Here is a 72,089-nt window from a genome sequence, read left to right as displayed (position 1 = left end):
AAGGATTTATAACAGAGTAGCAATCACACACTTATTACATTGAGTGTCTCAAAAGAGAACTTATTACAATAAATATGGCTTAAGGCCATCTAATAACGATAATAGTGGAAGGCTTCGAAGATAAGTGAGTCCATCAACTCCAACGGCATCACTGAGTATAGAACCACGACCTAAAAGGCTCCTTACTCATCGTCTGAAAAGTCTGCAACATGAACGTTGCAGCCCAAAACGGGTCAGCACATGGAATATGCTGGCAAAATAACACATAGAGAGCAATGAAAGAATAAATCTATACTACATGCATATTTGGCTGGTGGAAAACTCTATGGTTACAGTTTTGCGTAAAGCCAATTTTTCCCTACTACAAAGGAATAAATTTTATTTAACTATCATGGTAGTTGCTAAACATTGAGAGTGTAGACACCCTCTTAATCCCAATTAAGCATCATCATTAAACCCAACAAAATTAATTAGAGTAACATGATGAGATTCACATAATAATCCAAATACTAGATACTCAAGATGTCCATAATCAGGGACACGGCTAACCATGATTAGTTTATACACTCTACAGAGGTTTGCGCACTTTTTCCCACAAGACTCGATCTCCTCCGTTGGGATTCTCGTACTACATGATGTTTGAGAAACGGATGACCGAGACATAGTCTTTCAGAAGCGCTTGCACCTTACGAACGGGTAGACCGTACCAACCTACATCCCCTACATCTGCTAGTCTACCACTGTAAGAGTTCGCACGACTTAGTCAACTATGCTAGAGCCCATAGTAGCTTGTGGATGCACACGGAAGTTTCTACTATGAATAATCTCATGATCCTTTTGAGCCTGGGTGGCGGTCCAAAAGAAAAATAGGCAATTGCTGGAATACCCAGGTGCCTCAATCCACCGAGATGTGTGTTTAAATTGCCACCTTAGATAAACCATTAATTTAACAACCTCACATCTGTCATGGATACACTCACCCAATCCACGTCTACTAGCATAGCATGACATAATAAGCAAACGTAGACGTAACTCCCAAAGTTTTGATAATAAAACAGGTAATAGGTACTACCTCATCTACTTCCCAAACCCACAATTTAATTAGATCCTAATCATGCAATGGTGTGAGGTTTGATCTAATGCATTAAAAACTGGGTAGTAGGAGGTATGATCAAAGTGTTACTTGCCTTGCTGATGATCCGCAAAACCTAGCGATTCGAAGTAGCAAGCGGCGCACTCCGGGTACTCTATCGCAAACAAACAAGCATACAATAAGTAATCAACCAATGCACAGATAAACTCAACTAAGAGATCTAACCAGATAGTTCAACTTAAGAACTCCAGTTGGCAAAAAGAATCAAATCGAACGAAGCAACGAAAGACAAACGGCAAAAGAAACAAGCTTCGATTTACTATTCTGGATCTAGGTCAAATTTTTAAAGTGGCAAAAACTTGTTTGAGTTGGTTAAACGGAAAGAGGGTTTCGAGACGAAACTCCAGGCGCTTGAATCGCCCGATTCTGATAAACGAGCGAAAAGTTAAACTAAAACGAAAATCGGATCAGAAATCACGATTAGAAATAATCGCGGAATAATCCGAGAAAAAGAAAAACGAGGAACAGAATAACGAACAAACGTTCGTTTTCTGGAACTAAATGATGAACGCGTTCATTAAAACGAACGGACGACCGAACATTCGCTAAATAAATAAACCGGAAAAAACCGATCTATTTAAAAAAACAAAACTAGGGTTTTAAAAAAACCGAATCAGTTTTTCTCAGAAAACCGGGCGGCGGGGCGGCTACCTCGGCTCGGTCCGGCGGGGTTCCGGGCGGCGGCGCTGGGCAGCGGCGGCGGCACGCGGCGTGCGGCGCGGCGGCGGCGGCAGCGGCAGCGGCACACGGCATGCGGCGCGGCGCGGGGTTGCGTGGGCGGGGCGGCGCGGCGACTCGGGGCTCCAGGGGGGCCCCGTGTGGCTATTTAAGGAGGGAGGGGGCGGCGGCCTTGCTTGGGGAGGGGGTCGGCGGCGCGTGCCCGACTCGGACTTCGAGTCCGGCGACAGCTCGACGAGGGAGGCGGTGGCCTGGCGGGCCGGCCTGGCTCGGCTGGACCTTTGGCCCAATCGGGCGCGGGTTTAAAAAAAATCGCCGAAACTAAGAAAAATTCTTGAAAAATAAATAGAAATCTAAAGTTGCCAAAACAAATTTTCACCATCTAAATAAAATATTTAGAACAGGATGAACATTTTCTTGGCCCTAAATGCAATTTTTGAAAACGTGCAATTTTTCCTAAATTCAAATAAAACCACGAAAAACTCCAGAATAAAACCTTATTTGATTTTTATTAAATCCTCAATATTTCTTTATTTTGGGAAAGTCATTTTATTCCCTCTCTCATATTTTGATAATAGAAATAATTGAAGATAAAATAAATAAAATCAAACGATCCTATTTTCAAAATTTGAGAAAAACTCAAATATGAAAATAATGAAATCCCCAACTCTCTCCGAGGGTCCTTGAGTTGCGTGAAATTTCTAGGATCAACCAAAATGCAGTAAAATATGATGTGCAGTGATGATCTAATATATAACATTCCAAATTGAAAATTTGGGATGTCACAAACCTACCCCCTTAAGATGAATCTCGCCCTCGAGATTCGGGTTGGCTAGAAAATAGGTGAGGGTGGTCCTTCAGCAAATCTTCCTCTCGTTCCCAGCTGGCTTCATCCTTCGTGTGGTGGCTCCACTGAACTTTGCAAAACTTGACAGCCTTGCTGCGGATGACTCGGCTGGCATACTCAAGAATCTTGACTGGTTTCTCCTTATAGGTCAAATCACTGTCCATCTGAATCACTTCCAGCGGCACTGTATCTCTCAGCAGTATATCAGCCATCTCTGCGTGGCACTTCTTTAACTAGGAAACGTGGAACACGTCGTGAACTCCTGACAATCCTTCAGGTAATTCCAACTTATAAGCTACTTCTCCCATACGCTCCAAAGCCTTGTATGGTCCTACAAATCGTGGCGCTAATTTTCCCTTAACTCCAAAGCGCTTAACTCCCCGAAGTGGAGATACTCGAAGATAAATTCGGTCTCCGACTTCATAAACTGTCTCCTTGCGTGTAGAATCTCTGTAGCTCTTCTGCCTGGACTAGGCTACCTTGAGCCTATCGCGAATCAGTTTCACCTTCTGTTCAGACTCCTTAATCAGATCCGGTCCAAACAACTGTCGGTCTCCAACTTCATCCCACGACAACGGGGTTCTACACGTCCTTGCGTACAAGGCTTCGAAAGGGGCCATCTTCAAACTGGATTGATAACTGTTGTTGTAAGAGAACTCTACATACGGCAAATTATCGTCCCAACTAGATCCGTAATCTAGCGCACAAGCTCTCAGCATATCTTCCAAAATCGGATTGACTCTCTCGGTCTGTCCATCTGTCTGCGGATGGAAAGCTGTACTGAACTCTAGCCTGGTACCCAAAGTTTCATGCAACTGATTCCAGAGCTTTGAGGTAAACTGGGATCCTCTGTCTGATACAATGCTCCTTGTAACTCCATGCAGACATACCATCCTGGTCATGTATATCTTTGCCAACTTGGCACTGGTGTAGGTAGTCTTCACTGGGATGAAATGAGCTATGTTTGTCAAACGATCGACTACAACCCAAATCGAGTCATAGCCTGAATGAGTTCTGGGCAATCCCGTAATAAAATCCATGCCTAGCTTATCCCACTTCCATTCGGGTATTGGCAATGCCTGTGGCAATCCGACTGGCTTCTGATGCTCTGCCTTTACTTTCTGACATACATCACAAACTTCTACATACTCCGCAATATCCTTCTTCATTCCGGTTGTAGGATCTAGAAGTAGATGTGTCTAGAAGGGGGGGGGGTTAGACACTTGGTGCTAAAGTTGCAATTTTTTAAGCTTTTTCGGTTTAAGTGGAGTTTAGGCACAATTTCAACACACATAATACATATCAAGCACAATTCAAGCAAGCATGCAAAGAGTATATTGGCAGCGGAATGTAAAGCATGCAACTTGCAAGAATGTAAAGGGAAGGGTTTGGAGATTTTAAACGCAATTGGAGACACGGATGTTTTTCCCGTGGTTCGGATAGGTGGTGCTATCCTACATCCACGTTGATGGAGACTTCAACCCACGAAGGGTAACGGTTGCGCGAGTCCACACAGGGCTCCACCCAAGGGTAACGGTTGCGCGAGTCCACACAGGGCTCCACCCACGAAGGGTCCATGAAGAAGCAACCACCCACAAAGGGTCCACGAAGAAGCAACCTTGTCTATCCCACCATGGCCATCGCCCACGAAGGACTTGCCTCACTAGCGGTAGATCTTCACGAAGTAGGCGATCTCCTTGCCCTTACATACTCCTTGGTTCAACTCCACAATCTTGTCGGAGGCTCCCAAGTGACACCTAGCCAATCTAGGAGACACCACTCTCCAAGAAGTAACAAATGGTGTGTAGGTAATGAACTCCTTGCTCTTGTGCTTCAAATGATAGTCTCCCCAACACTCAACTCTCTCTCATAGGATTTGGATTTGGTGGAAAAGAAGATTTGAGTGGAAAGCAACTTGGGAAGGCTAGAGATCAAGATTCATATGGTAGGAATGGAATGTCTTGATCTCAACACATGAGTAGGTGGTTTTCTCTCAGAACATATGAGTAGGAATGGTGTGTGTGTTCTAATGGCTCTCTCATCGAATGAGAAGGAGGTGGAGGGGTATATATAGCCTCCACATAAAATCCAACCGTTACACACAATTTACCAATCTCGGTGGGGCCGAATCAGAAAACTCGGTCTGACCTAAGTAGTAAACCTAGTGACCGTTAGGAATTTCGGTGGGACTGACATGCAACTCGGTAGGACCGATTTGTTTAGGGTTTGGGCATAACGTAATCTCGGTGAGACCGATTACACAAACTCGGTGAGACCGAATTTGGTAATTAGCTAACCAGAGAGTTGGTCAGGCAAACTCGGTGGGACCGATTTGCTCTTTCGGTGAGACCGAGTGGAACTCGGTGAGACCGAAAAGTTACAAAGGGGAAACACTGAGTTTACATTGCAATCTCGGTGGGACCGATTCGCTCTTTCGGTGGGACTGAAAAGTTACGAAAGGGAAACAGAGAGTTTGCAACCCCATCTTGGTGGGACCGAGATCCTTATCGGTAGAACCGAATTGCTAGGGTTTGGCAGTGGCTAATGACAAGTGAAACTCGGTGGCGCCGGATAGGAAGAATTGGTAGGACTGAGTTTGGCTTAGAGTTTAGGTCATATGTGGATATGGGAAAGTAGTTGAGGGTTTTGGAGCATATCATTAAGCACATAAAGCAAGAGGTTCATTAAGCAACACCTCATCCCTCCTTAATAGTATTGGCTTTTCCTATGGACTCAATGTGATCTTGGATCACTAAAATATAAAATGAAGAGTCTTGAGCTTTTGAGCTTGAGCCAATCCTTTGTCCTTAGCAGTTTGAGGGTTCCACTTTCACATCCATGCCATGCCAATTATTGAGCTTTCCTGGAATAATCACCTTGGAATAGCATTAGCTCAATGAGCTATATGTTGTTATGAATTACCAAAACCACCTAGGGATAGTTGCACTTTCACCGGTCCACCAGAAAGTATCCTTCAAATCGAAATACATCTTGGTATTTCCTAGGTGAATCGAATATGGTGAATCATGGGCCTCTTGCAGAATTAACTTCCTGATCTCGGGGTCATTGGGCACATAAACACGATCTTCAAACCATAAGGTATCATGCTCATCCTCACGAAATCCTTTTGCTTTTCCTTTGTTCACTTTCTCTTTAATAGAAGCAATCTCCTTGTCAGTGTTCTGAGCTTCTCTAATCTTATCCATCAAAGTAGACTGAATCTCCAATGCTGCTACACAGCCTCTCGGAACTATCTCCAAACATAGCTCACGAAGATTTTCGGCTAACTCCCTTGGTAAATCTCCCGTCATTAGGGTGTTGACATGGCTTTTACGGCTCAACACATCGGCTACTACGTTAGCCTTTCCGGGATGATAATGCAATCTCATATCATAGTCCTTGATGAGCTCCAACCATCTCCTCTGCCTGAGATTTAACTCCTTCTGCGTGAAGATATACTTCAAACTCTTGTGATCCGTGTACACCTCACAATGGTTTTCAATGAGAAAATGTCTCCAAGTCTTCAACGCATGCACTATGATTGCAAACTCCAAATAATGCGTGGCATAGTTCAACTCATGAGGCTTAAGCTGTCGTGAGGCATAGGAAACAACTCTTCCCTCCTGCATAAGCACTGCTCCAAGTCCTCGACATGAAGCGTCACAATACACCTCATAATCCTTGGTCTGATCTGGCAAAATCAACACTGGTGATGTAACCAAATGTTCTTTCAACTCCTGGAAACTGGCCTCACATTCCTCAGTCCATTTGAACTTGATATCCTTCTTCAACGACTCCGTCATAGGTTTTGCAATCTTCGAGAAATTTTCAATGAATCTCCGGTAGTATCCTGTGAGTCCAAGAAAACTCCGGATCTCTCAAACTGTTGTTGGCGCTTCCCAATTTTTCAGTGTTAACCTTGATGGGATCTACTGCTATACCTTCTCCGGATATAACGTGTCCGAGAAATCCAACTTCCTTCAACCAAAATTCACATTTTCTAAACTTGGCATATAACCGATGTTCTCTGAGCTTACCAAGTACCAAACGCAAATGCTCCTTATGCTCCTCTTCATTTTTCGAGTAAACCAGAATATCATCGATGAACACTACGACGAACTTATCCAAAAACTCCATAAATACTTTGTTCATCATGTTCATAAAATATGCATGTGCGTTAGTCAGACCAAATGGCATAACGGTATACTCGTAGAGCCCATACCTGGTGGTAAAATCCGTCTTAGGTATATCCTGTTCTCAAATCTTCAACTGATGGTATCCTGATCGCAGATCGATCTTGGAAAATACCTTAGCTCCTTGCAATCGATCAAACAGATCATTGATCATCGGGAGTGGGTACTTGTTCTTAATTGTTACTTCATTCAATCTTCGATAATCAACAACCATCCTTAGTGATCCATCCTTATTCTCCACTAGAAGTACTGGCGATCCCCAAGGTGAAGAACTTGGGCGAATATAACCTTTATCCAATAACTCTTTAATCTGTTTCTTAATCTCCTCCAAATCCTTTGCGGGCATCCTGTATGGTCTCTTAGATATTGGCCCTGTGCCTGGCAAAAGCTCAATCAAAAACTCAATATCTCTATCCGGTGGCATGCCTGGCAACTCCTCTGGAAATACATCAGGGAAATCCTTTACCACTGGTACCTCCTCCTACACAACTCCTGTTAGGGAATTTACTTGGGTCCTCTTCGGCGCATGCCGGGATACATACTTGATCCTTCTTCCTTCTGGCGTTGTAAGCAAAATTGACTTACTGGCGCATTCAATATTCCCTTCATACTTCGTTAACCAATCCATGCCTAATATCACATCCAATCCTTGAGATTCCAATACTATTAGGTCCTAAGGGAACACATAGTTACCAATCCTTAATGGTAACCGATCACACCATAGACTAGCCATATACTCTGCTCCAGGTGAGGTCACTACCATGGGTGACCTAAGGGCTTGGGTTGGCAGTTTATACTTATCCACAAATCCCCTTGATATGTATGAATGCGATGCACTAGTATAAAAAAGAACGAGAGCAGTAAAAGACTTAACCAAAAACTTACCGATTACTGCATCAGGCTGCTCTTCAACCTCCTCCACGTTTACGTGGTTCACTTGTCCCCTATTGAAAGGGTTTGGCTTCTTCCCAGAGCTTCCATTGCCATTTCCATTCTAGGATTCGGGACATTCATTGGCGTAATGTCCGGTCTTCTGGCACTTAAAGCAAGTGACTTGGCTCGGGTCTCTCTTGGCTGGGGTTGATGGGCTGGTACGGTTCTGGCCATTGCTTCCTCCATTCCCATTACCATTCTTGGGGCCATTATGGTTATGCGAGCTACCTCCTCCATGGGTATGCTGAAAGTGTCCTCCCGGTCTAGGGGTAAAACGTGGCTTCTGCTGAGCTCCAGAATTGTACTTCCCTTGTCCATACTTCCTTTTGCAGTTCTCAATCTGCTGCTGCTTCCCTTCAATCATGAGAGCATGATCTACCAACTCCTGGTAGTTGTTGAAGGTTGCTACCATCAACTGCATGCTCAACTTATCATTCAGTCCTTCCAGAAACTTCTCCTGTTTAGCGGCATCCGTAGCAACGTCATCTGGGGCATAACATGCTAGGTTACTAAAGTCCTCCACATACTGACCAACTTTCCGTCCTCCTTGGCGCAAGTTGTGAAACTCACGCTTCTTCATGGCCATAGCTCCTGCTGAAACTTGGGCAGTACGGAAAGCCTGCTGAAACTGGTCCCATGTGATAGTGTCGATAGGGAAAGTAGCTGTGAAATTCTCCCACCATGATGCTGCGGGTCCTTCAAGCTGATGTGCGGCAAACTTCACCTTTTCCGCATATGTGCATCCTGCCGTGGTCAACTCCCTAGCTATCTTGTAGAGCCAATCATCTGCTACTATCGGTTCGGTGCTACTAGAGAACACTGGCGGATTCAACCTAAGAAAACGGGCTAAGTGATCAACTGGTGGTGGTGGTGGGTTGTTGTTGTTGTTCCCCTGATTCTGATTCTGGACTAGCAACTGCGTCAATGTGTTCTGCTGCTGGATCAACTGAGTGAGCTCCGGTGGGAAGGTAAATCCGGGGTCACGTCTCGGAGGCATCTGAGGGGTTTAGAAAAGATGAGATTTAAGAATAGATAGGGGTCTAAAGAGAAAACACTACCCATATGCACATGAGGAAAAACAAACAATTCACTTCATTCAATCAAACAAGGGCATACAATTGGTCTAACTATCACAAAAGTGCTCGGACTACTATATTTACATGGTGGACTACTACTACTGATGAGGTGGTCTACTAGAAATATTCTTCGGTTGCAGTCTCCATGATATCTGCTCCAGCTTCATCAACATAGTCATCATTGCTATCGTCTGGGTCCGAGTCAGTGTCGTCGATGATGATGTAGTCTTTCGGGCAAATCTCCTTGGGTTCTTCGTCTTCTTCTATTGGTGTAGGTTCTCCCATAAATATTCCGATCTTCTTGATCACGTCGTCCTTCTTCTCCACTAGTACTTTGATTTCCTCTTCATAATCTTCACGTGTAGCCTTGAGTTCTTACTCCAGTTCCTTGATTCTTGTCCTTGCATTCTTCAGATCTATCATGTCTGCGCACATCTGGTTCTCCTGACGTCGAATGTGCTGGTTTAACTCCTGGATAAAAGCTGCGATTGATCTATCCTTCTTGGTGCTGATCATCTCCCGGTGCTCATCTCGGCACCCACAAATTGGGTAGATAGTATCCTTGAGATCCTTGTGGTAAACTTCTCCAATACGTCCCATGGCGATGTGAGCTGCCATACTCTTTCCTAGACTCCATGTTGGTGCATCAAAGGAAAACTATATGGGCTCAGTGACTGGCATGAAAGTTCTTCCTGGAACTTGAACTTGAATCATCCAGCGCTCCTCTTCAGGTAAAGTGGCGTTGTAGGTTCCGGTGAAGCTTGGTACTCCGATGTTCAGGTACTTAGTGACTTCCTTCAGGTGACGTCCAAAGGGTGTATCTTCATCCGGCTGTGTAAACTTGTTCCTTGCATACGCCATCCTAAAAGAGTAGAAAATATGAGGAGTCAGAATGAGAAGAGTGAGTAGTGAACTAGGGCTTTAGCTTACTGGTCGTGTCCTACAGTTAGCGTGTGCTCTGATACCATCTTGTAGCGACCAGACCTCAAATGATCCAATCTCTGTGCTCCGGTGTCATCCCTGGATCAGTAATGCTGACACCACACAGTACTTGAAGGATTTATAACAGAGTAGTAATCACACACTTATTACATCGAGTGTCTCAAAAGAGAACTTATTACAATAAATATGGCTTAAGGCCATCTAATAACGATAACAGCGGAAGGCTTGGAAGATAAGCGAGTCCATCAACTCCAACGGCATCACTGAGTATAGAACCACGAACTAAAAGGCTCCTTACTCGTCGTCTGAAAAGTCTGCAACATGAACGTTGCAGCCCGAAATGGGTCAGCGCATGGAATATGCTGGCAAAGTAACACATAGAGAGCAATGCAAGAATAAAGCTATACTACATGCATATTTGGCTGGTGAAAAGCTCTATGGTTACAGTTTTGCGTAAAGCCAATTTTTCCCTACTGCAAAGGAAAATTTTTATTTAACTATCATGGTAGTTGTTAAACATTGAGAGTGTAGACACCCTCTCAATCCCAATTAAGCATCATCATTAAACCCAACAAAATTAATTAGAGTAACATGATGAGATTCACATAATAATCCAAGTACTAGATACTCAAGATGTCCATAACCGGGGACACGACTAACCATGATTAGTTTATACACTCTGCAGAGGTTTGCGCACTTTTCCCCACAAGACTCGATCTCCTCCGTTGGGATTCTCGCACTACATGATGTTTGAGAAATGGATGACCGAGACATAGTATTTCAGAAGCGCTTGCACCTTACGAACGGGTAGACCGTACCAACCTACATCCCCTGCATCTGCTAGTCTACCACTGTAAGAGTTCGCACGACTTAGTCAACTATGCTAGAGCCCATAGTAGCTTGTGGCTGCACACGGAAGTTTCTAGTATGAATAATCTCATGATCCCTTTGAGCCTGGGTGGCGGTCCAAAACAAAAACAGGCAATCACTGGAATACCCAGGTGCCTCAATCCACCCAGATGTGTGTTTAAGTTGCCACCTTAGATAAACCATTAATTTAACAACCTCACATCTGTCATGGATACACTCACCCAATCCACGTCTACTAGCATAGCATGGCATAATAAGCAAACATAGAAGTAACTCCCAAAGGTTTGATAATAAAATAGGTAATAGGTACTACCTCATCTTCTTCCCAAACCCACAATTTAATTAGATCCTAATCATGCAATGATGTGAGGTTTGATATAATGCATTAAAATCTGGTAGTAGGAGGTATGATCAAAGTGTTACTTGCCTTGCTGATGATCCGCAAAACCTAGCAATTCGAAGTAGCAAGCGGCGCACTCCCGGTACTCTATCGCAAACAAACAAGCATACAATAAGTACTCAACTAATGCACAGGTAAAACTCAACTAAGAGATCTAACCAGATAGTTCAACTTAAGAACTCCGGTTGGCAAAAAGAATCAAATCGAACGAAGCAACGAAAGACAAACGGCAAAAGAAACAAGCTTCGATTTACTATTCTGGATCTAGGTTAAATTTTTACACTGGCAAAAACTTGTTTGAATTGGTTAAACGGAAAGAGGGTTTCGGGACGAAACTCCAGGCGCTTGAATCGCCTGATTCCGATAAATGAGCGAAAAGTGAAACTAAAATGAAAATCGAATCAGAAATCACGATTAGAAATAATCGCGGAATAATCCGAGAAAAAGAAAAACGACAAACAGAATAATGAACGAACGTTTGTTTTTTGGAACTAAAGGAGGAACGCATTCGTTAAAACGAACGGACGAGCGAACGCTCGCTAAATAAATAAAACGAAAAAAACCTGATCTATTTAAAAAAACAAAACTAGGGTTTTAAAAAAAACCAAATTGGTTTTTCTCAGAAAACCGGGCGGTGGGGCGGCTACCTCGGCTCGGTCCGGTGGGGCTCCGGCGGGGTTCCAGGCGGCGGCAGCAGGCGGTGTGCGGCATGGCGCGGGGCTGCGTGGGCGGGGCGGCGTGGCGACTCGGGGCTCCACGGGGGGCCCCGGGTGGCTATTTAAGGAGGGAGGGGGCGACGGCCTTGCTTGGGGAGGGGGTCGGCGGCGCGTGCCTGGCTCGGACTCTGAGTCCGGCGGCAGGGCGAGGGAGGCGGTGGCCTGGCGGGCCGGCCTGGCTCGGCTGGGCTTTTGGCCCAGTCGGGCGCGGGTTTTTTTAACAATTTCACCGAAACTAAGAAAATTCTAGAAAAATAAATAAAAATCTAAAATTTCCAAAACAAATTTTCACCGTCTAAATAAAATATTTAGAACATGATGAAAATTTTCTTGGCCCTAAATGAAATTTTTGAAAACATGCAATTTTTCCTAAATTCAAATAAAACCACGAAAAACTACAGAATAACACCTTATTTGATTTTTTATTAAATCCTCAATATTTCTTTATTTTGGGAAAGTCATTTTATTCCCTCTCTCATATTTTGATTATAGAAATAATTGAAGATAAAATAAACAAAATCAAACAATCCTATTTTCAAAATTTGAGAAAAACTCAAATATGAAAATAACGAAATCCCCAACTCTCTCCGAGGGTCCTTGAGTTGCGTGAAATTTCTAGGATCAACCAAAATGCAGTAAAATATGATATGCAGTGATGATCTAATATATAACATTCCAAACTGAAAATTTGAGATGTTACAAAGATCTCCTGGTTCTCACGGATGAACTCGATGAGCGCGCTTTCCTATTTTGGATCCAAGTTAGCACCGATAATGAATTGTTTGGATGAGTCGCCAGGCACAAAATCAACCATCTTGGTGTCATCAGCTGATTTGAATTTCAACATCGGTTCATGCTCCGTAGTTGGCTTCTTCAAAGACGTCATGTCTGCTGGGTCAACATTATCTTTATAAAACTTTAATTCCTGTGTTGCACAAACAGACTCAGCATAGGCAGCATCACCTTCTTCACATTCCAGGGCTATTTTCCGGCTTCCATGTACTTTGATGGTGCCTTTATAACCTGGCATCTTGAGCTGCAGATATACATAACACGGCCAGGCCATGAACTTGGCATAAGCCGGTCGTCCAAACAGGGCATGATATGGGCTTTTGATCTTAACCACTTCAAAATTTAACTTCTCAGCCCTATAATCGAATTCATCCCCAAAGGCTACTTCTAGCTCAATCTTACCAACTAGGTATGCCGACATACCAGGTACAACACCATGAAAAACAGTGTTGGATTGTTTAAGACTCTTATCAGTCAACCCCATGCGACGAAATGTCTCATAATAGAGGATGTTGATGCTACTGCCTCCGTCCATGAGCACCTTAGTAAACTTATATCCACCAACCTGAGGCGCCACCACCAAAGCCAAGTGACCTGGATTATCAACCCGGGGAGGGAGATCCTCCCTACTCTACACAATAGGTTGTTCTGACCATCTCAAATAACATGGAACCGCCGGCTCAACAGCGTTTACAACCCTCTTATGAAGTTTCTGATCCCTCTTGCACAAACTAGTGGTAAATACGTGGTACTGCCCACTGTTCAGCTGTTTTGGGTTGCTCTAATACCCGGATTGCTGCTGCTGTTGCTGCTGATTAATTTGGCCGGATTGTTGATTATAACCACCTTGGTTACCCGGATGGCCCTGGCCGTGAAAACCGCCTCCGCCTAAACCGGCGCCCGGGCCATGAAAGCCGCCACCGCCTGAACCGTCGCCAGCTCCGTGGTTACCATCGAACATGTTGGAATTTTTAAATGCCTTCATGATCGTACAATCCTTCCACAGATGGGTAGCTGGCTTCTCCCGGGTGTCGTGTCTCGGACAGGGTTCAATCAGTAGTTTCTCAAGGGTGGGACATGACCCGCCTGACCGAGGAGGTGGCCCCCCCTTGCGCCGTTGGTTGTTGCCCTGTGTACTAGCGTCAGCCACAAACTCGTCAGCCTTACGTTTATTACCTCCTTGATTCGCCGGGTTATGCTGGTGACCCTTGCCATTACCGTTCTGTTTTCCCTTCCCTACCTTCTCTTCATCAGATGCGGGATCCTTGGTACTATCTGAATCAGCATATTTGACCAGAGCCGCCATCAACTGGCCCATGTCATGACAATCACGCTTGAGCCGCCCAGCTTCTGCTTCAGAGGTTCAAAACAGCAATTTTTCTCCAACATTAAGACCGCAGAGACGGCATCCATCTTATCAGATGAATGTATTATCTCGTTGACCCAGCGCACCCAATGGGTCATGGACTCACCTTCCTCTTGCTTACAGTTAGTCAAGTCCACGATTGACATAGGTTGCTTACACGTGTCCTTGAAGTTCTGAATGAACCGGGCTTTTAACTCCGCCCATGAGCTGATGGAGTTGGGTGGCAACCCTTTCAACCAAGTGCGAGCTGTTCCATCCAACATCATAGTGAAATATTTAACCATTGCTGCATCGCTGACCTCCAATAGCTCCATCGCCATCTCATAACTTTTAATCCATGCCCCAGGCTGCAAGTCGGCCGTGTAATTAGGCACTTTACGAGGCCCCTTAAAATCTTTTGGCAAGCACTCATTACGTAGAGCCGACACCAGGCATGGGACACCTCCTGTCCTTGTGGCCACTCCTACCTCAACAGAGGTTGCTGGATAAACCGGAAAAGCCTGATGAGCCACCTGCTCAGCTGCCACTTGAACTGCCCGCTTAGCCTCCTGACGGATCCTCTCCTGATCCACCAAGTTAAAGGCTCCATCCTGCGCCGGGTCATGCCTGCGCGGTTGGTTACGGCGTTGGGCATTGGTTGACATAGCCGCTGAGTCCATATGCCTGCTATAGCTCGGGCTCCGGCTTGGGCGAGGGGTTGAATGGATTCTGTCTCGACTATAAGAGTACGCATCCTGCTGTGCCAGGGCTGTTTGAAGAAGTTCTCTGACCCTTCGTGTTTCGATCGCCGTTGGAGAGTCGCCTTCCATTGGGAGAGCCGCCAGACGAGCCGACACCGCAATTAAATTCTCCAAAGGGTTAGAGAAGTGACCCGGTGGTACTGGCGTGTAATGAGGCGGAGCAGTATTCACGCGGGGTGGTTCCATGGCCCTCGGTGAACCGGCGCCCCCGTCCCGGGTGTTGTGATCCGGTTTGCCTCCGGCGGGTTGCTGGGACTGGCCCCGGGTGTGTGGAAAAGGTTCCTAGGATCGTAAGTCAGAGGCAGACATGACTGATTTTTGTGGTGTCTTCTCCTCATGACCTCGTTTGACGCGTTCAAATCCACCGAGAGCCGGAAAGTCTCCGCTTAAAGCTGTCGAGCACGAGCATCCAAAACCGCCCACTCCGCAGCCATCCTGACATCTTCTGCTGCTAAATTTTCCTTGGCTTGTGCCACCTCTTCACGTAGTCGTTCCACCTCCGCGTCATGCTGAGCCTTATCCGCCGGCTCAACCACAGAAGTCAACAGAGCCGTCATCCTATCCATGAGGTCCATTAGCACCTGAGCCGGGTGGCGCGCGGGGTCTCCTGACCCGGCTGCTGCCGACCCGGTGGTTATTGCTGCCGCAGCCGTAGAATTTTGTCTGGGTTGAGTGCCAGCCATGAAGACTCCGGCTCGATTCGGAGGCTCAGAGGGGTCTGGAATACTGCTGCCATCGAAACAGCCCCCAAGCACGCCATCTTGTAGCTGATACAAAGAATCCGTCTCGCCTGTGGACGATGCACCGTCAGAGCAGACGGCCGTCCCACCACCGTCTATCGATCCTTCAGAAAATTCCCCTCCATGGATGCAACCCACGAAGGCTCGCCACACGGCGGGTTAAGCCCGGGCGGGTCTCGCACACTGAGCCGTCTTGATGACGTTGGTGCAGACATCCGGCTCAAGGCCTGACTCGCGATCCGGCCGATGAAGACATGGATTCCGCCGAAGGGGACCCTGTACCCGTACTCAATCGACCCGGCGTCGGGGCCCCAGCCTCCGTCGTCGATGTAGAGCTTGCCGCGATGACTCTTGGTCATCCGACCCACAACGTATCCCTTGATCCCTTCGAAGTTGCCCTTCAAGAACTCAAATCCACCGTGCGCTGGCCCCACGGTGGGCGCCAACTGTCGTGGAATTGTCACGGCAGATGTCCTAGCGAAAGGACTTAGTCGTAGGGCCATCGCAACTAGGAAGCTTAAAGGGGCCGAACCAGTATAAACCTCTCATGTCCTTTGTCCCGACTAACTCCTTTAAGCTTCCTAGTTGCGATGGCCCTACGACTAAGTCCTTTCGCTAGGACATCTGTCGTGACAATTCCACGACACCTTCTTTGACTATTCCATTTTGAACTACTTCAAAAACTTGTCAAGGCATGTACTCATTGAAAACATATCAAGCGTCTTGATCTATCTCTATAGATCTTGATGTTCAATATGTAAGTAGCTTCACCGAGGTATTTCTTTGAAAAACTCCTTTCAAACACTCCTTTTATGGTTTCATAGAAAATTCTACATTATTTCATATCAACAATATGTCATTCACATATACTTATAAGAAATGTTGTAGTGCTCCCACTCACTTTCTTGTAAATGTAGGCTTCACCGCAAGTCTGTATAAAACCATATGCTTCGATCACTTTATCAAAGCATATATTCCAACTCCGAGATGCTTGCACCAATCCATAGATGGATCGCTCGAGCTTGCTCACTTTGTTAGCACCTTTAGGATCGACAAAACCTTTTGGTTGCATCATATACAACTCTTCTTTGAGAAATCCATTAAGGAATGTAGTTTTGACATCCATTTGCCAGATTTCATAAAATGCGGCAACTGGTAACATGATTCAGACAAACTTTTAAGCATCTATACGAGTGAGAAAATCTCATCGTAGTCAACACCTTAAACTTGTCGAAAACATTTTGCAATAATTCGAGCTTTGTAGATAGTAACACTACTATCAGCATCCGTCTTCCTCTTGAAGATCCATTTATTCTCAATCACTCACCGATCAATGGGCAAGTCAATCAAAGTCCATACTTTGTCCTCATACATGGATCGCATCTCAGATTTTACGGCCTCAAGGCATTTTGCGGAATCTGGGCTCATCATCGCTTCCTCATAGTTTGTAGGTTCGTCATGGTCTAGTAACATGACTTCCGGAACAGGATTACTGTACCACTCTGGTGTGGACCGTACTCTGGTTGACCTACGAGGTTTGGTAGTAACTTGATATGAAGTTCCATGATCATCATCATTAGCTTCCTCACTAATTGGTGTAGGAATCACTGGAACTGATTTCTGTGATGAACTGATGACCCACAAGTATAGGGGATCTATCGTAGTCCTTTAATAAGTAAGAGTGTCGAACCCAACGAGGAGCAGAAGGAAATGATAAACGGTTTTCAGCAATGTATTCTCTGCAAGTACTGAAATAAGTGGTGACAGATAGATTTGTAATGAGATAATTTGTAACGAGCAACAAGTAACAAAAGTAAATAAAGTGCAGCAAGGTGGCCCAATCCTTTTTGTAGCAAAGGAGAATCCTGAACAAACTCTTATATAAGGAAAAGCGCTCCCGAGGACACATGGGAATATCGTCAAGCTAGTTTTCATCACGCTCATATGATTCGCGTTCGGTACTTTGATAATTTGATATGTGGGTGGACCGGTGCTTGGGTGCTGTTCTTAATTGAACAAGCATCCCACTTATGATTAACCTCTATTGCAAGCATCCACAACTACAACAAAAGTATTAAGGTAAACCTAACCATAGCATGAAACATATGGATCCAAATCAGCCCCTTATGTAGCAACGCATAAACTAGGGTTTAAGCTTCTGTCACTCTAGCAACCCATCATCTACTTATTACTTCCCAATGCCTTCCTCTAGGCCCAAATAATGGTGAAGTGTTATGTAGTCGACGTTCACATAACACCACTAGAGGCTAGACAACATACATCTCATCAAAATATCGAACGAATACCAAATTCACATGACTACTAATAGCAAGACTTCTCCCTTGTCCTCAGGAACAAACGTAAATACTCACAAAGCATAAACATGTTCATAATCAGAGGGGTATTAATATGCATAAAGGATCTGAACATATGATCTTCCACCAATTAAACCAACTAGCATCAACTACAAGGAGTAATTAACACTACTAGCAACCTACTAGCACCAATCCCGGACTTGAAGACAAGAATCAGATACAAGAGATGAAATAGGGTTTTGAGATGAGATGGTGCTGATGAAGATGTTGATGGAGACTGCCCTCTCCCGATGAGAGGAGCGTTGGTGATGATGATGGCGATGATTTCCCCCTCCGGGAGGGAAGTTTCCCCAGCAGAACAGCTCTGCCGGAGCTCTAGATTGGATCCGCCAAGGTTCCGCCTCGTGGCGGCAGAGTTTCATCCCGAAAAGTTGATTTTTTATTTTTTCTCGACGAAAGACTTCATATAGGAGAAGATGGTCATCGGAGGGCCACCAAGGGGCCCACGAGGTAGGGGGTGCGCCCTAGGGGGGGCGCCCCCCACCCTCGTGAGAAGGGTGTGGGCCCCCTGGTCTTCATCTTTGGCAAGGATTTTTCATTATTTTATTATAAGGTGTTCCGTGCAGTTTAAGGACTTTTGGAGTTGTGCAGAATAGGTCTCTAATATTTGCTCCTTTTCCAGCCCAGAATTCCAGCTGCCGGCATTGTCCCTCCTTATGTAAACCTTGTAAAATAAGAGAGAATAGCCATAAGTATTGTGACATAATATGAAATAACATCCCATAATGCAATAAATATCGATATAAAAGCATGATGCAAAATGGACGTATCAACTCCCCCAAGCTTAGACCTCGCTTGTCCTCAAGCGAAAAGCCGAAATCGAAAAATATGTCCACATGTTTAGAGATGAAGGTGTCGATAAAAATAAAATACGGACATAAGGGCATCATGATCATTCTTATAACAACAACTTATATAATTCTTGTCATATGATCTCTAATGCTAGAGTAATAATTCAATCACAATATCAAGTATGAATCGTAAACTTCATTGAAAACTAACAAACTACAATCTCGGTCATTGAAGCAATTGCAATTTATCATAACATAAGCAAGAGTCAATGTATAAGAGCTTTTCAGCAAGTCCACATACTCAACTATCATATAATCTTTCACAATTGCTGACACTCACACAATACTTATGGGTATGGGGTTTTAATCGGACACAGAGAAAGATAGGGGCTTATAGTTTTGCCTCCCAACATTTTACCTCAAGGGTAATGTCAACAGTAATAGTTCATGAAAACTCACATCCAATTAGCCATATATACCAGGATCTTTCCAACATACTGTGCTTGCCAAAGGATAAAATGAAAAAGGGAGAGGTGAAGATCACCATGACACATGCATAAGGTAGAAGATAATAATAAAAGATAGGTCCTTCGCAGAGGGAAGCAGAGGTTGGCATGCGCTTTTATGGTTGGATGCACAAAATCTTAATGCGAAAGAACGTCACTTTATATTGCCCCTTGTGATATGAACCTTTATTATGCAGTCTGTTGCTTTTATTACTTCCACATCACAAGATCGTATAAAGATTATTTCCCCCACACCAATCAATCATACATATTTAGAGAGCAATTTTTGTTGCTTTGCACCGATGACAACTTACTTGAAGGATCTTATTCAATCCATACGTAGATATGGTGGACTCGCATGGCAAAACTGGTTTAAGGGTATTTGGGAGCACAAGTAGTATCTCTACTTGGTGCAATGAATTTGGCTAGCATGTGGGGGAAAGGCAAGCTCAACATGTTGGAAGATCCAAGACAATATAATTTATCTCAGATGTAAGAAAACATAACCCATTACGTTGTCTTCCTTGTCCAATGTCAACTCTTTAGCATGTCATATTTTAATGAGTGCTCATAATCAAAAAAGATGTCCAAGATAGTATATCTATATGTGAAGACCTCTCTTTCTTTATTACTTCCTATTAATTGCAACGATGACCAAAACTATGCTTGTCAACCCTCAACAACTTTTATTCATCATACTTTTTCTATGTGAGCTCATTACTCTCCATAAGACTCACATGATCTCTTTGTTTCTTTTTATTTGTTTCTCTTTTCTTTTACTCACTTAGGATCATGGCAAAAAAATCAAGCCCTTGACTCAACACTAATCTTTATTATATAGCTCACGGACTCGATTACATAGAAGGATAATAAAGCAAAACTCATAACTAGATCATGCCTTAAACTTTATTCTACTAGATCAAAATACTACTAATAAGATGGAACTAAGAAAAATGGTAAAGACAAAAGTGATGGTGATACGATACCGGGGCACCTCCCCCAAGCTTGGCAGTTGCCAAGGGGAGTGCCCATACCCGGATACTCAATTCTTCTTTGTTGGAGGAGACGGTGGTGATTTTGTTGATGGTGTAAGCTTCTTCCTTAATTTGCGTTTTAGGACAGAATTTTGGTCCCTTAGGTCCTCGATCTCCTGCTCCAAGCTCAGTATTTTTTGCATAGTTCCTGCTTGTTCTCCTGCAAGAGGCGAAAAGGGATAAACTCGTTCTTAGGTTTCTTTACCCTATCCGGGAGGCTTGACTTTTTGAACTCCACATGCATATCCCCAGGTTGAGGTAGTGGGACTTCATCTTCATCTGAGCTCGTCTCCTCCTTTCTCTTGAGTTCATAGTCTTTTTATTCTTCCGTAGTCCAACCACAATGCTCCACATCCCCATAAACCTTAGGATCTGCAAGGTAGTCAGCCACATAGCTTTTTCCTTCCGAATCCTGGGATGACATGTTGCTCTGTCTGCAGCTGGACAGCTCAAAACAAAGACAAGGGATTTTTGCGTGATACGGGAGTCAAAACCTTTGGGAGGATATATAATGATTTTTTACCGACCATAATAGGTATCGTGCAAGAAAACGGAGTCCAGACGGCACATGAGGAGCTCACGAGGTAGGGGGTGCGCCCAGGGGGTAGGGCGCGCCCTCCACCCTCGTGGGGCCCACGTGTCCTTCCAGGACTGCTACTTAATTTTCTATTTTTCTAAATATTCTAAAACGGAGAAATGTTGCCTTAAAAATTGTTTTGGAGTCGGTTTACTTACCGTACCACATACCTATTCCTTTTCGGAGTCTGAAACATTCTGGAAAGTGTCCCTTATGTATTCCTCCGGGGTTACGGTTTCAATAACATTGGTTTCAACATTTATGGGATTACCTGAGATATAATGTTTGATTCTTTGACCGTTCACCACCTTCGGATTTTTTCCTTCGAAGTTGTTGATTTTTATGGCACTGGAACGATAGACCTCCTCGATAACATAGGGGCCTTCCCATTTAGAGAGAAGTTTCCCTGCAAAAAATCTTAAATGAGAGTTGTATAGCAATACGTAATCACCTACATTAAACTCACACTTTTGTATCCTTTTGTCATGCCATCTTTTAACCTTTTCTTTAAATAACTTGGCATTTTCATAAGCTTGGGTTCTCCATTCATCAAGTGAGCTAATATCAAATAACCTCTTTTCACCAGCAAGTTTGAAATCATAGTTGAGCTCTTTAATGGCCCAATATGCCTTATGTTCTAGTTTGAGAGGTAAGTGACATGCTTTTCCATATACCATTTTATACGGAGACATACCCATAGGATTTTTATATGCAGTTCTATAGGCCCATAATGCATCATCAAGTTTCTTGGACCAATTCTTTCTAGACCTATTGACAGTCTTTTGCAAAATTAATTTGAGTTCTCTATTACTCAATTCTACTTGACCACTAGACTGTGGGTGATACGGAGATGCAATTCTATGATGGACGTCATATTTAGCAAGCATTTTACGGAAAGCACCAAGAATAAAATGTGAACCACCATCAGTCATTAAATATCTAGGGACTCCAAACCTCGGAAAAATAACTTCTTTAAGCATTTTAATAGAAGTGTTATGATCAGCACTACTAGTTGGAATAGCTTCTACCCACTTATTAACGTAATCAACATCAACTAAAATATGTGTATATCCATTAGAGGCAGGAAAAGGTCCCATATAATCAAATCCCCAAACATCAAATGGTTCAATAACAAGTGAATAATTCATAGGCATTTATTGACGTCTACTAATATTACCAATTCTTTGACATTCATCACAAGACAGGACAAACTTACGAGCATCCTTGAAGAGAGTAGGCCAATAAAAACCGGATTGCAATACCTTACGTGCAGTTCTATCTCCCGCGTGGTGTCCTCCATAAGATTCAGAGTGGCACTTGCGTAGGATCCATTCCTGTTCATGCTCAGGTACACAACATCTAATAACACCATCTACTCCTTCTTTATAAAGATGTGGGTCATCCCAAAAGTAATGTCTCAAATCATAGAAGAACTTTTTCTTTTGTTGGTATGTGAAGCTAGGTGGTATAAATTTAGCAACTATGTAATTAGCATAATCAGCATACCAAGGGGTACTACGAGAAGTACTTATGACATTTAATTGTTCATCAGGAAAACTATCATCAATAGGTAGTGGGTCATCAAGAACATTCTCTAACCTAGATAAGTTGTCTGCAACGGGGTTCTCAGCTTCTTTTCTATCAACATTATGCAAATCAAATTCTTGTAGCAAGATAACCCATCTAATAAGTCTAGGTTTAGCATCTTTCTTCTCCATAAGATATTTAAGAGCGGCATGATCAGTGTGAATAGTTACTTTAGAATCAACAATATAAGGTCTGAACTTATCACAAGCAAATACAACTGCTAAAAGTTCTTTTTCAGTAGTAGCATAATTTATTTGAGCATTGTCTAGAGTCTTACTAGCATAATGGATAACATATAATTTCTTATCAACTCTTTGCCCTAGAACAGCACCTACAGCATAATCGCTAGCATCACACATAATTTCAAAGGGTAAATTCCAATCAGGTGGCTGAACAATAGGTGCAGAGACTAATGCTTTCTTAAGTATTTCAAATGCTTCTACACAATCATCATTGAGGGAGTCCTGGATTAGGGGGTGTCAGGATAGCCGGACTATACCTTCGGCCGGACTCCTGGACTATGAAGATACAAGATTGAAGACTTCGTCCTGTGTCCGGAAGGGACTTTCCTTGGCGTGGAAGGCAAGCTTGGCGATACGGATATGTAGATCTCCTACCATTGTAACCGACTCTGTGTAACCCTAGCCCTCTCCGGTGTCTATATAAACCGGAGGGTTTTAGTCCGTAGGACGAACAACAATCATACCATAGGCTAGCTTCTAGGGTTTAGCCTCCTTGATCTCGTGGTAGATCTACTCTTGTACTACCCATATGATCAATATTAATCAAGCAGGACGTAGGGTTTTACCTCCATCAAGAGGGCCCGAACCAGGGTAAAACATTGTGTCCCCTGCCTCTTGTTACCATCCGCCTAGACGCATAGTTCGGGACCCCCTACCCGAGATGCGCCGGTTTTTACACTGACATTGGTGCTTTCATTGAGAGTTCCTCTGTGCCGTCGCCATCAGGAAGGATGCCTCATCCCGTCTTTAAAGACGGCACCGTTGCTAAGGGAGCTTTGGCTGTCGGCCAGACTCTCAGGCTAGGTGGTTTCCTTATGACCGCCCGTTCGGCTGCTGCGCCGACGATGACCTCTCGGGTCATAGAAAGCAATCTTCACGTCAGCTCAGAATTCGCCGAGCAACTAGATCTAATGGAGATTTCTTCCCTAAACGAGCTCTTGGATCGCTTCGCCGCCCTGGGAGTCGCTACGGATTACGACCAGATTGGGCCTAAACCCGATCTGAGGGAGATTAACACTCCCCAGGTCACCCATCACGTTGTTGTGGTAGAGGGACAATGCGGCGACCCTTCATCTATCTTAAGGACTAGCTATGTCCGGATTCCCGATCCCTCCAAGCCGGATACCCGCGGAGACATCACTCAAGACCTGAACTTAAAGTCAGGCGACGGGCTAGATTCATTGGACAGGATCCAAGAATCCAAACGTCCGAGTTCGGAAACTCCTTGGCCCCTGGGTCTCAGATTGGGTGAGGTTTCGAATTTGATTCCACCCACACACCCGTACATAAGCGATCTATCCCAAATTAGGCAAGAGCCCGAAGAAACAGTACATCATTACTGGGCCAGATTCCTCCTGGTTATGAACAGGATAAAGGACTGCCGCGAGGAAGACGCAATTTCATTCTTCTGCAATAATTGCACAGACAAGGGAATCCTCAACGCCGTAATTCGCCGTGATATTACACGCTTCGCTGACTTGGCGTCCATAGTACGAAAGTACTGTGCGATGGAAAGCGCTTGGAAAACCGAAATAAAATTTTGGGACAATCCGGCCTTGAATACAAACCCAGTCCGAAATAAAAGTGTGCATCATCGCCCGACACCCGGGTTCAATACCAAAAAGCAAAAGCCCTCTACAGGGCACGGAACCGTGCTGGAAGGACGGCTTAATGGACCCTGTAAAATTCACACTGCAGAGGGCGCCACACCAACTCACAGCCTTAGAGCATGTTGGATACTCCGGCAGGTGGCAAAAATTGGCGAAGATCTTCTAATTCCAGAAGCCACAGAAAGCCACCCCAGAGACACTAGTACGGTATTAACAGTCTTCGAGACTTTCGCATCAAATAATATGCGAAAAAGAACACTCCGCAGCCTTGCCGAAGTCTACCAAGTAGCAACAATAAACCCATGGGGCGACACGGCTATTACTTTTAACGCCAGTGATGAACCTAAATTCCGAACAGCCCGAGCACCAGCCGCATTGGTCCTCAGTCCAATAGTGGATGGCTTTCGTCTTACCAAGGTACTCATGGATGGCGGCAGCGGATTGAACCTCATTTATGAGGAAACCCTTCAAAAATGGAAATAGACCGGAACCGCATTGAGCGAAGCAGCATAACCTTTAGAGGAATAATCCCCAGTCGGGAAGCGTGCTGTACAGGAAAAATCACACTAGATGTGGTGTTCGGCACGCCGGATAATTACAGGTCTAAAGAGGTCACGTTCCAGGTGGCCCCGTTCAGTAGCAGATATCACACTCTGCTAGGGCGGGAAGCGTTTACAGTCTTCCAAGCAATACCCCATTACGGGTACATGAAGCTCAAGATGCCCGGGCCTAACGGAATCATCACTCTCACTAGTGATCCGGACATAGCACTCCGCGCCGAAAACAAGATAGCCGCACTGACCCTCGAGGCGCTATCCGAAGCCCTAGCGGCTGAGGAACTGACTGCGCTGCCCTCCACGGTGAATAGAGACGATGTGATACTCGATAAAATATCCAAGTCCACCTCCTTTAAACCGACGGATGAAATAGTCAAATTCCAGGTCCATCCAACGGACCCCAATAAAACAGCTTCCATCGGGGCATAGTTAAACCCTGATGTATACGCCGCACTGCGAGAGTTCCTACGAGAGATCTGGGACATTTTTGCCTGGCACCCTTCAGACATGCCAGGAATCCCACGCAGGCTGGCCGAACACAGCTTAAATATCCTAAAAGGATTCAAGCCAGTCAAATAGGCTCTTCGGCGTTTTTCCGAACCTAAGAGACAGGCCATGGGAGAGGAACTAGCCAAGCTATTGGAGGCCGGATTCATCAAAGATATAAAACACCCGGACTAGCTATCAAACCTGGTGATGGTACCAAAGAAGGACAAATCCTGGCACCTGTGCATTGATTTTAAAGACCTTAACAAGGCTTGCCCAAAGGATCCCTTCCCTCTCCCCCGCATCGATCAAATTATCGACGCTACCGCAGGACACGATTCATTGTGTTTCCTCGACGCATACTCCGGCTACCATCAAATAAAGATGGCAGAGTCAGACCAAGCCGCAACGGCATTCATCACACCATACGGCCCATTCTGCTTCAACACAATGCCCTTCGGGCTCAAAAATGCCGGCGCAACATATCAGCGCATGATTCAGACATGTCTGGCAAACCAGATCGGCAAAACAGTGGAGGCATACGTAGATGATGTGGTCGTTAAAACAATACATGTGGAAACTCTAGTAGACGACTTGAGGCTAACATTCGATAACCTCCGAACATACGACATCAACCTCAACCCGAAAAAATGTGTTTTCAGCGTTCCAGCTGGAAAGCTCTTGGGCTTCATTGTATCCGGTAGAGGAATTGAAGCAAATCCAGCCAAGATCCGAGCTCTGTCACAATTGGATATCCCGAAGGACCTCAAACAAATACACAAATTAACCGGATGTGTGGCGGCTCTGAGCCGCTTTATCTCCCGGTTAGGAGAAAAGGCCCTACCCCTTTACCGCCTCCTTCGGCGCACCAAACACTTTTGAGTGGACGGACGCAACCACGGCCGGACTCGACGAAATAAAAGCCATCTTGGCAACAAGCCCAGTCCTGGCCGCGCCAAACATTGGCGAACCAATGCTATTATACATTGCAGCAACCCATCAGGTCGTAAGCGCAGTGCTCGTTGTCGAACGAGAAACGGACGGACACAAATCCCTCCTTCAAAAGCCGGTCTACTATGTGTCCACTGTCCTTACTCCGTGCAAGTCACGGTACCCGCATTATCAAAAGATTGCGGACGCGGTATTTATGGCATCCCGGAAGCTGCGACACTACTTTCAAGAGTGTTCAATAACAGTAGCCTCGGAAGTGCCACTTAACGATATTATAAACAACCGCGACGCGACGGGCCGGATTGCAAAATGGGCCATTGAGCTCCTCCCGTTCGACATAACTTACAAGCCACGACGAGCTATCAAGTCGCAAGTTTTGGCTGACTTCGTCGCAGAATGGACGGAGGCCGAACTCCCTAAAGAGTACAACACATATTCAAATTGGGTCATGCACTTCGACGGCTCCAAAATGTTGGCCGGTCTAGGGGCTGGCGTCGTCTTGACGTCCCCCACAGGAGACACAGTTCAATACGTACTCCAGATAATGTACACAGACTCCAACAACGCAGCCGAATATGAGGCCCTTTTACATGGTCTCCGGATGGCATTATCCATGGGCATTCAACGCCTAGAGGTGCGCGGGGACTCAAACCTCGCAATATCCCAAATAAATGGAGACTTTGATGCCAAGGATCCAAAAATGGCAGCTTATCGCAACGCCGTCCTAAAAATGTCAGCTCGGTTCGAAGGGCTCGAATTTCACCATATAGCCCGGGAAAATAATCAGGCGGCAGATGTCCTGGCACGCATCGGCGCAAAACGCGATGTAGTCCCTCCCAATATCTTATTGGAAAGGCTGTTCAAGCCATTCGTAGTATGGGAAGGGGAACCCGGCAATAACAGCCCGGACCCAACCGCACTGCCCGATACCGAACACTCTGACATAATTGGAGGCTCTGCCAATGACATAACACCTTCAGCCCACGTAATAATGGCCGTCATCGCCCCGTGGACAGAACCATTCCTCGCCTACCTTACTAGGTAGGAACTCCCCGAGGACCAAAATGAGACACGCTGCATAGTGCGGCGATCTAAAGCCTATAAAGTCCATGAGAGAGAGTTTTATAAGAAAAGCACTACCGGAGTCCTTCAAAGGTGCATCTCCGAAGAGGAAGGGCGGAACCTCCTGGCTAAAATTCATGCCAGACTCGGCGGTCATCACGCTGCAGCTCGGTCCCTTGTAAGCAAGGCCTTCCGTACAGGCTTTTATTGGCCAACGGCCCGAGCACACGCCCAGGACTTAGTCCAACGATGCGTCGGTTGCTAGCTTTTTGCAAACCAAAGCCATATGCCACCCACCGCCCTCCAAACTATCACCATCACTTGGCCCTTCGTGGTCTGGGGGCTTGACATGGTTGGACCCCTTAAAGGCGGAACCCACAAGAAAAAATACTTACTGGTCATGGTGGATAAGTTCACCAAATGGATAGAAGCCAAGCCTGTTAAGACGGCCGAATCCGGACCGGTGATAGACTTTATATCCAGGGTTGTACACCGTTACGGCGTCCCCCACAGCATCATCACTGATAACGGCACGAACTTTATGGCCGACGAGGTAAAACTCTGGTGCAAAAACATGGGCATCAAGCTCGATTATGCTTCCGTCTATCACCCACAAACTAACGGCCAGGTCGAACGTGCAAATGGTCTTATCATGAGCGGCATCAAACCCAGATTAGTGCGGTCCCTTAAGGAATCTAATACGCATTGGGTAGAGGAGCTCGACTCCGTACTCTGGGGGCTGCGAACCACGCCAAATCGCACCACCGGATACACACCATTCTTCATGGTGTACAGCGCAGAGGCAGTTTTGCCCTGCGACATAATTCATGACTCACCTCGAGTGCGCATGTACGAAGAAAGAGAAGCCGAGCTCGATCGGCAGGACAGTTTGGACGCCTTGGAGGAAGAGCGTGACGTGGCAAAAGCCCGTTCCACATTCTATCAACAGCAGGCTCGAAGATACCAAAGCAGAGAAGTACGGGCCAAAAATTACAATGTTGGCGAACTAGTTCTATGTCTGCCGGACAAGAAAAAGGACAAACTCAAGCCCAAGTGGGAAGGTCCCTTCATAATTGACCAAGTCCTGACTGGTGGAGCGTACCGCCGGCGAGATGCATCGGATAACCGACTCGAGCCGAACCCATGGAACGCAGCCCGTCTCCGAAGATTCTATGCCTAGCGCTGGACTCTGTGTTCGTTTCCTTACTCTGTCCATTTTTTATATACTTTCTGTCTTACATTTCTCTCCTTCTCCTCTCTCTCTCTCTCTCTCTCTCCTATAGCCTTTAAAGGCTCATAAAGTGATGCGCTATCCGCGCTCATTAAACCTGGGGGCTTCTTTAAACAGAAGCTTATTTGTACGGGCTTTCATGCCCAACACATGCGTCACACTTTCGCATGTACCTTTTATTCGCCAGTATATGCATCGATATGACTTAAGTTTTGGCCAAGCTGGGTTGCCTGGCTCCTGTGCTTACCCCTATGTTCCCGATTGTTCAGCTAGGTGGTAAAGGGAGCACCTCTGCGATTGTTACTTGTGACGTCCGGATAATTAAGCTACAGTAAACCCTTTCTAATGATGCCACGTCATCATATTACTGTTGCTAATCCTCACTTGATCCAAATCACTGTTCATATTCTAACTCAAATTTAAAGTAAAAAATTCAAATTTGTCAAACATGAAAACTAAAATGTTCAAAGTGTGGCAGATAATCCCTAGATATTTGTCATGTTGAAACTCATATTTTAAAAGGTTATTAAATGCCCTCAAAGATTTAAAACTGTGCCAAAACATCATTTTTGAATGCTTCTCCTTTTATGAAAAGTTCAAGCTAAGTCAAACTTCCTCCTAAGTTTTTGGTGGTAGCACCTAACTTTGCAATTCTAAATATGTGTCCATCTCCACATTTTACAAACCTCATTTTCTAAATGAATTAAGTACAAAACAGAGGTTAGAGAATTAAAACATATGATAATAAAAGAAAAGAACTACACCTATTGTACAGATGGGCTCTAAGCCAAGTGCAGCCCAGCCCGACCTGGGTCCCCTCCCACCTCGCTACAGGAGGCAAAGTGGTGCGTGGAGCACATCAGGGCGCCATGGCCGTGGATGCCCTCCACGTCGCCCCCTGGACCTATATATTTGTTCACCGAAAACCCTAGCCTGCTCTCGATCGATCCCCTCTGTTTTCCCCATCGTGCGCCCCCTCATCTGCTAAAATACGAGCTGCTAAACTCATGCGGTGACCGCGAACGCCACCACCATTACCGCGACCATCATCGTCCCGGCGCCTTGCAGTCGTGTCCAGAAAATCCGCCGTCGTTCGCTTCTTCACCTTCATCCATTGGATCCAGCCGGACTCGACCGTACCGTCGGGATCGAGCTTCTTCTTCAACTTCGGCCGCCGTCATCCACCGCGTCGATCCGCTTGTCACCGACTGTCCCTGGCCTCGTCGAGCCCTCCTCGAGCTGCGCTGTGAGCCTCAGATCCTCCTTGACCTCCCCTTGTTTCTTCTCGTGCCCCGTAGGTTAGCTCCTGTAGTAGCCTCGTCATCCCGCGCCGCTCGAGCTCTCGGTCACCCAGGTCACCTGCGCCGTCTGCGCCCTCCTACTGCCGTTTCGCTCGTCGCTCGTGTTCCGCGCGTGCCCTTGTGCCGCGCGCGCCGCGAGCTGCTTGCCTACAGCCGCGGTCCTTGTCCGTTTCTTGGCCGCGCGTCCCCGGTCGCCCCGCTCGCGCCTGCGGCTGTTGGGGCCCCGACTGTGCCGGTCGCGTCCTCCAGCGTGCCCCGCCCTTGCGAGCCCACTCCTGGCCGCTTCCTCGCCGCGCGCCCGTGACTGCCGCTGCTGTTGTTGCGTTCTGCTACTGCCGCGCCTGCTGTTGTGTGCCGCTGGAGCTGATCGGCTTGCTATTGCGGTTGCTACGATGCATTGCCGTTGCTCTCTGCTCTCGTGTATCTTGCCACTGCGTTGCTGCTTGTAGTTGGCCGTGGCCTTGGCCAAGGCCATGGCCGAGTGGCGTGGGTGCTATGTGTGTGTGTATGTGCAGGGCCTCACGGCTAGCCGAAAATCAATTAGGGGCTAATCCCTCTTTAGTACTAGCCAGCCCCACTTTGAGTCTAGTACATGTGGCCTTCAAGTGCTAAATTAATCCTCTAAATAAAATGCCAGTCTATTACATGTGGGACCCAACGTTAGATTAAACCAGGAAGTTAAAATAAATAATATGCTAATTTAAAGTGTGTGCCAATGACACCTGGGCCCCAACTATAGTTTGACAAGTCAACAGTCAAATAGTTGACTGTTGACTGGACTGTTGACTGGGTCAACTGGGACCCCCTGGACCCACTGTCAGCCTTTGTGTACAATCTGTGTACACAGGGTGGGGTACCCATAGCGTTTTAATCATTATTTTCGAATTAATAATATTCTCAAAATATTGCTAAAACCTTAATAATTCTTAGAAAAATAACTGTACCTCAGATGGAAAAACTTTGTACATGAAAGTTGCTCAGAACGACGAGATGAATCCGGATACACAACCCGTTCGTCCATCACACGCCCCTAGCATAGCGAACATGCAACTTTCCCCCTTTGATTCATCTGTCCGAAAACACGAAACACCGGGGATATTTTCCCGGATGTTTCCCCCCTTCACCGGTATCCCCTCATACGGTGTTAGGTCACCCCTAGCACCGCGCATTGCCATGTTATGCTTTGTGTTGCTTTGTTTGCTCTGTTATTTATTGTGTTCCCCCTCCATTACTTTTTTCCGGTAGACCCCGAGACCGCTGCCGGCACCCCCGATCGACTACGGTGTTGACGACCCCTACTTGCCAGAGCAACCAGGCAAGCCCCCCCCCTTTGATCACCAGATATCTCCTATTCTTCTCTCTACTGCTTGCATTAGAGTAGTGTAGCATGTTACTGCTTTCCGTTAATCTTATTCTGATGCATAGCCTGTCCTTGCTACTACTGTTGTTACCTTTACCTGCAATCCTAATGCTTAGTATAGGATGCTAGTGTTCCATCAGTGGCCCTACACTCTTGTCTGTCTGCCTTGCTATACAACTGGGCCGTGATCACTTCGAGGGGTGATCACGGGCATATTCTATATACTTTACACTGTTAGATTACCTGTGGTACTGTTCGGAGTTGGGGGCTGAAGGGGCAGGTGGCTCCATCCCGGTAGAGGTGGGCCTGGGTCCCCGATGGCCCTCGACTGTTACTTTGTGGTGGAGCGATAGGGCAGGTTGAGACCACCTAGGAGAGAGGTGGGCCTGGCCTTGGTCGGCGTTCGCGGATACTTAACACGTTTAACGAGATCTTGGTATTTGATCTGAGTCTGGCTACTGGCCTATATGCACTAACCATCTACGCGGGGACAGTTATGGGCACTCAACGTCGTGGTATCAGCCGAAGCCTTCGTGACGTTAGCGACTGAGTGGCGCGTGCTGGGTTGGACCGCGTAACGCAACTTCCTTTGTAATGGAGGTTGCTAGGTCTGCTCACCGGCCGCGTACGCAACGTGCAGGTGTGCAATGGGCGATGGGCCCAGACCCCTGCGCCATAGGATTTAGACCGGCGTGCTGACCTCTCTGTTGTGCCTAGGTAGGGCTGCAATGTGTTGATCTTTCGAGGCCGGGCATGACCCAGGAAAGTGTGTCCGGCCAAATGGGATCGAGCGTGTTGGGTTATGTGGTGCACCCCTGCAGGGAAGTTGATCTATTCGAATAGCCGTGTCCCTTGGTAAAAGGACGACCCGGAGTTGTACCTTGACCTTATGACAACTAGAACCGGATACTTAATAAAACACACCCTTCCAAGTGCCAGATACAACCAGTGATCGCTCTCTCACAGGGAGACGAGGGGAGGATCATCGGTTAGGATTATGCTATACGATGCTACTTGGAGGTCTTCAGTCTACTCTCTTCTACATGCTGCAAGACGGAGGCTGCCAGAAGCGTAGTCTTCGAAAGGACTAGCTATCCCCCCTTATCCCGGCTTTCTGCAGTTCAGTCCACATATAATAGCCTTATTCTAGTTGATACCAATGCATACATATGTAGTGTAGCTCCTTGCTTGCGAGTACTTTGGATGAGTACTCACGGTTGCTTTCTCCTTCTTTTCCCTCTATCCCTTCTACCTGGTTGTCGCAACCAGATGTTGGAGCCCAGGAGCCAAACGCCACCGTCGGCGACGACTCCTACTACACCGGAGGTGCCTACTACTACGTGCTGCCTGCTGATGATGACCAGGAGTAGTTTAGGAGGATCCCAGGCAGGAGGCCTGCGCCTCTTTCGATCTGTATCCCAGTTTGTGCCAGCCTTCTTAAGGCAAACTTGTTTAACTTATGTCTGTACTCAGATATTGTTGCTTCTGCTGACTCGTCTATGATTGAGCTCTTGTATTCGAGCCCTTGAGGCCCCTGGCTTGTAATATGATGCTTGTATGACTTATTTTATTTGTAGAGTTGTGTTGTGATATCTTCCCGTGAGTCCCTGATCTTGATCGCACACGTTTGCGTGTATGATTAGTGTACGGTCAAATCGGGGGCGTCACAAGTTGGTATCAGAGCCGACTGCCTGTAGGAGTCCCCCTTCCACACTCCTTGCCGAAGTCGAGTCTAGACATTGCAAAACTTTTACTAACATGGCTGTGTGTCTTACAGGCACACGTCGCCATTGGGTGGTAGTAGGATCTTTTATTCCTCGACCTATACTCTGGGACTCTGACATCTCTTCTATTCGAGTTATATGATTTTATAACTCGGACTCTAGGTTCTCGATAATACTTTCTCCCGGAGAGCCCCTTATTACAGATGATCGTCTGCTGCACCAGAAGAATCCGAAGATACTCTCCGATGTTCTCTTAAGACTTTATGGCGCCGCTTTTGCAATTCCCCTCCATCGATAAACCCCTATGGATAACCACGTATACTCGCCATTCATACAATGCTTCCCAGTTGATCTTGTTATTACAAGATACACCAAAATTCTCTCTATTGTTTCAAGAATACTTTGTGCCTACTGCCTTGCAGTTCTTTGCCACATGAATACCCCTACAGATAATTCCTCGCTCTTACCGAGTATCCGCTCATCCCTAGTTGTTCATGTGTTTCACAAAATTCTTCAAAATACTATCCGATCTTTCGAGAATCCTCGTTAGCCTATGGCTCTTGAAATGCTTGTCTGCCTGCATTTTGGTTAATTCCAAATGACTAGCAATATTCATGGATGTCCTTTGCCTTTATCATCTTGGGTCCCTTGATTCAATACGTTGCGAATGTTGCAATCCTTAATCCGATCCTAGAATTCATCCTTTCGGCTCAGACGTCATTTTAAACATGAGCTGGATCTCGACCAATCAAATTTCCATCGATTGTACCCCTAAGCCTACTCAACTTATCCATCCTTGATCAGAGCGTTGCTTCTAATCCCCTGATTTGGAAATCATAATTCTTTTGCATTTGAACTTTGAATTAGTCAGATGTTTCTATAATCAGATCTCCTTACATTCTTGTCCCCTTGGTTGAGTACCGATGCTCACATCAGATCCCTTGTGGACCATCGGTTCCTTTGTTGGATTTTCTCCGATAGTGTCCTTCATATTGAATAACCTTGTGAGCCTATCCATGGGTATATAATGCCTTTGGTAAATTGTATCATCTGCTTTTGAACAGTGCTCTACTTTCGAGCTTGTATTATTTACTCCGAAGTTTGTGGTATATGTTCCTAAGATGCCCTGATGGGTTGAACCTACGCCTTCCCTAGTCCGTGTGAACCCGAAAGATTACACAGGTCATACTTATCTGGTATTGCACCAGGTAAAAAAAACTTTCAACAACTAATGTCATTTTCGAAATACGAGAGGTGAATGAAAGGTTATGCGTTGAACAAGTGGGAGTCAACCTTGAACCCTGTGTTCATGCCCATGGACACGATGTATACCTTATCGTGGAAGCTTCTCTTAAAATGATTATCCCCTTGTTATAAGTTCATCTTGTATCCATGGACGTGGTTCCGACCATGTTTCTCCTTGATTCTGTTTCTCGTGCAAGTTTGAGCACTTGTCTTCTGCAGAGAAATACCCTAGTCCAACCTCTACCTTGATCTGTCGTCGAGTATTACCCCCTGGTATCTCGAGATTATCATGGAACTGTATAACTTCCTATGAGTTCTTCATCAAGTGCTACATTCTCACTAATTCCAATTTTCCACGGGCTCCGAGTTATTAGTCACTCGGGAACACCGATAAGTGAGTCGATTCCGCACTCTGATTCAATAACTCTAAGTAATTCTTGTTGCTTACGAGTTTAATAATCCTTCAAGTCATTCCTAGCTTGATCGGCTATATCCTTATCGTGCTGCTCTTAACTGTGCTACCTGGTCCTTCTTCCCGAAACACAAATTTTGACGGTGAGCTAATCTTACAATCGATCTTCCTCGTCATATCATTTGTCCTTGAACAGCAAGCTTGATTTCGAGTTTGTGTCGTACCCATGGTTCCAATAACTTTTTGCTTCATCATTCCATTGACTTGATGTCATCGCCGATCAGTTACATCTTCTCGAAACCTCTCGACAAATGTGTCGTAATCATCATCAACATTTTGAGGTCTTCCAAGATATCTATCGAATTCTTGGTGAGAAATAACTTCCTTTGCCCTTGATGATTTGGGTTATCATCGACAACATTATTGCATTCCCTCCAACACAAACTTGTTCATGTTCTGTGTTATACCTTGAATTTATTGCTATCCAACATTTGTTCTTCCTTACCTTGGAGTATTACCATCTTTTATATCCAGGATGTCGTGCTTAGCACATCCGGCCGGAGGCCCTATGGTTATAAATTCCTTTTCAGCAAGGTTATCCATTCTTCCATGAGGAAATTGCAAGACTTATTCTGTAAGTTGTTCCTGATGAATCCTTGGTGTATCCAAAGTACGACCTTTGCTTGAAGACCATGTCAATGCTATCTCGAAGAATGTCTATGGTACTCCGATTTTCAACAAGAACATTTAAAGCCCAATGCTAAATGTTTCCTGCTCAATTATGCAAACACCGTTGTATGGGTAATGCCATGAAATCTCTCTCCCCTTACCTAAAGAGTTTTCTACATTATATCCTGTCATGGATATCATGCTCTGCTTATCCTTGGAAAGGATATACCCCTGAAATATGTGTTTAAACACATTTTCCTTTCCATTGTTTTCTTTAACCTTTCTTGCGATCAATATGATCTAAGCAGTAACAATTCCCTGCTTATGTAACCAACTCGGTGCACGATTCTATCAGAAAGACCCTGTTACTTATGTTGATGACATTCCGGTAACTACCGATGGACGAGAACTTTGCCTACTGGCCCGCCTCGTTCAACGAGCAGGAAAATGGTTCTCTTCGTCCCTCACCCTTGGTACCAACGTTGTTGCCGACATAACTGACATGGTACTCTCTGACATGCCTTGCTATCATGACCGTGCAAGATGTCACTACTCCTATTAAAAAAACCACATGGTGGGCCCATAACCCACAGTTCCACAGGATCGAAACCTGACTCTCCTGTACACCTTGTTGACACAGTTATCCCTTGCTCTTGGTTTCGTAGGTAATTCGCGAGACACCTTCCTAGTGATCTATTCTCGTATGAGACGCAATACTTATTCTCGTTGCTCTGAACCCCTTTTCACACTCCGTTTCAGGCATGGAACGATTGACTACCCGTTTGAAACTTTGGTACCCTCGTATATTGCACTCAGCGAATTCACTGAAATACAACTCGTGGGGTACCTTATGTATTTCCCATTAAGTTCACCGTCAGATGCCCAGCTTTGTGGAGAAGCTTCCTTCCGGAGTTTTTCCCCTTGGTCGCGTTCATAGGACGATGAAGATCCCGAAGAAAGGATGATGACTTGATCATGATAAGATGGAGCAGAGAAATAAAGACTTCAACGTAATGGATCGACCTCTTCGAGAAGAGCAACCAAGATCGAGAAGACCCGTTAGAAATCCGTAACCAGATCTTTCCCCCTTACTTCATCCCTTAAATCTCGGGACGAGATTTCTTGTAGTGGAGGAGAATTGTGACGCCCGGATAATTAAGCTACAGTAAACCCTTGCTAATGATGCCATGTCATCATATTACTGTTGCTAACCCTCACTTGATCCAAATCACTGTTCATATTCTAACTCAAATTTAAAGTAAAAAATTCAAATTTGTCAAACATGAAAACTAAAATGTTCAAAGTGTGGAAGATAATCCCTAGATATTTGTCATGTTGAAACTCATATTTTAAAAGGTTATTAAATGCCCTCAAACATTTAAAACTGTGCCAAAACATCATTTTTGAATGCTTCTCCTTTTATGAAAAATTCAAGCTAAGTCAAACTTCCTCCTAAGTTTTTGGTGGTAGCACCTAAATTTGCAATTCTAAATATGTGTCCGTCTCCACATTTTACAAACCTCATTTGCTAAATGAATTAAGTACAAAACAGAGGTTAGAGAATTAAAACATATGCTAATAAAAGAAAAGAACTACACCTATTGTACAGATGGGCTCTAAGCCAAGTGCAGCCCAGCCCGACCTGGGTCCCCTCCCACCTCGCTACAGGAGGCAAAGTGGTGCGTGGAGCACATCCAAGGTGCCATGGCCATGGATGCCCTCCGCGTCGCCCCCTAGACCTATATATTTGTCCACCGAAAACCCTAGCCTGCTCTCGATCGATCCCCTCTGTTTTCCCCATCGTGCGCCCCCTCATCTGCTAAAATACGAGCTGCTAAACTCATGCGGTGACCGTGAACGCCGCCACCATTACTGCGACCATCATCGTCCCGGTGCCCTGCAGTCGTGTCCAGAAAATCCACCGTCATTCGCTTCTTCACCTTCGTCCATTGGATCCAGCCGGACTCGACCGTGCCGTCTGGATCGAGCTTCTTCTTCAACTTCGGCCGCCGTCATCCACCGCGTCGATCCGCTCGTCACCGACTGTCCCCGGCCTCGTCGAGCCCTCCTCGAGCTCCTTGACCTCCCCTTGTTTCTTCTCGTGCCCCGTAGGTTAGCTCCTATAGTAGCCTCGTCGTCCCGCGCCGCTCGAGCTCTCGGTCACCCAGGTCACCTGCGCCGTTTGCGCCCTCCTACTGCCGTTTCGCTCGTCGCTCGTGTTCCGCGCGTGCCCTTGTGCCGCGCGTGCCACGAGCTGCTTACCTACAGCCGCGCGCCTTGTCCGTTCCATGGCCACGCGTCCCCGGTCGCCCCGCTCGCGCCTGCGGCTGTTGGGGCCCCGATTGTGCCGGTCGCGTCCTCCAGCGCGCCCCGCCCTTGCAAGCCCACTCCTGGCCGCTTCCTCGCCGCGCGCCCGTGACTGCCGCTGCTGTTGCTGCATTCTGCTACTGCCGCGCCTGCTGTTGTGTGCCGCTGGAGCTGCTCGGCTTGCTATTGCTGTTGCTGCGATGCATTGCCGTTGCTCTCTGCTCTCGTGTATCTTGCCACTGCGTTGCTACTTGTAGTTGGCCGTGGCCTTGGCCAAGGCCATGGCCGAGTGGCGTGGGTGCTATGTGTGCGTGTATGTGCAGGGCCTCACGGCTAGCCGAAAATCAATTAGGGGTTAATCCCTCTTTGGTACTAGCCACCCCCACTTTGAGTCTAGTACATGTGGCCTTCAAGTGCTAAATTAATCCTCTAAATAAAATGCCAGTCTATTATATGTGGGACCCAACGTTAGATTAAACCAGGAAGTTAAAATAAATAATATGCTAATTTAAAGTGTGTGCCAATGACATCTGGGCCCCAACTATAGTTTGACAAGTCAACAGTCAAATAGTTGACTGTTGACTGGATAGTTGACTGGGTCAACTGTCAGCCTCTGTGTACAATCTGTGTACACAGGGCGGGGTACCCATAGCGTTTTAATCATTATTTTCGAATTAATAATATTCTCAAAATATTGCTAAAACCTTAATAATTCTTAGAAAAATAACTGTACCTGAGATGGAAAAACTTTGTACATGAAAGTTGCTCAGAACGACGAGACGAATCCGGATATGCAGTCTGTTCGTCCGTCACACGCCCCTAGCATAGCGAACATGCAACTTCCCCCCTTCGATTCATTTGTCCGAAAACACGAAACACCGGGGATATTTTCCCGGATGTTTCCCCCCTTCACCGGTATCACCTCATACGGCGTTAGGTCACCCCTAGCACCGCGCATTGCCATGTTATGCTTTGTGTTGCTTTGTTTGCTCTGTTATTTATTGTGTTCCCCCTCCATTACTTTTTTCCGGTAGACCCCGAGACCGCTGCCGGTACCCCTGATCGACTACGGTGTTGACGACCCCTACTTGCCAGAGCAACCAGGCAAGCCCCCCCTTTGATCACTAGATATCGCCTATTCTTCTCTCTACTGCTTGCATTAGAGTAGTGTAGCATGTTACTGCTTTCCGTTAATCCTATTCTGATGCATAGCCTGTCCTTGCTAGTACTGTTGTTACCTTTACCTGCAATCCTAATGCTTAGTATAGGATGCTAGTGTTTCATGAGTGGCCCTACACTCTTGTCTGTCTGCCATGCTATACTACTGGGTTTTGATCACTTCGGGAGGTGATCACGGGCATATTCTATATACTTTACACTGTTACATTACCTGTGGTACTGTTTGGAGTTGGGGGCTGAAGGGGCAGGTGGCTCCATCCCAGTAGAGGTGGGCCTGGGTCCCCGACGGCCCTCGACTGTTACTTTGTGGCAGAGCGACAGGGCAGGTTGAGACCACCTAGGAGAGAGGTGGGCCTGGCCCTGGTTGGCGTTCGCGGATACTTAACACGTTTCACGAGATCTTGGTATTTGATCTGAGTCTGGCTACTGGCCTATATGCACTAACCATCTACGCGGGGACAGTTATGGGCACTCGACGTCGTGGTATCAGCCGAAGCCTTCGTGACTTCAGCGACTGAGTGGCGCGCGCCGGGTTGGACCGCGTAACGCAACTTCCTTTGTAATGGAGGTTGCTAGGTCTGCTCACTGGCCGCGTACGCAACGTGCAGGTGTGCAATGGGCGATGGGCCCAGACCCCTGCGCCATAGGATTTAGACCGGCGTGTTGACCTCTCTGTTGTGCCTAGGTAGGGTTGCGACGTGTTGATCTTCCAAGGCCGGGCATGACCCAGGAAAGTGTGTTCGGCCAAATGGGATCAAGCGTGTTGGGTTATGTGGTGCACCCCTGCAGGGAAGTTGATCTATTCGAATAGTCGTGTCCCTTGGTGAAAGGATGACCCGGAGTTGTACCTTGACCTTACGACAACTAGAACCGGATACTTAATAAAACACACCCTTCCAAGTGCCAGATACAACCGATGATCGCTCTCTCACAGGGCGACGAGGGGAGGATCATCGGTTAGGATTATGCTATACGATGCTACTTGGAGGTCTTCAGTCTACTCTCTTCTACATGCTGCAAGACGGAGGCTGCCAGAAGCGTAGTCTTTGAAAGGACTAGCTATCCCCCCTTATCCCGACTTTCTGTAGTTCAGTCCACATATAATAGCCTTATTCCAGTTGATACCAATGCGTACATATGTAGTGTAGCTCCTTGCTTGCGAGTACTTTGGATGAGTACTCACGGTTGCTTTCTCCTTCTTTTCCCTCTATCCCTTCTACCTGGTTGTCGCAACCAGATGTTGGAGCCCAGGAGCCAGACGCCACCGTCGACGACGACTCCTACTACACCGGAGGTGCCTACTACTACGTGCTGCCCGCTGATGACAACCAGGAGTAGTTTAGGAGGATCCTAGGAAGGAGGCATGCGCCTCTTTCAATCTGTATCCCAGTTTGTGCTAGCCTTCTTAAGGCAAACTTGTTTAACTTATGTCTGTACTCAGATATTGTTGCTTCCGCTGACTCGTCTATGATCGAGCTCTTGTATTCGAGCCCTCGAGGCCCCTGGCTTGTAATATGATGCTTGTATGACTTATTTTATTTGTAGAGTTGTGTTGTGATATCTTCCCGTGAGTCCCTGATCTTGATCGTACACGTTTGCGTGTATGATTAGTGTACGGTCAAATCGGGGGCGTCACATTACTGCCGGGTCAGCCAGATGTGTACCTCAGACTGGGTGAAGCCGAAAGCTAGCGTTCTTAAGAGAATATTCGGTCGGTGAACTAAAGATGATCTTTTTTATTGTTTTTATCTATACGCCCCCAGATGTTTTTCCTGCGTCTCTTTTCGCAGAATGGACATGCACTTTAGGGCATGCCTCCCAGGGAAAGGAACCCCTAACGAAACTATTCAGCCTGGAAGATGTTTCTTACTAACCATGTAATATAACATAACTAGTTGGGCACTTGTCTGTTCAAGCACTAATGACCCCTACGCCTGGTCTCCATGCATACCCCGGTTCTTATATAACCGCGAGGGTATTCGGACACACTCTGGACCGTCAGGTCCCGAGGTTGAAGCGAAAAGGTCGGCCATGACAAACGATCTACAATCCGGCTAGAAGGCATTACACATGTCAATTATAATTACATAGTCAATCTGACTGATTGTATTCCTCTTCAATACCATCTAACAGGCTGTCTAGTTTACAGTCCTGTTGGGAATACTTTGCGGCCAATTCTACTTGGCCGTATACTAAGCTCACAGGGATCTCCCCATCGGGCCCCACGGGTCCGACCTCGGCCATGTGGTTTGGGTTAGCCTTCGTGTACCGCGTCTTCACCATGGCCCAGGCCTCCCTGGCGCCTTGACGGCAGGCCGACATCTTCCACAATCGGAGGCGCCGCCGCGCTCCCTTCAGCTTCTCTACAAGCTCTCCAAGGCCTTCGGGCATGGAGACGGATGGCCACAAGGCCTGGGCGATGCTTTGCATCACCTGCCAAACTCGCTCGTGCAGTTGTGAGAGCTCGGGAAGAAGGTCACCCGTAGAACCGGGCATTTCCTCTGCAGGACGACCTGTTAGCATACCTACAGACATTACTCTATTAGTTGACTTCCTCGCCGAACTCCTTTTTCAAAGTTTGTTTAAGCACTTACTATATATGCCGCGTCGAAGCCGCTGATTCTCCTTCACGGAGTCCAACAGCTGGGCACGAACATCCTTCAGTTCAACGCCCAGCTTGGTGTTGGCATCTTGGAGATCGTTCTTCTCCCGCCTCACCTTTGTCAGCACGCTCTCACCAGCCTTCAGCTGGCGTCGGAGTTGTTGCTCTTCCGGATTTAATCCGGCGCCATCTGCAATTTCATTTGTCAGATTTGCACCCACGCCACACTTCACAACATACTTATCTTTTGAAGCGTATATTACCAGAGGGGGTCTCCTTGGGCTCCCCTGCCACGGCTAGTGCGGCCTCAAGTTGGGCTTTGCACTCTTCCAGCTCCTGGGACAGTAGGGTATTCTTTTCTGTAAGAACCTGCATAACAAATGATCCTTAAATCAGTTATTCTAACTGTTTCAAGTCTCTGGGGCTACTGGTATATATATAATTACCAAAATTTTCTTACCCGTATGTCTTCTACATACTGCTCCGTGGCTCTGGCTAGACCATTTTGAGCGGCACGAAGGTACGCATCTCCCGAATTGAAGGCATCCAATGCCTCTTGGGAGAAACAAGCGTCGCGAAGAACTGTTCGACGACGCCTGTGGTTCATGGCACTCTCCACCTCGGAATTGGTGGCAGACAGCCTATCCGTATCCTCTGTCGGAGGAGCGTCCGGTGCGCGCCTTGTGTTCGCCTCCGCTTCCGAACTAGGCTTTGGAGCCTGGCTGGTGGAGGCGCGATTGGCAGCCCCTCCGGATATAGTCCGGCGAGGTCTCTTCGTCCTGAAGAGAGCACGAGCGTTAATATGCCTTGAAGGAATAACACCTGGGAATAAGATGGCGCACTATACCTTTGCACCGGCATCTTAGTCCGGACCGCACTTCTTTTCAGCCCATGGGGCCTTGTCGTCCCTCGTTGGCTAGTCGCTGCAGGCTCAGCCTCCTGTCTCAAGGACCTCCCCTGCAAATCACGGTTGTCATACGGCGATCGAAAACACACGCGGATAGATCCCTTTTCAAAGTGCTGGGACTTCGGTCTCAGTGAGGCTGGGAATAGCCCTGGGTAATCGGCCGTTATGGCCACCAAGGCGTTGTCCTTGCTCAATTGATGAAACACCCCATCAATCAACTCCACAGATAAGTCCGGATCCTCTTGAGAGGCCGGGTCGAGGGACCGTCCCGGATCCTCGGGTTGTGGTGGAGGGCTGTTTATTTCTTTAACAGCCTGGTGTAGTTCCTGCGTTGAAGTCGTTAGACTGAATATTTAACGATGGGAACATAAAATGGATGGGCAAGTAAAAGTGTCCACTTACCCAACTTGGGGGATTGTACATAGAAAATCCACCCTGTGGGTTGACGCGGAGAAATTCCTCCTCTTCTCCCTTGTACAAAGTGGACAAGGTCTTTATTAGAGCGGCAGCCGAATCCGGCCCCTTACGGCCGTAGCGGGTGGCATCGTCCTCCCCGTTGAAGTCCCACATGGGGCGGCCTCTATACTGAAGCGGCTGCACCCCTCGCATGATGCATGCGGCCATGACCCCGATCATAGTCAGTCCGGAATGAGCTAACAATCTTATCCGGCCCATCAGGTCAAGAACGTCCCTGTCACTTTCCCTTTGAGGGCTCCGTGGACGCCATCTTAGGCGCTTCTTTAGGGGAGCACTATCGAACTCAGGGAGGTCGATCCGGACAGGATCCGACAGCGGGACGTCCTCTATATAAAACCATTCCGAAGGCCAGTCCTCAGACGCCTTCTTTGGGGTTCCGGATAGATATCCGGTCCCGGCGATGCGCCACACTTCGGCTCCACCCACTTGATACATTGACCCCTTCTTAGAACGGGGCACGAGGCAGAATAGCCTTTTCCACAGTGCGAAATGAGCCTCGGAGCGCAAAAACAGCTCGCAAAGGGCTACGAAGCCCGCGATATGCAATATGGAGGCAGACGTGAGGTTGTGTAGCTGGAGGCCATAGAACTCCAGGAGCCCCTAGAGAAATGGATGAATTGGAAATCTGAGCCCTCTTATTAAGTATGGGACAAGGCATACCCGCTCACCTTTGGAGGGATTGGGGGCGCTCTCCGCTTGCTCTCCGCCATTATAGATGGCAAGTCCAGCTCGAACCGGGACCATATAGGCCGGGGGGAGAAATCCCTTGGTCTGGAGCGTCACTAGCTCGCTGTGCGGGATGGAGAACCTCTTCCAATCTCCAGGCTGAGGGCTGGAAGGGCAAGAGGAGGAGCTGCGGCGGTCGGCCATGATAGAATGGACCTCTATCGGATACGCTCTGATGAATACTCGCGGAGGGGAGAAGGTGTGGTTTGGATCTAAATCCTCGTCCCCTTAAATAGGCGGCTCATTCACGCGGCTAGGGGTGTAAATATAAAAAACACCCTGACTTTTCGTATTCGTTTGACACGTGGAAGACAGCCATTATTGGGCGTAGAAGCCAAGGAGCGCTACAAGAAACCAGACATTATTTAACGGGTACACGGAATTTGGAGAACCCGCATTGCAATGCCGAAGACAATTTGCGCGTCGGACTCGTCGTCATTGAAGCCTCGTTCGGGGGCTACTGAGGGAGTCCTGGATTAGGGGGTGTCTGGATAGCCGGACTATACCTTCGGCTGGACTCCTGGACTATGAAGATGCAAGATTGAAGACTTCGTCCCATGTCCGGAAGGGACTTTCCTTGGCGTGGAAGGCAAGCTTGGTGATACGGATATGTAGATATCCTACCATTGTAACCGACTCTGTGTAACCCTAGCCCTCTCCGGTGTCTATATAAACCGGAGGGTTTTAGTCCATAGGACGAACAACAATCATACCATAAGCTAGCTTCTAGGGTTTAGCCTCCTTGATCTCGTGGTAGATCTACTCTTGTACTACCCATATCATCAATATTAATCAAGCAGGACGTAGGGTTTTACCTCCATCAAGAGGGCCCGAACCTAGGAAAAACATTGTGTCCCCTGCCTCCTGTTACCATCCGCCTAGACGCACAGTTTGGGACCCCCTACCCGAGATCCGCCGGTTTTGACACCGACAATCATCAAAGACAAATGGTATATATTTTTGTAATAAATTAGTCAGAGGCCGAGAAATTTTTGAGAAGTCCTTAATGAACCTCCTATAAAATCTGGCGTGACCAAGGAAACTTCTTATACCTTTGATGTCCTTGGGACATGGCATCTTTTCAATAGCATCAACCTTGGCTTTATCGACTTCAATACCTCTTTCAGAGATTTTATGCCCCAAGACAATACCTTCATTAACCATAAAGTGGCACTTTTCCCAATTCAAGACAAGATTAGTTTCTTCACATCTCTGCAAAACTCGATCAAGATTGCTCAAGCAATCATCAAAAGAAGATCCATAGACGGAAAAGTCGTCCATGAAAACCTCACAAATCTTTTCACAAAAGTCATAGAATATAACCATCATGGATCTTTGAAAGGTAGCAGGTGCATTACATAAACCAAAAGGCATACGTCTATAAGCAAAAGTACCAAAAGGGCATGTAAAAGTAGTCTTTGATTGATCTTTAGCCGACACAGGTATTTGAGAGAAACCAGAATAACCATCTAAAAAGCAGTAATGTGTATGTTTGCATAATCTTTCTAGCATTTGATCAATAAAAGGTAAGGGGTAATGATCTTTCTTGGTAGCCTTATTTAATTTGCGGGAATCAATTACCATCCTATAGCCTGTAATAATTCTTTGTGGAATCAATTCATCTTTATCATTAGGAACAACAGTAATACCTCCCTTCTTAGGGACACAATGAACATGACTTACCCACTGACTATCAGCAACGGGATAAATTATACCTGCCTCTAGAAGCTTTAGTATTTCTTTTCTTACCACTTCTTTCATTTTAGGATTCAGACATCGTTGAGGATCACAAACTGGTTTGGCATCTGCTTCCAAATTTATTTTATGTTGACATAGAGTGGGACTAATGCCCTTAAGATCATCAAGAGTATATCCAATAGCAGCATGATGCTTCTTCAGAGTTTTCAATAATCTTTCTTCTTCATGCTCTGAAAGGTTAGCACTAATAATAACAAGATATATTTTCTTTTCATCAAGATAAGCATATTTAAGATTATCAGGCAACAGTTTAAGCTCAAACACGGGATCACCCTTAGGTGGAGGAGGATCCCCAAGGATTTCAACAGGCAAATTGTGTTTCAGCATAGGTTCCTGTTTAAAGAACACTTCATCTATTTCCCTTCTTTCATTCATAAACATATCATTCTCATGGTCTAGCAAATATTGTTCTAAAGGGTCACTAGGAGGTACGTCAATAGAAGCAAGACCAATAATTTCATCCTTACTAGGCAATTCTTCTTCACGGTGTTGTTTACTAAATTTAAAAAAATTAAATTCATGAGTCATGTCATCTAAGCCAATAGTAACAACATTCTTTTTGCACTCTATCCTTGCATTAACTGTATTCAAGAAGGGTCTACCAAATATAATGGGACAAAAGCTATCTTGTGGGGAACCAAGAACAAGAAAATCTGCAGGATATTTAGTTTTCCCACACAAAACTTCAACATCTCTAACAATTCCCACTTCGGATATAGTATCTCTATTGGCAAGTTTAATTGTAACATCAATTCCTTCTAATTCAGCAGCTGCAATTTCATGCTTAATTTCTTCGTATAAAGTATGCGATATAACACTAGCACTAGCACCCATATCACATAAGCCATGATAACAATGATCTCCTATTTTAACAAAAATAACAGGCACGCCTACCACAGGTCTATGTTTATCTTTAGCACAAGGTTTGGCAATTCTAGCAATTTCACCGCAGAACTGAATAACATGCCCATCAATATTATCAGACAAGAGATCCTTAACAATAGCAATCTTAGGTTCAACTTTAACTTGCTCAGGAGGTGTATATGTTTTAATATTGCTTTTACGAACCACAGTTGAAGCTTTAGCATGATCCTTTATTCTAACAGGGAAAGGTGGTTTCTCAACATAAAAAGTAGGAACAATAGGATCATTATAAGTGATAGTCTTTTCTTCAACTTTAATAGGTGCAGCTACTTTTACTTCTATGGGAGGATGATATTTAAACCACTTCTCCTTAGGGAGATCAACATAAGTAGCAAAAGATTCATAGAAAGAGGCTACTATCTCAGAATCAAGTCCATATTTAGTGTTGACCTTACGGAAAATATCGGTATCCATAAAATATTTAACACAATCAAACTTAGGCGTCATACCTGACTCCTTACCCTTGTCGAGGTCCCAATCTTCAGAGTTGCGTTTAATTCTATCCAATAAATCCCATTTGAATTCAATAGTCTTCATCATAAAAGAGCCAGCACAAGAAGTGTCAAGCATGGTGCGATTGTTATCAGAAAGCCGAGCATAAATTTTTTGAATAAGTGTTTCTCTTGGAAGCTCATGATTGGGGCATGAATATAACATTGATTTAAGCCTCCCCCAAGATTGAGCGATGCTTTCTCCTTCGCGAGGCCAAAAATTATATATATAATTGCGATCACGATGAACAAGATGCATAGGGTAATACTTTTGATGAAATTCCAATTTCAATCTTCTATAGTTCCATGATCCCATATCATCACATAGCCTATACCATGTCAATGCGTTTCCCTTCAAAGATAAAGGGAAGACCTTCTTCTTAGCAACATCATCGGGAATACCTGCAAGCTTAAATAATCCACAAACTTCATCCACATATATAAGGTGTTCATCAGGATGCTTTGTTCCATCTCCTGTAAAAGGATTAGCTAGCAGTTTTTTTATTATACTCGAAGGATACTCATAAGGAATTTCATTTTCAATAGGTTCAGTAGGTTGAGGAGCAACTCTTTGCTCTACTGGTCGGGGTGAAGATACCCCAAACAAGCCCCTCAGAGGATTACTTTCCATAGTAACAAGTGACAGTAAATTTCAGCACACTATATAAAATTTTCCTTACCAAATTCCACCTACCAAAGGCGCTTCACTCCCCGGAAAAGGCGCGAGAAAAGAGTCTTGATGACCCACAAGTATAGGGGATCTATCGTAGTCCTTTCGATAAGTAAGAGTGTCGGACCCAACGAGGAGCAGAAGGAAATGATAAATGGTTTTCAGCAAGGTATTCTCTGCAAGTACTGAAATAAGTGGCGACAAATAGTTTTGTAATGAGATAATTTGTAACGAGCAACAAATAACAAAAGTAAATAAAGTGCAGCAAGGTGGCCCAATCCTTTTTGTAACAAAGTACAAGCCTGGACAAACTCTTATATAAGGAAAAGCACTCCCGAGGACACATGGGAATATCGTCAAGCTAGTTTTCATCACGCTCATATGATTCCGTTTGGTACTTTGATAATTTGATATGTGGGTGGACCGGTGCTTGGGTGCTGTTCTTACTTGAACAAGCATCCCCCTTATGATTAACCTCTATTGCAAGCATCCGCAACTACAACAAAAGTATTAAGGTAAACCTAACCATAGCATGAAACATATGGATCCAAATCAGCCCCTTACGAAGCAACACATAAACTAGGGTTTAAGCTTCTGTCACTCTAGCAACCCATCATCTACTTATTACTTCCCAATGCCTTCCTCTAGGCCCAAATAATGGTGAAGTGTTATGTAGTCGACGTTCACATAACACCACTAGAGGCTAGACAACATACATCTCATCAAAATATCGAACGAATACCAAATTCACATGACTACTAATAGCAAGACTTCTCCCTTGTCCTCAGGAACAAACATAACTACTCACAAAGCATAAACATGTTCATAATCAGAGGGGTATTAATATGCATAAAGGATTTGAACATATGATCTTCCACCAATTAAACCAACTAGCATCAACTACAAGGAGTAATTAACACTACTAGCAACCTACTAGCACCAATCCCGGACTTGAAGACAAGAATCAGATACAAGAGATGAACTAGGGTTTTGAGATGAGATGGTGTTGATGAAGATGTTGATGGAGATTGCCCTCTCCCGATGAGAGGAGCGTTGGTGATGACGATGGCAATGATTTCCTCCTCCGGGAGGGAAGTTTCCCCGGCAGAACAGCTTTGCCGGAGCTCTAGATTGGATCCGCCAAGGTTCAGCCTCGTGGCGGCGGAGTTTCATCCCAAAAAGTTGCTTCTTATTTTTTCTCGACGAAATACTTCATATAGGAGAAGATGGTCATCGGAGGGCCACTAGGGGGCCATGAGGTAGGGGGCGCGCCCTAGGGGGGGGTGCCCCCCACCCTCATGAGAAGGGTGTGGGCCCCCTGGTCTTCATCTTTGGCGAGGATTTTTCATTATTTATTATAAGGTGTTCCGTGGAGTTTCAGGACTTTAGGAGTTGTGCAGAATAGGTCTCTAATATTTGCTCCTTTTCCAGCCCAGAATTCCAGCTGCCGGCATTCTCCCTCCTTATGTAAACCTTGTAAAATAAGAGAAAATAGCCATAAGTATTGTGACATAATGTGAAATAACAGCCCATAATGCAATAAATATCGATATAAAAGCATGATGCAAAATGGACGTATCATGAACTACTTTCCAATTTGGGAGAAGGTACAATTACCTTATCAAGTTCTACTTTCCTCCCACTCACTTCTTTCGAGAGAAACTCCTTCTCTAGAAAGGATCCATTCTTAGCAACAAAATTTCTTGCCTTCGGATCTATGATAGAAGGTGTACCCAACAGCTTCTTTTGGGTATCCTATGAAGACACACTACTCCGATTTGGATTCGAGCTTATTAGTTTGAAACTTTTTCACACAAGCATTGCAACCCCAAACTTTAAGAAATGACAGCTTTGGTTTCTTGCCAAACCATAGTTCATACGGTGTCATCTCAACGGATTTAGATGGTGCCCTATTTAATGTGAAGGCAGCTGTTTTTAATGCATAACCCCAAAATGATAGCGGTAAATCAGTAAGAGACATCATAGATCGCACTATATCTAGTGAAGTGCGATTACGACGTTCATACACACCATTACGTTGTGGTGTTCCAGGTGGCATGAGTTGCGAAACTATTCTGCATTGTTTCAAATGAAGACCAAACTCGTAACTCAAATATTCTCCTCCACGATCAGATTGTAGAAACTTTATTTTCTTGTTAAGATTATTTTCCACTTCACTCTAAAATTCTTTGAACTTCTCAAATGTTTCAGACTTATGTTTCATCAAGTAGATATACCCATATCTGCTCAAATCATCTATGAAGGTCAGAAAATAACGATACCCGCCGCGAGCATCAACACTCATCGGACCCCATACATCAGTTTGTATTATTTCCAATAAGTCAGTTGCTCGCTCCATTGTTCCGGAGAGCGGAGTCTTAGTCATCTTGCCCATGAGGCATGGTTTGCAAGCATCAAGTGATTCATAATCAAGTGATTCCAAAAACCCATCAGCATGGAGTTTCTTCATGCGCTTTACACCAATATGACCTAAATGGCAGTGCCACAAATAAGTTGCACTATCGTTATTAACTTTGCATCTTTTGGCTTCAATATTATAAATATGTGTATCACTACGATTAAGATTCAATAAACCATTCACCTTGGGTGTATGACCACAGAAGGTTTTATTCATGTAAACAGAATAACAATTATTCTTTGACTTAAATGAATAACTGTATTGCAATAAACATGATCCAATCATATTATGCTCAACGCAAACACCAAATAACATTTATTTTAGGTGGTGCTATCGTACATCCACGTTGATGGAGACTTCAACCCACGAAGGGTAACGGTTGCGTGAGTCCACGGAGGGCTCCACCCATGAAGGGTCCATGAAGAAGCAACCTTGTCTATCCAACCACGGCCATCTCCCACGAAGGACTTGCCTCACTAGGGTAGATCTTCACGAAGTAGGCGATCTCCTTGCCCGTACAAACTCCTTGGTTCTACTCCACAATCTTGTCAGAGGCTCCCAAGTGACACCGAACCAATCTGGGAGACACCACTCTCCAAAAGGTAATAGATGGTGTGTTGATGATGAACTCCTTGCTCTTGTGCTTCAAATGATAGTCTTCCCAACAATCGACTCTCTCATAGATTTGTATTTGGTGGAAAAATGATTTGAGTGGAAAGCAACTAGGGAAGGCTAGAGATCAAGATTCATATGGTTGGAATGGAATATCTTGGTCTCAACACATGATTAGGTGGTTCTCTCTCAGAAAATGAATGTTGAAAGTGTAGGCATGTTTTGATGGCTCTCCTTCGTAATGAAGGAAGGGTGGAGGGGTATATGTAGCCTCCACACAAAATCTTACCGTTATACACAATTCACCAAACTCGGTGGGACCAAATCAGAAAACTCAGACAAACCGATTTAGTTCAAAATTTGAACGTTAGGTTTTTCAGTGGGACCGACATGTCAACTCGGTGGGACCGATTCCATTAGGGTCAGGGCATAACGTAATCCCGGTGAGACCGATTACACAAACTCAGTGGGACCGATTTTGGTAATAAGCTAACCAGAGAGTTGGTCAGGCAAACTCGGTGGGACCGAATTGCTCATTCGGTGAGACCACAACGTTACGAAAGGGAAACAGAGAGTTTGCATTGCGAACTCGGTGGGACCGATCGCTCATCTTGGTTGGACCAAAATGTTACGAAGGGAAACAAAGAGTTTGCAATCTCATCTCGGTGAGACCGAGATCCCTATCGGTGAGACCGAATTGATTAGGGTTTCTTGTAGTGGCTATGTTAAGGAAACTCGGTGGCGCCGGATAGAACATTTTGGTGGGGCCGAGTTTGCCTTTTGGTTTGGGACATACATGGACATGAGAAAGTGGTTGAGGGTTTTTAGAGCATATCACTAAGCATTTTCAGCAAGTAAGCCATTAAGCAACACCTCACCCCCTTTTAATAGTATTGACTTTTCCTATGGACTCAATGTGACCTTGGATCACTAAAATGAAAATGTAGAGTCTTGAGCTTGAGCTAATATGTGTCCTTAGCATTTTGAGGGGTCCACATTCCTGATCCATGCCATGCCAAACATTCAACTTTCTGAAATGATCATCTTGAAATAGTATTAGTTCAATGAGCTATATGTTGTTAGTAATTACTAAAACCACCCAGGGATAGTTGCACTTTCAATCTCCTCCTTTTTGGTAATTGATGACAACATATAGATCAAAGCTTCGGCAAATGATATGATTTAAATACATCGTCGCTTTGAGAAGTATGTGATAAGCAAGAGCTCGCTCTAAATTTGTGCATTATTTAAAATTTGCTTTTAAATGCAAATGCACAATCGACTAGGATCATGGGTTACTCTTCCATGTCACATACATCTTGGTGGAGCGCTCAAAATGATAGGAATTAAAACATGCACTCATCACCAAGCAAAGTGAATGATTATATAAGGATATAGAAGATAATGTTATGCAAGCAAACATTAAAGTATGATATGATCAAACACATGGTCATACAAGTATCTCACACATAGACATAAAGTATCAAACGAGCTCAGAAAAAAGTTCAACTAAAAAGCAAGATAGCAAGAGAGACAAAGCAGCAAAACACTCTCTCTCGAAGGCTATGATCTATACATTTCTCCCCCTTTGGCAACAAGTTACCAAAAAGTTTGAAAATGCATAGTGCTATGTGTCTGTCAGGCTTGGTCTTCAGGAGGTGGTGTAGAGAGAACTCCGAGGACGAAGGCATCAATGGATGATGTTGGAGCTGGTGGAGTAGTTGCTGGAGGTGGCACATAAGCTGTTGCTGGTGTAGATGAAGTAGCTCTCGTATCTGGCACTGGCATTGCAGCTGACCTCTGACTTCTTGGCACTCGTCGAAAAACATCCGTAGTTGCCTTCCCTCTCTTCTCCTCTGCTTCCTCCTGGAGCTGCTCGACTGCAGTCTGCATATCAGTTACCTTGAGATCAAGATCATAGAACTTTGTCTCAATGATCCTTTCCAATCTCTCCTTATTCTAAGTCAGGGTGGCTGTCGGTGTCAAAACCGGCGGATCTCGGGTAGTGGGTCCCGAACTGTGCGTCTAGGCCGGATGGTAACAGGAGGCAGGGAACATGATGTTTTACCCAGGTTCGGGCCCTCTTGATGGAGGTAAAACCCTACGTCCTGCTTGATTAATATTGATGATATGGGTTGTACAAGAGTAGATCTACCACGAGATCAAGGAGGCTAAACCCTAGAAGCTAGCCTATGGTATGATTGTTTTATATATTGTATATCTATCGACTAGCCTGGCCTCGGTTTATATAATGCACCGGAGGCCTAGGATAAGAAGAGTCCTAGCCGAATACGCCAGTGGGGAGAAGTCCTTGTTTTGATCGCCAAGTCTTGTGGAATCTCCCTTGTATGTGGTAGCCGTCCGAACTATCCCATGAGTATACGGCCACAGGGGTCCTCGGCCCAATCTAATAGATCGGGAGACGACGTGGTGAGTACCCCCTAGTCCAGGACACCGTCAGTAGCCCCCTGAACCGGTCTTCAAGTTAGGGACGCTCCTCGATTCTTCCGAGCTGTTCTTCATCTTCGGTTGCCGGTCTTGAAAACTGGTTCAACAAATCTTCTTTATCTTCGATCTTGAGGATCGCCGAAATGCATTTGATGAGTTTACACGTCGGGTATCCAAGGAGCCCCTTTAAGTTTCTGGCCTTTATCAATGCCTTGTTTATTTTTTATGCCACACCTCGGGTTTGAAGTTGTTCCTGGGAGGCAGGGTCCTCTTGCGTCCGAGCTCCAACGCCGGACTGCATTCGAGGTATCTTTTGCAGCCGAGCACCAATGCCGGACCGCTTCCCAGCTCTAGCGTCAGAATGTATCCGAGCTCCAACGCCGGACTGTATATCCAAGCTCCAACGCCGAAATATATCTGAGCTCCAATGCCGGACTATATCCGAGGTGTCATATCACCTTGGTTCAAAAAAGTTGAAGGAGTTTAGCCGAGCTTAATGCCGGAAATGCCCTCTATGGAGCCAGCCACTAGCGCCCGAGCTTTATGCCGGACTGCTTCCGAGGTGGTGCACCACCCCGACTATCGGCCGATTTTTTGTCAATATTTTTTATTGGTGCAATTTATTCTCTGCCGAGATATATAGCCAGTAGCCCTCAAGGTGTGTATCGGTCTAAAACCCGAGATGCACATGAAGGATGACATAAGACCGCTGATCCCAGTAGCCGCTGAGACTCAGGTTGATTTGCAAAATCGGCCTGAGGATCAAGTCCTAGCTCGGCAGAATACTTTTGGGACACAAAAGCGGCGTGCTCAGTCCTCAAGACTCAGGTTGGGAGCGGCCGACCAACCTGAGGATCAAAATCTCCTCGGAAACTATATTGCACATAAAATTTTCTGCATTGGACAAGCAATGCAGTAGCCCCCGAGACACTGGTCGGGTGGCAACACCAGATCAGGGGATCGATGTGCCCCTTTAATATTTGTTAATAATAAGCCCGAAGCCCAGTAGCCCCCGAGCCTTAATGCGAGCACGGGTGGCCGAATTAAGGATCAATATCCATAGTAAAATCACAAATTATGTGTAATGACTCTATGTATCCAAGTACTTTACGTCATTAATGCTTGGATCCGCATTGTACAAAACGTTGTTGACCGACCATCGGCTTCCACCTCCTTGGCCAGTAGCCGAGGAGTGTTTGTCCTACTTTATAAAGCCTTTATGAGGGCAAAGATTTACGACAAACAAGGCAATCTGGCCACACGGTTTTATAAACAAAGGTACGCAGAGAGATATGTTATATTACTGTTTAACAGAAGAAATGTATTCCAAAGAAAATAGTCCCGCTATCGGTTCCTTTCTTTGGGTTGTCATGCTAAGCATGATCATGAAACCTCAGCTCGAATGTAAGAGCAAAATATCGAGGATTTAGTTTGGGAGGCCAGTTAATAGCCCCCAGTAGTGTTCGGCGACAGTCGAGGTCAAGCCGTAAACACTTCGGCCAATGTTATGAATGGCCTGTCATAGTCATCGGATCACTGACCAGTTTACGCTTATTGTGACAGTCAGTTTTCGGCTTTCTCCACTAAGGTGCTTAACCATGTGAGCTGGAAGCACAATCGCAGTGGTTCTCCCTTTGCACGCCTAGCCGAACAAAACGGAACGTAGGAAGCAAGTGCAGGAGCCGGGCAACCCAACTATTGACCGAAGACACAATTCGAAACCGATGCATATATAGTAATATCTGAGAATGTTTTTGCCGAATCCCTAAAGGTGTCCGGCGTTGCACTGCGAGACTAATGCTGGAAAAGCACAAATAGTGTAAAAGTGCCAAAAAGCTTGGAAAACCAAGAAACGTCAGTTAAAATATGACGTCCGAACAAGATCAAGTGTTTGGTGCCAATCCGAAAATTGGTCTTAGAAAAAAGAAGTGCTTCTGTCGTCCTTTAACATGACACATCCTATCTCAAGACTTCGAGCGGGTCAGCCTACGACTTCAACCTCCTATCCCGAGGGCGGAGTACTTCTCATTAGGCCAGTTTAGCAAACTAAACTCTAGCGGCTTTGAGAGAGAAATTAGGCTCCCCGGCTAGTGACCGCACACTCGCGTCGAAAAAAGGAGTGATAAATAATAATAATAATAGAACTTTGCAACGGCTGAGAAGAAGAATACTTATTATAAAACGGCTCAAATAAACTTATGAGCCCCCAAGTGACTTGGGTAGAAGAATGATTGCATGTACCGAAGTGCTTATATCATATCTATGTTCAACCGAATTTAAACGCGTCTTAACCGACCGTCGGCTTCTCCCTCTTTGGTTAAGGACCGAAAAGTGTTATGTACTCCATCGGCCGAGAATATCGACGGTGTTTCCAATAACCAGGCAATCAGGCCATAAGGCTGTAACAGACAAAGCGCGCTCAGGGAACTTATGCTATATTACTGCGAAGAGTAAGAAGCATCTTCGAAGAAAATAGTACCCCCACCGATACCTTTCTTCGGTGCTCATTATTATTATGAGACTTGTGCAATAGATTTTTTGTAATCATGAGTTCCGTTGTGTGCCGACCATCATTGAATAACTATAAGAGCGCTAGCTTTCGGCTTCATCCAGTCTGAGGTCCGGCTCGGGTGACCCGATCGTGACAATCGCAGAGGTGCTCCCTTTACTCCCTAGCCGAACAATCGGGAACGTAGGGGTAAACACAGGAGCGAGGCAACCCAGCTTGCAAATCGCTTAAGTCAATGTGGTGCATATTGTGGCGTAATACACGAACAAGGAACGAAGCCGTACAAGTATAATCATCTGCAACAGGAAAAGCTTCATAAAGGAAGCCCCCAAGTAAACGGGGTATTTGAATTTATGCGTCACAAACAAAGTTTGGACAAGGACATTTTTTAGAAGCAACTTTTTTCCAAAAAAGTATAATGCTTGGTCGAACCGAACGCAAGTTAGAAATTAAAGCTTTGAGCATGAAAGCGACTTAGCTGGTTAATGTGTTCGGTATTGATGACGCGGTCCGAGCTTGATGCGGGGCAAGGTTCCATCCCTCAAACCGGTCCCGAGGTGGCGGAGCGGAGAGCTTGACACGCCGAACTGGTGACATAGCACGATCAATGCAGACCGGCAGAGTGACGTAGAAGTCCCGGATCATTTTCCTGTGCACAAAAAATAGTGCAAACCGGAGATAATAGTAATAATGATAATTAAAAAAAATCGTTGCATAATAAATAATTTATGCAAAGTGAGTAATAAAAGAAATATGGCCTGGCGCCGAAGTCAAGTCGATGCAGGGCGTCGGCGTGATGCGGTAAAGGCATGGCAAAGCCTGAATTCGCAGGTCGGTCCGAGCTCCGAGTGCGGCGTTCGCCGGACTATGTACGGAAACTGACCGAACCACCATGCGACTGTCGTTAATGCAGCCACTATTTGATAGACCTGTGTACATATGACGGACAAACCAGAGTAATAATTCCTTGGGAAAAATGAACCCAAACAAGCAAAAAATACTGGGATTAATAGCACCTGGTTTATTTGTTGTAGCAATCCGAAGGAAGGTGATTCCTAAAATTGGGACCCGCTCCGCACACCCATTGCCTGATGGGCGATAAAACGCATGGCAATGCTGGTAAAGGTTGACTCGCCGAGGCAAAGCCCTCGGCCCAGCTAATGTGACGGAGCTGGTCGGCTAGTGACGCCGAAGTGTCCAGAGTAGGTTGATGAAGAGATGGCGAAGCCCCCGGTCCAGCCGAGATGTCGAAGCCTAGATGTTAGCCGATGAGTCGAAGTAGGTCGGCGTGATGGACACCAGCTTGAAAAAGCAATAGTGCGGCCCTATCGATGCAGGTCGTGACGTGGTCAATGCCGGCTTGATGAAGCGACCGTGCGGCGATGCCGGTATGCCCACTCCGTGTAATCCGTGGGGCGGCGATGTTGGTGATGATTTATCCTTCGCGATGCCGGGCTCTTGTTCGGCTTGCCAAGATGATGATCCGAAGAAGTTGAGCTCGGCTCAACAAAGTGACGCCGTGTCTAGCGCAGGTCGGCAGCCGTGGAGCAATATTGCCGGACTGGTTTGACACCAGCATGATGTTGAAGATCATGTCCAAAAGATCTTACAGTTAGTGGGATGTGTTCGGGAACAAAACACAATACCCCATACAAAACTTCCTTCAAAAGGGATGTCCGAAATCCTGTTCATAAAAAAGATGAACTCGGGTCGGATTCGTTTTCGCGCAGAAAACAGATCCGAAAAGTGATGCACTAATCGGAAGGTTCCCGGAGTTTGGACGGTCGGATCGAACCGAAATTTTGAGAGGTGGTAGATATAGGAATTCCGCAGACGATCAATGGTTGGATCTTCCAAAGGACGTCCGAGCTAGAAGCTGGACACCACGCCCTAAACTCATCCAAATTCCCGTCCAGATTTGACAGGGCTCCGGTATATCGTGGATTGCCAGAGATTCCTCCATCGGAACTCGACAAAATTTTCCAGGGTTGTTGTAGACTGAATTCCGCACAATTCCACCAAAGCGATCGTCAAAGCGATACTCGAGGAGGTGGTGGTGGCAGATACGAGTTCTCTGTCCAGAAAAACAGCACAGTCGCTTGAGGGCAATGTTGACGTTGAGCCCCCGAGCTCCATAGATGATTCCTCCGTGATCTTGATAGAGATCAGAGTTGATGTTTGATGAAGGCCCTCGTCCGGACATGGTGATCCAAACACGGGGCGCAATTCTTGGTCGAACCAAGGTAACCAGTCGAGCTGGTGACGAAGATGTCGAAGTCACAGTTGATCTGCAGGCGAGCCATCGATCCTTTTATCGATCACACAGCGGAACTCTCAATGAAAGCACCAATGTCGGTGTCAAAACTGGCAGATCTCGGGTAGTGGGTCCCGAACTATGCGTCTAGGCCGGATGGTAACAGGAGGCAGGGAACACGATGTTTTACCCAGGTTCGGGCCCTCTTGATGGAGGTAAAACCCTACGTCCTGCTTGATTAATATTGATGATATGGGTAGTACAAGAGTAGATCTACCACGAGATCAAGGAGGCTAAACCCTAGAAGCTAGCCTATGGTATGATTGTTGTCTATATTGTATATCTATCGACTAGCTTGGCCTCGGTTTATATAATGCACCGGAGGCCTAGGATAACGAGAGATCCTAGCCGAATACGCCGGTGGGGAGAAGTCCTTGTCTTGATCGCCAAGTCTTGTGGAATCTTCCTTGTATGCGGTAGCCGTCTGAACTAGCCCATGAGTATACGGCCATGGGGGTCCTCGGCCCAATCTAATAGATCGGGAGACGACGTGGTGAGTACCCCCTAGTCCAGGACACCGTCAGTGGCCAAGCCCTTATCAATCCTCAATGTTGCCTAAATCGGATAACCTAGTTGATCTTGTTTGATCTTTAAGAACACCTGAGATGCTTCCTCAGCACTTGGCATCCTTGTAGCCTTTTCTGCCTTTGCATTAGATCTCTTCTCTTGTGCTTGTGCTGATGAATGATCATCCTCATTCATCACAACTATGTTATCCTCAAATTCTGGGTGCAAAGGTAAGTGCTCCTTGTCCAAGAAGTAAGTGCATGTGCCCATCTTGGAGTTGATGAGCACCTGAATGTGTGGAGCATACCCACAAGATCTTTTCTGATCTGCTGCAGTCCTCTTGATTGTCTCAAAAATCAGACTCATGACCTTGAATATTTGAGGGACATCAAATATTTGCAGCAGATAGATTGAATGGCCTCTAATCATCTTGTGATCTCCAGATTTGGGTAACAGAGTATGCCTCAGGATTGTGTTGATTATAGGCAAACCAGACAACAGATAATGCACATATCCAAGCTTGTGTGTCTCCAAAGCTTTGTCTGGGATCTCCTTGTACATGTTTGCCATTGAGTTGTGATCCTTCGTCTTCTTGGCATACATATCCAAATCATCCTCATGCTCTTCTGGGGCATTGATCAACTTGGCTCACTCATCAACAGTTGACTGGTACCTTGTACCCTCAGACATCCATATAATTCTACCATCTGGATAGAAGTGAGCTGTAGAATAGAATTGCATAATGAGCTCATCATTCCATTTGGTAAGCTTTTGTCCCACAAACTTATCAACACCACAAGCTTTGAAGCTTTCATGTACTCCTGGGAAATAATCTTCATTTTCATAATTTCATCAATGAATTCCCAATCAACCCATTTCATGTCACAGACTATAGGCTTCTTGTCCAGCAGAACGGTCTCATAGAATTCTTATTGTTCCTTGGTGTGGATCCTATAGTCCACAACAGTCCTCCATGAGATTCTGGGACTTGGGTGCTGGTGCAGCATCCTCTTCCTCTTCCTCTTCTTCTGGATCTCTCATTATTGAAGATCTGCCAATGACTCTGGCAGTGGTCTTCTTGATCCTCTCCTTCCTTTTCTTTCCCTCTCCAGCAGCCTCTTCAGTTGGCTTAGGGGTTTCAGCAGTTGAGGCTCTGGCCTTTAGGGCTGGCACCCTCTTGGGAGGGATCCTCTTGTGCAATCCAGGCTTAGTTGTTGCAGCAATGCCATATTCCTTCTCCAGGACTTTCTTTTTGGAGCTTACTTGCTCCTCAACAGCCACATAGTCCTCATCTTCAGAAATTGAGGTTTTCTTATTCCTTGTTTTGGTGGCTGCCTTGGGCAAATCACTGGGAGTGCTCCTGCTGCAATCATAGCTGCTTGAGGGACTAGTGCCCTCACTCAATTGCACCAGCTCTTCTGACTTATTCTGACTGTCACTTTGGTACATCCTGGCAAGCAAACTGACAGCAAACCATGTGAACAGATATAGATGATGTAGAATGGTTGAGCATCACAAAGTGCAGAGTTTTTGCAAAACAAATAAGTCAAAAGCTTAGTTTTAGTTCACCACAGAAATCATTTTGGAGCTACCGATTTGTTAAACTCGGTGATACCGAAGCAACTGTTGGACTCTAAACTAGTGAACTCGGTTAGACCGAGTCATAGTTCGGTGGCTCCTAGATTGCTAGGGTTTCACAGAGAGTCAAATTCGGTCGCACCGATTTGCAATTTTTGGTCAGACCGAAAAGCGCATGTGCAATGGCCTAAGCCAAATCGGTGGGACCAATTTCTAGAACTCGGTCGGTCCGAGATGAGTTCGGCGGAGACCTAACCCTAAATTTTCGAATCAAACCTAACCTAAAGGGAGTTTTCTCTGGATAGATTGATTTGATACGTGGTAATGATCATGGCAAAGCAATGTGTTAGGAATCGGAGTAAGGAATTTAGCACACAAGGTCGAACTCATACCCTAGTTAGGCGGGAGTTCGCTACAGCGACAATGGCGGGGCAGAATCCCGTTGACGGTGACGGAAACCAGTGGCAGGAGGTCGCTGGCGATGAGGAGACGATCCGGAGACCAGAGGCGGCAGAGCAGGACACGCGCGGGCTGAAGAGGTTTGAAGAAATTTCCAAAATCTCACCTGTGGGTATATATATCCTGACCCTGCCGGTGTGACCGAGTGGAACAACTCGGTGGCACCGAGATGCAGAATCGCAAGCGGTTATTGCAACTGGTGTGACTGAAAAGTTCAAATCGGTTGCACCGAGATTGAAAACCTATATCAACTCAGTGAACTCGGTGTGAACGAAATGGATGGATCGGTCAGACCAAAATGCACAGAGAGGCTTTGGCAGTTTAAGTCTATGATGAATCAGGGACTCCGAGTGCTCCTCACACAGAGTGCTTCGAATCTGACTTGATCAAACTTTGTGATGTAGCATGAATAGAGTTTGAGACGAGAAAAGCATAGATAGCTAGAGGAGGTTCTTAGGCATTCTTGTCCGTTCACTTGGCAAAAGAGAAAACACCAAACACTCAAAACAACAAGTGGATGTCCTCGAATGAATAAATATGCAATCAACATGCTCACACAATAAAATGGCAAATGAAGTATGTGGCAAAGCATGCACAAACACTCTAGCACCTATCAAGCAATTGGCGATGACTAGGTCATCTATATATGAGTATATTGACTTAGGAGTCAAATGAGAACATTTGATCGTAGGTCATACTCATCGTTTAAGCACAAGTGGGGTTACCACTTTTTCATAAAGCATCGTTGTGTTCACACCATTAGAGTTTCTTTAGCTCAATTGATTAGAGTAAAGCTCCCCTTAGATATGATATCCCCCCTAAGAGGGATGGACTAACCTTGGGTTTTGTCGATGATGACTTCATGTATATGTTGAAGATGTGGCTGCTCAATGTTGATGTAGATCATTTGGAGCAATCCATTGGAGTGAGTTGTACTTTCAATACCTACACAGGTTAGTCCCACAAGGAACAAACAAGGATATCCATAGACATAGAGTGATGTTCACACAAGATAATGTCCATGAAGTCAATAGGTTACCTTGTCCCTTGTCTTACCAACAAGAGGGTTTGTGACTCCTTGAACTAGTGCAAGATGTGGAAGTTGTTTGCACTTGTCCTTGAAAAAATGATATGAGTGAAGTATGTTGGGGAAGTCACCCTCAAGAACTCTCTAGTTCTTCTTCTTCAGGATCCACATCATCTTGATGGGAATCCTTGGAGTTGTAGTCATACTTGATGAAGTAGAACTTGATATAGTCTTGTGAACCCACTTGACCAAGGCTTTAGGAGCTTCTTCAAATGCATCAATCTCCTCTTGAAGCTTGTCCTTGCCTTTTTGCTTGTGGTCTTGTGGTGGAAGATCATCTTGAGTTTGTGTCCCTTGGAAGGAAGTAGGATCATACTTCTCTTGTTGAGGAACAAACTTCGTCTTGGGGTATTGATCTTCATCCCACTCAACTCCACTGGCGTTGAACTTTCATTCAAAACCAATACCTTGATTCTTCCGGTGCCTTCCTTGCTTGCGTACAATTTCCTCAAATTGCTTACTCCCAGCAAGGCTCTTGTAAACACCTTTCTCTACAATTCCCTTCAATAAGCTATTTTCTTGCTCAAGTGTAACTTGGCTAAGAGAATCATTAGTGGAATCAAGAGAACTACTAGAAGAAACAACATTAGAATTAACATGATTATTGTTACTACTAGAAGAAGAATCTTTCTTATTCTTGTTGCTAGATTTAACTTGTGGCATGTAAGTAGACAAGAGTAAACGCTTGGCAATGTAAGAAGAACTTTTCTTGCGAAGATCATCATTGGTTGCTTTTAAGAACCCATGCTCTTGCTCAAGGTTGAGCTTTTCAAAGTGTAACTTCTCATGAGTCTTTAAAAGTTCCCGATGATCTTCCAAGGTAGTTTCATGAGCTAACTTAATAGTGTTTAGCTCTTTAGTTAGACGCTCAATCTTCTTCTTATCATCATCATTCATTTTATCTTGATTAACATGATTAATAGCAAGTTCATCATAGTTTTCATCACTAGAGTTGTCAACAAGTAAATCATCATCACCTAGAAAGTCATCTTCATCACTATTGAAATCAACGTACTCGGGGTGTGATACCTTTAGGCCTTTGTCCATGAAGCATCTTCCAATTCCTTCATTTGGAGAGTCAAATATGTCATAGGAGTTGGTTGACACAAGTGCTAGACCGGCAAGACCTTCATCTTGAGTATATTCGGAGTTGGAGTGATAACTTCTCTCAGAGTGATTGTCGAAGTCGGAGCCGGATACCCATTCACCAACATGAGCTTGATGTCTTCGTTTTGTGTATCTCCTTGATGACTTATCCTTCCTTTCTGAATCCTTGTTTCTCCGTGATGTTCTTCGTTCATAACGATCATCTCTACTCTTTCTCTCTCTTGGTGGTGATTCTTCTCTTCTACTTCTCCTTTTGGGTGAATCTTCTCTTCTTTTGTAGGGGGGCGTACACTCATTTGAGTAGTGTCCGGGTCTTCCACAATTGTTGCAATTTTGTTCATGACTCAAAGATCTTTTGTCATTGTAGGACCTTGACTTGGAACTCCTTTCCTTGCTTCTACTCTTGTAGAACTTGTTGAAGTTCTTCACCATTAGGCTCAATTCTTCATTGAAGGCTTGTTTCTCACTTCATGATGTAGGAGCATCACATGAGGCTTTGTAAGCACCACTTGACTTGTTCTGAAGCTCTTGCTTATCCTTCAGTGACATCTCATGAGAAGCAATTCTTCCAATGACTTCTGTTGGCTTGAGATCTTTGTAGTTGGTCATCATTTGGATCAATGTGCACACTGTATCATATTTTCCATCCAAGGCTCTTAGGATCTTCTTGATGACGAATCTATCGGTCATCTATTCACTTCCTAAGCCGGCAATCTCATTTGTGATGAGAGCAAGCCTAGAGTACATTTTGGCGACACCTTCACCATCCTTCATTTTGAATTTGTCAAGTTGACTTTGAAGCACATCCAATTTGGATTCGTTGACGGAGTCGATACCCTCGTGCATATTAATCAAAGTATCCCAAATTTCCTTTGCATTCTCAAGACGGCTGATTTTGTTGAATTCTTCGGGGCACAATCCGTTGAAGAGGACATCGCAAGCTTGATCATTGTATTATAGCATCTTCAACTCTTCCGCGCTAGCTTCACGGTTCGGTTCTCTCCCATCATAGAATTCACCATGCAAGCCAATACACACATGTCAGAACCCCGATCCCAAGTAACACCGATCTAGCATGTAACACATCCTATCACTTTGCGGCCTCACCCATGGTATTCCCACGGGTGCCACCTTACCTGGCCCAGGACCGTTTGCGCCTTTTGGCTCACATATATGATAGTGTCACTAGCATCCATATGACAGAGAACCCAGGTCGACATGACTAGTCGTAAACCCAAAGTGGCACTAACTTACGGGGACAGGCATACATGACCCAGCAACGAATGTGTCGGTCATCGGCGAGTGAATCCGGGCTGTAGCAGCTGGGCTAACAGGACTCCGGTAGACACTGCGTGACATTTCCCCGAAGGGAGAGACACATGAACGAAGAAGGACACGTGCCTGCCAGCCTAAGTGTTCCGGAGCAGTAGCAAGTTACCATGGCTCAGTGGAAGCACTAGGAGACATTTCCCGGTAAGAGAGGCTACCAAGGATAAACAACTAGGTTGTCGGATCCCACACATACCAAGCATTTCAAATCATACACACAATATGCTCGATATGTGCAAATACAACATGGCATCACAACAAAACTCTACAACTCAAATTATTTATTCATTAGGCTCCGAAGAGCCAGATATTACAAACATGGGTCTGATGACCCAGAATTCAAGTAATATAAGCAGCAAGCACAAGAGGAAGCTTAACTTGTCTGAGTACAGACAACTAAAAATGAAAAGGTTAAGCAGACTGACTATCCACAAGACCCTGCCGAGGGCACAAGATCGTAGCTGAGGTAACAGGCTAAACGTCAAAGTCCACACGGAACTACTAGCGAAACTGAAGTCTCTCTGCAAAAACATAAATTAAGCAAACATGAGTACAAATGTACCCAGCAAGACTTACATCAGAACTAACTACATATGCATTAGTATCAACAAAGGGGGGTGGAGTTTAACCGCAACAAGCCAGCTTTGACTAGTGGCTATCCTGTACTACGACTGCAAGTAACTCTTTTGAGGTGGCGCACACGAGTCCACATATTCACCAATCAATACACTACTATGGATCCACTCCCGTCTTCCTATGAGAACGCCATCCATAGCACTCACGCTTATCTTGCGCATTTTAGAGTATCCACTTTCACTTGTCTATGAACTGTATAGGCAACGCAAAAGTCCTTTACCACGGACGCAGCTATTCGAATAGATCATTTATAACCCTGCAGGGGTGTACTTCTTCACACATGTTTCCACCACTTAGCGTCTGCACACGACATGTGCTCGACAGACTTCAAGTGAAAGCCGACCTGACTAACCACACAAGTCCCTAGTCCAGGTTTATCTCCTATTCAGGTTCCATCCGAAGGGAGTCTGGCCAAGGTTTCCACTTAGGGCCCCGAACGATGTGTGCAGGGTCCCCGAGGCACCAAACGGGCGACTCAGTATACCGGGCCACGTGCCTACTGCATCACAGCCCACCCCTCAAGTCAGCGCTGCGCACGACCTCCAGCATACTACAAACATGAGAAACTACTTGCAACTCCTGGACAGAGGACAGGGGCGGTTAATAAGTCGAGCAGGGTCATATATCAGGGCCCAACATGCGGTAGTAGCTGTTCATGGATCACAAACACAGAACTCAGTTCCTGAGGATGGATTCAATGAGACAACCCACCATGTACTCCTACATGGCCTCTCACCGCTACCTTTACCAAATCGTGTTCACACACTTAGCTCTCAACAGTAGGACATGTTCACCACATTCCAATTCCCCCCCCCCCCCGATGAATCGGACCTGACTCAACTCTAAGTAGTAGCAGGCATGACAAATAATCATGTATGAGTAGGCACATCAGGGCTCAAACAACTCCTACTCATGCTAGTGGGTTTCATCTATTTACTGTGGCAATGAAAGGTCATGCAGAGGAAAGGGGTTCAACTACTGCAGCATGTAACAGTTGAATCGTTGTTGTCCTAATGCAGTAAAGAGAGCAGGAGTGAGAGAGTGGGATTGTATCGGAATGAACAAGGGGGTTTTGCTTGCTTGGCACTTCTGAAGATAGTATAGCTCTTCATCAGTGTCATCAAACTCATCGTCGGAACCATGTCTACTGAGAGGGGGCAAACACCGACAAACAAGAGGGAACACAATCAATGCAATGCAACAATATGATGCATGATTATGACATGGCAATATGCTGTGATTTGAGCTAATGCAACTACCAACATAAGGGTTTGGGTTGATTTGAACCAAAGGTTCAAATTCAAATTCAAACTATGAATTCCAAAGTGCATTAAGATGTTTTGAACTATACAGCGTGGTTAAGTTTCTTTAACATGCATGAAACCAGTACCAATGGATAGATTCGATTTTTCTGATATTTTTTCATATATAAATCTTTTAATTCTGAGCTATAGATTATTTTCTATGATTTTTTGAAGTTCAAGCCTTTTTCTGGATTTTCTGATTAATTAGAATTAAAATAATTTCAGAGAAGGATTTACGGTGTCAGCACTGTGTCAGGGTGACATCAGCAGGTCAACTGGGTCGGCCAGGTCAAACCTGACGGCTGGGACCCACACGTCAGTGTCTCAGGGCTGGTTTGGGTGGATGACAGGTGGGACCGGCCAACGCTGACTTGGTCAAAGTCAAAGCTGACACGCGGGGTCCGCAAGATTAGCACTAATCTAAATAGGAATTAAACTAACCTAAATAGGCATAGGGGCCCACATGGCAGTGGCTATGGGGGTGTTTAGCGGGGTCATTAGTGCTAACTAAACCGGTGCCACGTCAGCACTTGACACCGGCGACCACAGCAACGGTAGGGCTCGACGGAGTTGCTCGAGACAGTGCTACAGAGCACCGTTTCATGCGTGGTTTGTGGCTATGGGTTGCTGGGCTTCGCGTGCATCTAGGGAAGTAAGCGGGAGGAGCTGGGGTGGCCTGTGGCAGCGGCAACAGCAAGCTGTGCGGCGGCCGGAGTTCGGGGGCATGCGGGCACAGGGCTGCGATGCCCGTGTGGTGGCGTGCTTGGCTCCTACGGCACCTGCGCGGTGCGGTGAACACGTGGGTGTGCTCAGTGGGGGGGTTGCGGCGGCTGTGGCCACGGCGGCAGGAAGCTTGGCGGCGGCGCGGTTCGGTCTCCGGTGGGATGACGGCTACGGCGTGTAAACAGAGCGCGGAAGAGGGGGGTTCTGGTCAGTGGCTCACGGGGATTGCAGCAGTGCAGAGGAGAGCTCAGAGAAGGTCCGAGGCGAGTGGGGAGGCGGAGGCGATCTCGGCGACCCGAGGGAGAAGAAGACGCCGGGGCGATGCTTCGAGGCGTCCGGCGTCGCGTGAGTCGATGGAGAGGACGAGGCAGATGAGGCGGAGCTTCTGGACTCGGGCGGAGGGTGAGGAGGTGGCTCTGGCCGCGGCAACTGCAAGCGGCGGCGACGATGACGTTCGGCCGTGCATGTGAGAGAGAGACAGAGGGGATGACCGCGAGGGAGAGTGCGAGAGAGGTCGAGGGGTTACGTGGCGTCGTCAGGGCGTCGAGGGATAGGCAGGCTGCCTGGAGGTGGCCGAGCGCGTGCCCGCTAGCGCCGGGCGCATGCCCCTGTCCTCCTGGCGTGAGGAAGGGGCATGACTGGCAGGGGCCAGTCGGCTGGGCCGGCCTACTGGGTTGCAAGGTGGGCTGCAGGTAAGCACTCTCTTTCTCTCTCTCTGCTTTTCTAATTTGTTTTTCTGTTTTTGATTTAGTAATAATACTAAACCATTTTTCCAACTCCTGGAATATTTGTGGGCACCTTTTGAAATATTTACAACATGCCTCAACTATTTCTAGAATTATTTGATCATTTAAAATAATTATAGCACTTAAGTGCCCAAATTCAAATACCTTATGATTTAATCCAAAAATCCCTAAATGACCTAGAAAAGTGTTCATCATTTTTGGCAGAGGTTCTAGACGAATTCAAAAATCATGAACTTTTCTGAAGAGCATTTTGGGTTCATTGAATATATTTTTATTTTGATCCTAGTTGCATTTCATTTGGTTAGAACTAGGCATTACTAGAACTAGGGATGTGACAACTGACCCCCACTAAACAAGAATCTCGTCTCGAGATTCAAGACGTGAGGTAGGAAGACAGAGGGGACACAAAGCTAACACAATCTTCTCGATACAATTTCCCTTCTCGAAGATGTTGATCCATTCATCATCTTAGTGTTGACGTCTTGCTCTGAGAATTCCATTCAACACGACAATGAGAAGGAAGGGAAACCCTAAAGAGTCGATCTTCTCGAAGATCGAGCAACTCGCGATCAACTCACGGAATGAGAGATAGAAACATCTCTCGAGATGAGACACAACACATATCAAGAGGGATGGAAAGTAACAGATGAAGAAATTCAATTTGGTAGGCAACAATTCCACGCTTAAGTAGATGGTGGATGCGTTTCAACGTAGCAAGGACTGAATTGCCATGATTCCATAACAGGCACCTTGGGCGAGGTGGCTCGTAGAATTATTCCCTTTAGTGGCAAAAAGAATTACTTTTGATACAAATATCATTGAAACTCTTTATACCAGCCTAAGGCAATCACAATCGATCTTTTGAAGGAGTTTGAAAGAATGGCATACTCAGACTAGAATGGATGATGTGGACTACCTTGTTGAAGACGACACAATGGATGATTTTTGCTTATCATTGGAAATGGATGGGACCCATGGTAAGCCCACTTTTGAAGATGATCTTGAATAACAATTAATGAAAAGGCAGACCATAGTAATATGGCACAATGGCGGTGCAAGCTAGGAACAAAATGCAAATGTTGGGAATGTTCCAACCATCATATCTGCTTGAGATTCAGATCTGGTTGGTAACAGGATATTTCAGACAGCATGTCTGAGAAGGAAAAGGTTGCAACAAAAATCTATGAGATGATGTTGCGAGATTCTCGAGAGATGGACTATGGTAGTAAGCTCCAAAACATGAATGGGTTCTGCTACACACATGTGAACATGCTGTCCCAAACAAGCATGACCACGTAGTAGTCCTATAATAAAATACTACCGAGTTCAGGTTGGGAACCATCATTGAAGATAACAAAGTCATGTGCATGAACTAGTATTAGCACAACAAACTCCTTTTCCTTGAACAAAACAATCAGTGGCTTGGTGTGCTAGGGAATACATATGGAATGAAGGTTGCAAGTCTCCAAACCATAGAATACTCCGCACGTATGCATGACTGCTTTTGTATGATTCCAGAGGAAACAAAACAAACCTTTTTCAAATTCATGATGGCAACTTGCATCAAATGCACATGAACTAGAGAAAATCACTTCTTACACCAAACATATACTTCATGAACGGGACATGAAGATAATGTGTACAAAAGTTTCCAACACTATCTTGATGTTCATCAAGAATCATGGATAAAATATAATGCTGCTGGGCACAACAACAAATCATAAAGATTTCCATGAAGATGGAGTTCCACAACTATGTGAACAAAGCGATAGCATTGGTCAAAACAAAAGATATACTGGTGTATGCTCGAGGATCAACCACGAGTAAGACAACATTATGAAAATCGTTGGTCCTGATTTGATTCGACGATAGCCCATGTGCAAATCAAAGATTGGATAAGACAATAGCGCAAACAATTGATCACGAGGATCAATCGTTCAAGATATCATCTTTCTTCAACAAACACACAAACACCAGTATATCCCTTTGGAAATGAACTAAGTGGTACAAGCTTCCATCTTCCAACTCTGCAGGTTGTTATTTAGCTTGACCAATGAGCTCAGGGTATCCCAAACAGATTCTTGGAGAGGGGTGGTTTATTGGAAAACCAACTTGATCATGAACTCAACATATCGGCCAGGGAACAACCTGGTGATACTTCCAAGAAGATATTTGGAAAATCACGAACCACCGATATGTTATTAACCTCGAGAACAATCTTGCGTTTCAAGCAAGGCGATGTGATCACATGAGCAAGGATTGACACCATCCTAACTCTTGATCGAAGAGTGCACCGGGGAAATGGACTAGTTAACACGATCAATCTTAGAATGATAATTAAGTAACCAACACACTAAGAATGAAATTATTGTCCATTAGCTACCAAGCAACGGGGTTGCTAGGGGTATTGATTTCACACATCATGATTCACTTGTCAGCATTCCGGTTGCGACAACACGGGACCGAGGAATGAATAATGATGGCGAGAAGTATCACTGCAACAAGAATTCATAAGGGTTGGTGCAATTCTCATGACATTCCTGACATGAAGAGGAGACACTTCAAGATAGAACAGAACAAAAGCTGGATTGGCATTTTGATCTTCGGAATACAACTACTTTGACCCAATCCTGGATATGGATGAGGTATTGGAGTTTGTTTCTCCTAGTCATTCCGGAATAGAACAACTTGACGGACTACAAGAATAATAGGCATCGATGAACATGAATTCACCCATACTCTTGACTCTCAATTGATAGTTGAAGGTCATAACACAAATTAAGAGGGACAACTCAAGGAACATATGACTTTCTGAGTTGTGGATGCATAGATTAGTATGTCGAACAATTTCAACATATTTCTTCCGGATAACCCATGCATAAGAGGAAGGACTGGCAGGTTCACAATATAGAACCGAGAACTCATTGAGAGCACTCTTGTTGTGATCTTTTGGTTCAAGGAACTTTTTCCATAAGCAGTTCATTGTATTTGGAAGAAGGAAATACCATGGACCTCGAGGACTATCACAAAGGTTACTAATATCCTAAAGGAACTAGCAACACTATCAACATGAGGTAAGTAGGGTGAATCTCGGGTTAAAAAACCCAGAAATGGAATGCCTACTAATGAAATAACATCACGGGATGCTTTCGAAAATGACGGCCAGAACCTTCACACTGGGAACACAAAACATGGCCGGAGTACTACATGATTCTCTAAGACACCTAGGGTCATAATAATAGGTCCAACATATATGTCGAGGCAACAGAGTACCTCAACTCACCGATTAATGTGGTTGAATTGGCCCAAAGGAACATCGGGAACGGAAGGAAGGGGTTTGCAAATGCATCAGAGTATTTAGAAACCTGAGATGACTCGGACAACATAATGGCTGTAAATGCTCAAAAAGATTTGAGACATCCTGCAAAATGGTGGCATGACCACTCAACAATATCATATCAAGGTTCCAAGTCCTACTAACAACACACTAGAGTAGAAGAAACTGAACTGAGGCTTGAGACCAACAATCCTAAGAGTCTACGGATTAGTAACACGTGATCCTGATAGAAAGAAGAGAAAGCCTAGTTCTTAACCCCGTAGAAAAGAAGAGGGTGACTCGGATCAGAAGGCCATAAGGTTAAGGAGTAAAAAGAGCCTTACGTTCCCTTCCACAATCAATTCCCTTATATAACTAAAGCATTTCTAGACTCGACTTCGACCAGTTTGGCTTGGTAATCCTACAGGCAGTCAGGCTCTAATACCAAAGCTGTCAGAACCCCGATCCTAAATCACACCGATCTAGCATGTAACATATCATATCACTTTGCGGCCTTACGCACGGTATTCCCACGGGTGCCACCTTACCTGGCCCGGGACCGTTTGCGCCTTTTGGCTCATGTATATGATAGTGTCGCTAGCATCTATATGACAGAGAACCCGGGCCGACATGACTAGTCGTAAACCCATAGTGGCACTAACTTATAGGGACAAGCATACATGACCCAGCAACAAACATGCCGGTCATCAGCGAGTGAATCCGGGCGGTAGAAGCTGGGCTAACAGGACTCCGGTAGACACCACGTGACATTTCCCCGAAGGGACAGACATAGGAACGAAGAAGGACACATGCCGGCCAACCTAAGTGTTCCGGAGCAGTAGCAAGCTACCATGGCTCGGTGGAAGCACTAGGAGACATTTCCCGGTAAGAGAGGCTACCAAGGATAAATAACTAGGTTGTCGGATCCCACACATACCAAGCATTTCAAATCATACACACAATATGCTCGATATGTGCAAATACAACATGGCATCACATTAAAACTCCACAACTCAAAGTATTTATTCATTAGGCTCCGAAGAGCCACATATTACAAACATGGGTCTGATGACCCAGCATTCAAGTCATACAAGCAGCAAGCACAAGCGGAATCTTAACTTGTGTGAGTACAAACAACTACAAATAAAAGGTTGAGAAGCCTGATCCTGCCGAGGGCACAAGATCATAGCTGAGGTAACAAGTTAAACGTCGAAGTCCACGCGGAACTACTAGCGAGACTGAAGTCTCTCTGCAAAAACATAAATTAAGCAAATGTGAGTGCAAATGTACCCAGCAAGACTTACATCAGAACTAGCTACATACGCATCAGTATCAACAAAGGGGGGGTGGAATTTAACTGCAGCAAGCCAGCTTTGACTTAGTGGCTATCCTGTACTACGATTGCAAGTAACTCTTTTGAGGTGGTGCACATGAGTCCACATATTCACCAATCAATACACCAGTATGGATCCGCTCCCGTCTCCCTATGAGAACGCCATCCATAGCACTCACGCTTATCTTGCGCATTTTAGAGTATCCACTTTCACTTGTATATGAACTATATAGGCAACCCAGAAGTCCTTTACCGCGGACGCGGCTATTCGAATAGATCATTTATAACCCTGTAGGGGTGTACTTCTTCACACATGTTTCCACCACTTAGCGTTTGCACACGACATGTGCTCAGTAGACTTCAAGCGAAAGCCAACGTGGGTGTAGACCACAACCTGACTAACCACACAAGTCCCTAGTCCAGGTTTATCGCCTATTCAGGTTCCATCCGAAGGG

Source organism: Triticum urartu, chromosome 1A (assembly GCF_056163025.1).
Source record: "Triticum urartu cultivar PI428250 chromosome 1A, HENAU_Tu73, whole genome shotgun sequence".
In the NCBI taxonomy this organism is placed as follows: domain Eukaryota; kingdom Viridiplantae; phylum Streptophyta; class Magnoliopsida; order Poales; family Poaceae; genus Triticum; species Triticum urartu.
The sequence above is the reverse complement of the archived record's forward strand: the minus strand, read 5'-3'. Positions refer to the sequence as shown.